Genomic DNA, 72,089 nt, shown 5'->3' with positions numbered 1-72,089 from the left:
TTTATATAAATATATAAAATTTATATAAATATATAAAATAAAACATTTAAATAGTTGAGATCATGTTTTATATATATTTTTGTATCCTGCATTTTGCAATGAAAGTTAAATCATGCACCTTTTCTCATGTTATTAAAAGTATTAGTTGTAATAGTTTCAAACATACTCCATAATGTGAATTTCTGTAATATAATTTATTTTCCTGTTCTTGGACATTCAAGCTGATGACTTTTCATCACTAATAATGAACAGTTGTCCTCATTTCTAATTATTTCCAAACTGGATTTTTAGATTCCTTTTCATCTTTTGTTATCTCCCTTCTTCTTCTTTGATTAGATCATTGTTTATGATTCTAGGAGTGGAAAGTGTATAATTTTAACAAAAAAACTTCCAAGATGATTCTGATGGACACACCCCTGTCTCCACCAACTTTGGTTAAGAACTGCAGGATTAAGGCAATGAAATCCCAGTGACTGGAAGAAAACATGAGAAGGACATGAACCACAATAAACGCCCAAATAATTGTGACATATCTTTTTTACACTGAGTTAACTTTAAATTTAAGCTCTAAGTGCTTTCATCTAAAACACACGGTCAAAGTAGGTCACCAACAGCCAGCCTTATTCTCCTGCCTTCCGGAATCCCCCTCCAGTTTCCAGTCTGGAGGGGAAGAGAAGGCTTGGGGCAGTGCTTGGCTGAAGCTCAGTTTAGAAAACAGCATTTGCACAGTACTTTGGACATGGGTTGATTATGAAAGGAAAGAGCTAACTTGGTTCTTTCTGGGATAAAAGGTGGTCTGGTGTCATGTACAAAGAAGAAAGGGAGGGAAAGAGGTTGCTTTGCTTTGCTTTTTAAGACTTCTTGCTCAAGGAGAGCACAGACTCGATGTGAGAATATACAACTTTTAAAATATCAGACAAATGATCTCATCTCCTGTGATCACAGCCCCCATTTGTAGGGCACAGGACTTTGGCTCTTCCAGAGGCTGCTCCCAGTTCTAACATTCTAGCATTTTCTCCACACTCACCTGGCACACAGGCCTTTTTTGAGAGAAGGACTCTACTTTATAAATCATTTGTAGTCTAGATGTCTGCTGGGGTCACTCTGCTCTTCGAAATTTAAATAAAATTGCCACAATCAAATGCTTTTATTAGGAAATGAGAGTGACTGAAAAGAAAAAGACCCAACATTTCACATGAGCAACCAGAAAAGAAACAACAGAATTAATCAAAGAAAATAACAGGGGGATGTCTTGCTTGCTCAGAAATTAGCACAATTCAAAAGCCGTCTTGGGACACCTGGGTGGCTCAGTCGGTTAATTGACTGACTCTTGATTTAGGCTCAGGTCATGATCTCAGGGTTGTGAGATGGAGCCCTGTAGGGGACTCTGGGCTGGGTATGGAGTCTGCTTGAGATTCTCTCTCTCCCTCTCCCTCTGCCCCATTCCACCGCCCTCAACCCACACATGCACATGCTCTCTCCCTCTCTCTCTCTCTTAAAAAAAAAAAAAAAAAAAACTGTCTATACCTTTCTGTTGCCTGTGTATCAGCAAATGATCCAGATAAAATCAGAAATAAATATTAGAAAATAAAAATATAACAAGAGTTGGTAAGTAAATCCAAATCCATTCCTCATGATATGTAAGTGTTACAGAGGAGATTCTTGCTTCTCTGTAAGAGAAAAGGAAAAAAACCATTCAGCTTCAGGCACAAAAAAGGAGGAGAGGAGATAAAAGAGATTCAAGAATTAGAAGATGCACTAGCGGTATGTGGGCAAGCCTGTGCCTTTCTGGAGATTCCAGTAATTATTAACAAAACATGGGCACACTTTGTCATCGTGAAAACAATGAACCATCTTAGTCTTCCAGCCACAATGCTAACCAGGACGACGATCAGGCTCTCTAAATAACAACATAAAGTTGCCCGGGACTAAACAAAGTTTTGGAAAGGACTGAACACAACATAGTCCCTGAGACGTGCTAAAAAAAGGTATAGGTTCAATGTGTAGGAAATGAGCTTCCCCTGGCTATGAAGGATGCATTGGCCCCAGTTAGGATGAGACAAGTTCACGCAGCCGCTGTGTGAGAGACCCATCAGGGCAAGACTCACGGTTGAGACGTAATTCCGACCTTATGTCCTTCTGTTTCCCTGGGGCTGGTCGAGTTTTCTCGCTGGTACTTCTGTTTCATTTGCTGTGTGGCACTTAGCCCTTCTTACTTGCTGTCTTCAGTTTTCCAGCTGTCTGCAGGTGCCAAGTTTCACTTTTCTGATAGAGGCAGGTGGCAGAAAGGTTAAGACCATAACAAGGATTGGAGGCATTTCTGGAGAGTTTATTTGTGGGCTATTTCAGATATTAAAAACACTTTGGAAAACTACTGTCATTAAGACACAGCAAAGTAATAGTAACTAATGTTTCCTGAAACTTTCTGTGTTGCAAAGAGTGTTCTGAACCCCTAGTAGGTACTGACTCATTTAATCCTCACAAGCGCCTTATGAGGAAACCAAGGTGCTTAGAAGTTAAATAATTTTCCCGAGGTTACACAGAATCACCAAGATTTGAACTTGGGCAGCTTGGGGCTAGAGACTGTACTCTTAATTATTACATTAGTGCTATGTCATTTTGATAGAATCATAAATCATAAAATAAAAGAAAATTTTATTTACATTTTGGAATGGCAAAATCTTTCAAAGTCACTTCTTAAATTAAGGTCTTGAGCATGGCAAAAGACACCATAGACAAAATTAAAAGACAAACGACAGACTAAGAGATATCTCTGTTTATATATAGAACAATTATTGATATCTTTTAGATATAAACATTTTTTCCTAAATCAGTGTGAAAAAATAATTTATTTATCAGAGAGAGAGAGAGAGAGATCGAGGGAAGGCACATGCTGGGGGCAGGGGGCAGGTAGAGGGAGAAGCAGGCTCCTCGCTGAGGAGGGAGCCCAACATGGGACTCGATCCCAGGACCCCAGGATCATGACCTGAGCCAAAGGCAGATGCTTAACCAACTGAGCCACATGAGCATCCCCCCAAAAGAAACAATTTAATAGAAAAAAATCAGACACAAGATATAAATATGTATTTCAGAAAAAAATTATAAGTGACCAGTAAATATATGAAGAGATGTTAAGTCGCTCTAATTGATCAGCTTGAGACTGCTTTACATCTGACAAAAAGTAAGATTTATAATATCTAGTGCAGTAAGAGTGCAGGCAAACAGGCACTCCTGTAAATCACTGGTAGACTTCTTTGGAATGTAGTTTGGTAACAGCTGCTATGATAAAAATATATCTGCTCTGAAACCTTGGAAAGTCCCTTCCTGTCATTTATTCTAGGAATATTTGTTAATGCACAATTGCATTCAGGTGTTACACTGTTTTGCACAAGTCTAGTACTGTTTGCAAGAGCAAAAAAAGTGTATTTACATCAGTATGGACTAGTTAAATTAATTATGCTGTTTCCATATGATGGAATACTATGCTGTTCTTACCGAATGAGGTTAATCTATTTGGAAAGATGTCCTGGGCATATTGATTGGTTAAAAGAAAGTAAAAGTAAGTTGCAAAAGAATATGTCTGACATGACTCTATTTCTGGTATAAAGAAAAATGATAATGCAAAACATACATAAATAGCATTAAAACATGCTAATATATGTACAATATTGGTTCTAAAAATTGTTGCATTTTGAAAATACAGCATTTCCACCCACTTTCTGGAGATTTGGGGAAGCTTTTGCTTATTATAAGCTCTCTTTTGGCTTCCCCCGAATGTACAGCTTTTGGTGTTTCACTTAACCTGTTGTTTTACTCTGTCTTGACCCTTTCTTCTTGATTTTCCAAAAAACCTGCTCATGCCAGGCTATTGTGTATATTATTAGATTTTTAACCAAGAATTTGCTAACCTCAGGGAATTACACTATAGCCAAGTACAATAAATGATGTAATATTTCATTGTAGTCATCTTTATTCTTAAAACTTCTTTGGTCAAATCTTAGCCCCCATCTTCTCGCCAAATAGTCATTGGGGGTCCTGACTTCTCACCACATTTCTAGCCCTTTCTCTTCTTCCGCCTTTCTGTTTTCCTTTGCATGCCAGCCCCACACAGCCAACTTTCTTTTCATTTCTTCTGGACAACAATTCAGTGATACTGTGGTCATTCGTCTTCTAAAAGCCATTTTTACTACTAGCTTAGCTCATAAATTAATTCATCAACTAGCATTTGGTTTAATTGTGTATGACAGAAAACCCCAAAACAACATTGGGGTGGGCAAGGTAGTTATCGATCTCTCTGTTCCGTGGAGACGAAACCCACAGACAGACGCTCCAGGGCCGGTAGTGTGGCAGCAACGGAGCATCAGGGACCCAGCTTCCTTCTAGCATGTTCCTCCAAACTCAGCTCATGGCTTTCATCTCACGGTCCACGTGGGCTGTTCAAGTTTGAACATCTAGGAAGGAAAGGGCAAAGAAAAGAGAGCGCCTCTTCCTACTAAGGACATTCTTGGAGGTTGCCTGAAGGTTTGCCCACACTGCAGTAGCCAGAGCAAAGCCATATGACTACATCCAGCCGAAAGGAAGGCTGGACTGTAATGTAGCCTTTATCCGGGGCTGCAGCGTGCTCAGCTGAATATTATTTTCTATTACTGAGGAAAGAGATTTTCTAGAATAACCATCAGTCTTAGCATGACTAGCAATGCTTAGCTTGCACACCAGGAAAGGCTCTTCCGGCAGAGGCGAGAACACATGCGCAGGATGCAGGAGTGTTCGCTGTGCTGGAACGGACATGCACTGGGAGACGGGGCTAGAGGGCAGGCAGGAACCCAGGAGCGGTTCCGTGTTAGGAACCGCTCGGACAATCAGATTGGGAAGTTGGAGTCGGCCAATAGGGTGCTAACCATAGTCTTACATCTGATATTAATTCTTCCAGGGATTTATATCACCTGTCTATACGAGTTCCTTTATTTAATATTTTCTAATGTAAAAATTGTAACCTGTGAAGTCCGATATTTAGGAAATAGAGGAAATGGATAAAAACAATTTATTGTCAATCCAATCTCCCCCAAGACAATTCCTGTTAATGGCTTGGGTATGTCTCCTCACAGTCTTTGAAAACGTTGTAATCATAGGGTATTTATAATCTCAGGTTTTCTTTTTCCTTTTATTTTCACATAATCTTAGACTATGAGCATCTCCTCATGTGGCCCCACTGTCCTCCTAAATATTATTTTAAAACGACTGTATACTATCACAGTAAAGCAACTGTTTCTTTTTATTTTTCAGCTTTATTGAGATATAGTTGACATATAATATTGTGCATATCTAACCATTTAAATATGACACTCCATACTGTTGGCCATTAATACTGGTTACTGGCTAAATTTATTTACATTTTGTGAGGTGTTGGTATCTTCAACTTCAAATTTTTGAAACGTGTTATTGCGTGCTCGCTTCGGCAGCACATATACTGAAATGTGTTATTGCATCGTTAGAGAATATTCGGTTCCAAGTATTGGAATAACAAACTATGGCTTAGGTAATGCAGGCAGATCACCTTCTCACATAATAAAAATTAAGAGGTAGTCAGTGAGTCAACAGTGTTCTGGTTCTTTGTCTCTGTCGTTTTCTTGACTTTCCCACTTGTCCCAAGATGGCTGCTGTAGCTCTCAGAGCAAAGCATTCTCCTATGACAACACCCAAAACAGGAAGGAAGGCAGGTGTTTTCTGACCATGTCTCCCTGATCTAACTGGTGAGGAACATCTTCCCCAGGAATGCTCAAGAAGACTTTTCCAAATATTTTATTGAGTAGAACTGGGTACATGGCTACCCAGAGCTGCAAGGAAGCTGGGAAGCCAGGAACCAGAAGATTCTCTTTCACTGTCCTGGACTGGACATCATCATTCATCCCCTGATTTGGAACTCTCTGTCCATCCTGAAATATTTTTTTTTCTAAGTTTTATTTATTTATTTGACAGACAGAGATCACAAGTAGGCAGAGAGGCAGGCAGAGAGAGAGGAGGAAACAGGCTCCCTGCCGAGCAGAGAGCCCGATTCGTGGCTCGATCCCAGGACCCTGGGATCATGACCTGAGCCGAAGGCAGAGGCTTTAACCCACTGAGCCACCCAGGTGCCCCTGAAATATGGGTTCTTTTAGCAAGGAAGAAGAAATGGCTATAGGGCAGGTAGTCATCCAAATTAACAGTTAACATTGGGACTTACTAGAGACAAAGAAAGTAGAGACAAAGAAAACCATAGAAACAGTTTTTTGGTCATATTTTCAAAACTAGAATTCAAAACTGGATCCTTAAACAAGTTACAATAGAGAGCCAAGTCCTCAAAATACAGTGCTGTGATTTCTCATTACTTTTTTTTTTACACTGAAACCACATCTGCCGTTTTTTTTTAATTGAAAATTTGCAGCAAAACCAAGAAACTGAAGTGAAACCAATTACATTATAGTGTCACTAAAGAAAGTAAACTATATTTTTAGTACTTTTTTTTAAAAACATTTTTTATTTTTACTATTTATTTGGCAGAGAGAGTGTATAAGCACAACAGAGGGAGTGGCAGGCAGAGGGAGAAGCAGGCAGGAACAGGCTCCCTGCTGAGCAGAGAGCCCCGATATAGCAGAGAGCCCCGATATGGGACTTGATCCCAGGACCCCAGGATGGTGACATGAGTCAAAGACAGATGCTTAACCGACAGAGCCACCCAGGTGTCCCTTTATAGTACTTTATTAACAACAGCTTGTAATGTTTACTTTTCTGATTATAGAATTAATCCTGTTAAAATTTAGAGTACAAAAGATTAAAGAAAAATAAGTGAAAAGATGATCTTTAATTTCACCAGAGACAATCATTGTTATTATTTGATCTGATTATTTTTGATCCTTTTAGACATACAAATACATTTTTATATAAAATTAGGATTTTATTGTACAGATACTTTAGTTTTGTATTTTTTATATTAATAAATCTGATTCTTTTAAAACAAGTTTTTCTTAATTTTTTTGCCTGTCTCTTTCCAATGTGTACCTTTTAATTTTTTTTTTAAAGATTTTATTTATTTATTTGTCAGAGAGAGAACGTGTGCACAGGCAGGCAGAGTGGCAGACAGAGGCAGGGGGAGAAGCAGGCTTCTTGCTGAGCAAGGAGCCTGATGTGGGATTCGATCCCAGGACACTGGGATCATGACCTGAGCCGAAGGCAGCTGCTTAACCAACTGAGCCACCCAGGCATCCCTAATGTGTACCTTTTGCTGTCTTTATGAATCAGTTGGGAAATGTAATTTGTTTCCCCAGCTGTTGGGGAAATGCTGTAGAATTTACTTGATCTAGAGAGTTCTCTCACTCACTAGCTGTGAGGCCTTCCATAAGTTACTTAACCTTTCTGAACTTCAGTTTTCTTATTTATAGAGGTTGCTGAGAATAATAATAATAATACTGTTTTTTTGCTATTTTACAGTGATCTTTTGATGATCAAATACAATATACATAAAAGTATTTTGTAAATTGTAAATTAATCTGGAGAACAAAAATCCAAAGTTAAAAGAGACCTTAGTAACTTAATGTTTTTCTTCCAAAGCATTAAAAAAACCCTCATTATTTTATATTTAGAAGATTAATTTAAAAGAAAGGAATTACAGAGAATGAAAAAATCTTATTTTATACTTCAAATAATAACATCATAGGAAAAAATAAAAATACCATAGAGATAGGTTTGCTCACAATTATAAAAACCATTTTTAATCTTTCTTTTTAAAAATATTTTACTTACTTATATGAAAGAGAGAGTGAGTGCACGTACAGGAGCAGGAGGAGAGGCAGAAGGAAAGGGAGAAGCAGCCTCCCGACTGAGAGCAGAGTCCCCTGAGGGACTCCATCCCAGGATCCTGAGATGACGACTTGAGCTGAAGTCAGGCGCACAAGTGACTGAGCCACCTGGTGCCCTCTTTTTTCACTTTTATAATAATATTTATTTGATTCTTCTTATAATAAAATCAATAAATATTCTTATGATAAAATCTTAAAAATAGGCAGATAGGTAAAATAAAAAAAAAAGAAGAAAATCTCTTATGATCCAATCATTAGAAGAAATTAAGTTAACATTTTAGTGTAAACCATCTTGCTTTGGGGGCAACCGGCTGGCTCAGTCTGTTGGGTGACTGACTCCTGATTCTGGCTCAGGTTGTGATTTCAGGGTCCTGATACTGAGCTGGAGTTGGGCACCCGGTTTGGTGGGGAGTCTGCTTCTCTTGTTCTCACTCTGTCCGTCCCCACTCCCAGGCCCCCTCCCAGGCACATGGGTGCACGCGTGTGCTTTCTCTCTCTCAAATAAATCAATAAATCTTAATGTTTTTTGTTTTTGATAACATATGATAAACATTTTTTTTTTAAATTTATTACAGACAGAGATCCCAACTAGGCAGAGAGGCAGGCAGAGAGAGAGGTGGAAGCAGGCTCCCCGCTGAGCAGAGAGTCCCATGCGGGGCTCCATCCCAGGACCCTGAGACCATGACCTGAGCCGAAGGCAGAGGCTTTAACCCACTGAGCCACCCAGGCGTCCCAACATACGTTTTGATAAACATGAAAACTCAACATTTTTACTTGGGAAGTGTTTTTAATAGAACTGTCGCTTTTTAAAAGGTATGTGGCTAAAAAAGTAAAAAGAATAGATATTTATGATTAATCTTGAAATATTATGTGTCCTTTTCAGTGTCATTTAAACAGAGTGTTCATTAAGGAGAATTTACAAAAATACTTCCTTTTCTCCTAAATGCTTAAAAAACAGCAAAACTATGATAATTTAGGTAATACTACTACTAATAAGAAGAAAGCGGAGGGTTTAGTTTGAAACCAAATGTTGCAATCGTTGACTGCACTTGTCACAAACATGTTTTCCTCTAATAAAGCATCAAGCATTTCCCACTACCTCTTTCTTTTTGAGCTCAGACACAGCCGAAGTTTCCGGAAACCTCCCTCTTTTATTTCCGAGTAGTCCTTTATCTTTCCCATGAGAAGATCAAGCTCTTAGATAGTTTAGGATGTCTTTCCTAGCCATGATTTGCATTTTAAAGGAAGTTTAAGATGGGACTTGAAGGGGGTTAGCGCAGAAGTCTCGGATCCCTTGTTTTTGAAGGCGGCAGGGGAGAGGAATTTGCATCTGGTTGGAAAGAGACCCTGGAGAGACCGAGTGCTGAGGAAGATGACTTTGCAAGGTTCCGCTGCGGTTCAGTAGTTGGCTTGAGAATTACCTGCTCTAAAATCACTGGTTATCTTGCAAAACACGGCGGAAGCAGTGCCAAGGCTTTATGGAGAAAACTTAGGTAGATTTGCCCAAAGCAGATAAAACCAACAATGATTTTTCCTTCCGGTTTACATAAATCGTTAATGCTTTTTTTTTTTTTTAAAGATTTTATTTATTTATTTGATAGAGATCACAAGTAGGCAGAGAGGCAGGCAGAGAGAGGAGGAGGAAGCAGGGCAGGCTCCCTGCTGAGCAGAGAGCCCGATGTGGGGCTCGATCCCAAGACTCTGAGATCATGACCTGAGCTGAAGGCAGAGGCTTAACCCTCTGAGCCACCCAGGTGCCCCATATAAATCATTAATGCTTATTATAGAGAATTTGGGCTATACCGAAAAGGAAAACAGACAAATCCCTGGTGTCTTGGCCCTCAGAGGTTAGCTCTAATTAACACTTGCATATGTGCATATAATAAGTTGAGTTCAAATTCAAGGTTTGTATTGTGCTTCTTTCGTTGCACCTTCCCATGTCATTAAATATTTTTTGATTTATAATGACCTGAAATTGCCTGCTTCTTCAGACTGAGCCACTAGTAGCAAAGAAATGAAATCAGTCCCTTCCAGAATAAAGTCATTGCCTCTGCTGCCCACACCCGTCTCTCTGTCATTGTGTCCATGACTACTTTTCCTGATAAGCCAGGCCAACTGGCATCAAGTCTTGGCTGGATGACATGCTTTTTTTTTTTTTTTTTTTTTAATCTATGGAACTAATCTATGGAACTTATTATAAATGAATACAAACTTTCACACAGATATTTCAAGCTCGTTCCCTCCATGAATGTTCTATCAGTAATAAAGGGAATAGAATTCATATTTTCACTTATGTTGAGGTGACTAAACATTTATCATTTGAACAGTGGCTATTTCTAAGACAAGAACTTAATTGGTAAGGAAGAAGGAATATGTTAATCTGAATCTGGCTTCCCAAAGCGCTGGCCAAATTATTCCAGATTTGCTCACAGATCAAATATAAAATTTTTTATTGACGTAAACACCAGCTTAAGGAATATATTACTTTCTGGTAAGGTTAGAGTTCCCCAGCTGGTTCTTACAACCAGTTTTTTTTTTTTTTAAGATTTTTTTTTTTAAATTCATTTGAGACAGAGAGAGAGAGAGAAGGGGGAGAGGGAGAAGCAGACTGCCCTCTGAGCCAGGAGCCCTACGTGGGGCTCCATCCCAGGATCTGGAGATCATGACCTGAGCTGAAGGCAGCTTCTTAACCATCTGAGCCACCCAGGCAAACTCCAACCTTTTTTTTTCTTTTTCTTTCTTTCTTTTTTTTTTTTTTTTAAGATTCTTTATTCATTTGAGAGAGAGCACAAGCTGGGGGAGGTTCAGAGGCAGAGGAAGAAGTAGACTCCCTGCTCAGTAGGGAGCCCTAAGATGGGGCTTGATCCTAGGACCCTGGGGACATGACCTGAGCCGAAGGTAGATGTTTAACTGACTGAAGCCACCCAACCCTGCCCGTTTTAATGAGAGGATGGAATCTGAAAACAAAAACAAAAACATGAAACTACATTTATCCAAAGCCAAAAATCTACTTACAAACTGGGCATTTGTGCAAAAAATTTTTAAACTGCTCTAAGTAATTAAAACACCACTGGTTGTTTTATTTTCAACCCATAACATATCCCTAATTCCTTGTGTTTGTTATTTGTTCCTATAAGATGCATTTTATTCATTTAAGAGAACCACCTGTTCAAATTATGAACTGACAAGCCATATCAATTCCAGTCTGTGTGATTTTCAGAAGACAGGACCATGCTGCTTCTATAAATCAGTGTGTATCAGCAGTGGCTTCCAGAACTTTATTCTGGAGTGCATGTGAAGGCATTTTTACATTCGTCCCTCACATTGTCAGCACCACTGTTCAGTAGTGGCTGAAATTCCTCTGGCCTATTTGGATAGTGGCAATAGTTAATAAAAATAGGATCTAAAAATGCACGTGTCTAAAATTCATGCCTATTCACAGAAGCAAGAAATGAGAGATGTCTTGGAAAAAAGACAAAAGGAGCAAAGAACCATTCTTTAAAAGCACCAGGAATAGGGAGAGGGCAGAGGAAAATATTTCTGGTTTTTTGGATGAGAATAATGACAGCTCTTGAAGAATCACTCTTCTTCAATAAGCTGTGTGAAATTCAGCCAAACAGGCCGGATACCAGCCTGGGCCACCCACCTGTTGCGAGAGAACCTCCCGATAACTAACAGTTCAATGATATAACTATATCCTGTGGTTAAGGGTACTGAAGATACCTGCAAAATTTCACCGGCTCCCATTGCAAAAATGGTTTATGGAATCAGGTCCTGCCATCTACTGCCTCTGCAATCTTGAACCAGATACTCAAGTTTTCTATGCCTCAGTGTCCTCCTCTGTAAATGGAGAGAACTTTGGTACCTACCTCACACTTATTAGGATGATTAAGTTAAAAAAATGCATATAAAGTGTTTAACCAGAACATGTTAAATGTTCAATAAATGGTAGGCCAGTGTGTGAATAATATTATTTAGTTACTATCATGAACTAGTTAAAACAAACAGGGAAGCTGAGGACAAGGCAGCTTGGTGGCACTGTCTTGAAAAGCTCCTACCCACCACCCTGGAATTTTCCATTAGGTATTTAGCTTCGGTCGTAGCTCTCTCTAGATGTCAGCAGTCTTTCGAGAAATGACTTACAAGGATTTAGCAAAGAGACTCAGAAAGGGCAGAAAGATGGAGAAAGAAGCAGAGTGGAGGGCTGGGGCCGAGGGGAGCACCTACAAGACCCCCCTCTTCTGGCTGGAGAGGACTGCCTCCCAGAGATGGGCGATCAACTCCCCTGTCCCATGGGGGACACACTAGGAAGGAGAGATTTCAGCATCGAGCAGAAGGCAAGGGCTCATTAAACCTGGGGTTGCCAAAGTGAAGGACCATTGAACATTGAAATAGCTATTGGGTGTTTTAGAAACAGAATTTAGGGGTACCTGGGTGGCTCAGTGGGTTAAACCCTCTGCCTTCAGCTCAGGTCATGATCCCAGGGTCCTGGGATTGAGCCCCCCATCGGGCTTTCTGCTCAGCGGGGAGCCTGCTTCCCTTCCTCTCTCTGCCTGCCTCTCTGCCTACTTGTGATCTCTGTCTGTCAAATAAATAAATAAAATCTTTAGAAAAAAAAAAAAAGAAAAGAAACATCATTTAACTCCCTCTTCTTCTCAGTGAGGATTTTCTCCAGTTTCATATGTGGATATGCATCTCGCCCGAGCTTTGTATCCCTCTTTTCTGCTTTTTCTTCTTAGCAATTAGCACACTGTGACATACTTTTATTACTAGATTATCATGTTCATTGCATAGCTCTCCCGCAGACGCAAACTCACAGGAGAGAGCAGGCTGGTTTACTTTTGTGGTTGTGATTGTTCACTGCCATCTCCCCAAGGCCTAGCACAGTGCTTGATAAATATCACAGCAGGAGTTCAATAAATATTTGTTGGATGAGAAGAGAAAGGACAAATTTCACTTATCTTAAGGTGTTCATAGTGTATGAACAGATGACTTCAGGAAGCATGTTGGAAGGTTCTGTGATTGTCTGATTATGCATAAGAAATAAAGTACCATTAAGAACTTGATTTTAGGGGCGCCTGGGTGGCTCAGCGGGTTAAAGCCTCTGCCTTCGGCTCAGGTCATGATCCCAGGGTCCTGGGATGGAGCCACTGCTCGGCAGGGAGCCTGCTTCCTCCTCTCTCTCTGCCTGCCTCTCTGCCTAGTTGTGATCTCTGTCTGTCAAATAAATAAATAAAATCTTAAAAAAACAAAACAAAACTCGATTTTAGGGACACCCAGGTGGCTCAGTCGGTTAAGTGTCTGTTTTCAGCTCAGGTCATGTTCCCAGGGTCCAGGATCAAATCCTGCATCAGGCTCCCTGTTGAGTTGGAGCCCGCTTCTCGCTCTGCCTTCTGCTTCCCTTGCTCATGCTCTCTCTCTCTCTTTTTCTCTGACAAATAAAGAAATAAAATCTTAAAAAAAAAAAAGGAGGAAATTGATTTTAAAATTTCTATATCTTTGGGATGACTGGCTGGCTCAGTTGGTAGAGCATGTGACTCTCGATCTCAGGGTTGTGGGTTTCAGCCCATGGTGGGGGTAGAGATTACTTTTAAGAAATTTTAGAACCTTTTTAAACTGTTGAGACCATAAACACATGACATTAGAATCCTATGTATGATGTATAAGCTTGTATGACTTTATTCAGTCAGAATTTGGGCACTGACAGAGCTTCTCAAATTATGAAATTTAACACTTGTTATTCAAAGAGACAATAGTGGTAGAGGAAAAAAACTCCAGAAGGCAAAAGTCCAAAAGAGGTCTGACTATTAATAGTCGCTATGTAATGAGCCATCTACTATATTTCAAGGACTTTACAGCTTTTTTTTTTTTTTTAAACAAAATCCTTCCAAGATAGATATTATTATACCCATCTTCCAGAAAGGAAGATCAGGGCCACATGCTTGGAATTAAATGGAGATGGGATTTCAATCCTTCTTTGTCTTAGTTCAAATTGACACTTTCTCCAAAATTTCAGATTGCCTTTGGGTAGAGGCCTCGACCCATTCCCTCCAGAACTGGGCAGGAGATCTGTTATTTTGAAGAGAGGGCAAGTTAGCACTCTCCGTTTTCTGCTTTATAACTGAAACATTTGCAACCCCCGCGCTGGGCAGGTGTGCTGAGCTGCAGTTAGACGCTGTGATGTTTGCGCCCGAACTGAAGATCCCTATCAAGGCAAATATGAATGTGAGAAGAAGCCGTGATGGCCTTCTTCTCCTTCTTCCTCTTTTCTCAACAACCCAGCGTTTCTGCATCAGAGTGAAGGTTGCACCTTTCGCAGGGGTCCCCTGGGAGTTTAATGCACTTGACCCCAAGACGCTGCTCTGACCTCATGTCTCACGCTCTTCTTCTGGCTTTACTTTGAGCCCGAGGTGCATTCTTTGACCTCTCTTCGAGGATAGCCCATCTTTGTCCTTTTCAGGAGGATGCGATTTGGAGAGACAGCCCTTCGGAACTTCATCCAGTGACCAAGGTGGGTGACCAAGCCAGCTGATGTTTGGAGTCAAGAACACATTGCAAACAGAGCGTAGTGATTCTGGGTTTCTTCTGTGGTGCACTAAACTGGGTCAGAGGGATATTATACAAAGGTTCTTGAAGAGCTGTGGCTAATGCCTGCAGGGGCGGAAAAATGGTCCAGCTGCTAAGGGACTGCCTTGAAGGGCAATGGTCATCTGACCAAATGAGCTCTATTCTGATGGTTAAAAAAAGAAAAAAACCATAACTTTTGAGCCACCGCCTGTAGGATGACTTTGGGTGCTCTCATCTTCTGAGGCCCTGCATTGCTGTGAACAGTGGTTCTGCAATAAAAAGAACGAGGATGTCAATGTTTGCTAGAGACACACAGTTTACACAGAGCACACAAACCCGGATAAAAATGGCAGTTGAGAATTCTGAGAACCTCCCAGTCGCTCAAACAAAAGGCAGCGTGTTGCATTAAAACAGTCGAAGAGAAGATAGATGAGGAGCAGAGTGGCAGGGGAAGTGATGGTTCTGGCAATAAGCGGGAGGCAAGGAGATGTTTGAAATGATATTCTTATCGGCTGAGGGCGGCTGTTGTTTATAATGAGTTAAAACGCGTCAGGAAGAAATTGGGCATGTGATGTCTAGCCCCACGACATTTCTAAGATGGCTTAATATTCAGAATTTTAAATGGCGTTTTACATGAATGTATTTTGCACCGACGTATCATATAGCAGGATTAAGCTCTTTCTGTTACAAAGGGCTAACATTTTACAATCCCCATCATGAAATCTCTCGATCAGAAGGAATGTGTGTTTTGGCTTAATACGGTTATCACGCAGTGGGGAGCTGGGTAAGCATAATTACAGTATGACTAATGCCCTGGGTTTCGAAGCATTCAGACAAGGTTTTAGTACATATTTTCCATCTTCAGAACCCACTGCAATATTTTATCTTATTAGGTGGTATATCCCAGAGGGGGGTCTGTGTAAACTTTAAAAGCTATCCACAAATCTAAATCGTTTCAGTTAATATGTTAATAGTAAGAAGAAGGGGGAGGCATCTTACTAATCCAGGGGAGAAATAATTTAGCAAATGATTGATATTAATCGCCAGGTTCCCAAGACCTTACTGTTGGTTATGATTACCAGTTATTAAGAGTTCTCTTTGGAATAAATGGCAAGATGTTTTTACAATGGGTGAGAATAGCACTTCTGCATGAGTCCCAGGGGGAACAGACTGTTTTCTTATTATTTACATAAAAATCCTCAGTAAAGAAGGTCCTTGTTCTTAGGAGACTGTTAAAGAGAAAATAAACCGCATTTCTGCCATAGCAAAGGGCATTTCAAACAAAGGTATTTTTAGAAAACAAATCCTGGCTTTGTGTTTGGATTGTGTTTGCCTGGGAATCTCAGAGGAGGGGCACCCTGGACACAGAAAATGGACTGGTGGCCCCAGGGGGGGGGGCTCTGGCCGCGCCCTCCCTCCCCACCTCGGCCCAGCTCGCCCCATTGGGAGACAGTGGTGTGAAGAACCAGGACAGCGGATGGGGTAAATCTTAGTTCTGCTTTCCATAGGTCATAGAGTTTCAGTCAACCCGCTGAGGTCTCGTTGGTTATAGAGCATGTTTTAAAATGTTTAGCACATAGAGCTTTGGCCAGACTTAAACGAGAGAACCAATCTGTCGTTCAGCAAATGGTTCTCGTGTGACTGACTAGTCAATGCCTAAGAGACGCCAGTGAGCAGGGCTAGGCCTGGGGCTCATGGGCCTTGGAACTGGGCTTCACGAGGCTATTTGAGGGGTGGTGTGTGTCTGTGGCAGGGTCAACATGGCTAGTGTGGGAGCTCATGGAAGATGAGTTCCCAGAATGTGACTTTTAACAAGGGTCAGTTCCCTATTAGGAACTTCATACCCGTAGCTTCCTTCCCGCCTGTCACTCTGAATTCCCCAGGATTTCCCCCCACTTCGGTCTCAAGGCCGGTTTATGTGGCCTAAGAACGACACCCTGAGAGGTTTGGGTGTGTGTGTGTGTGTGTCTGTGAGTGTGTGATGTGTACGTGTATTTTAAGGCATTTGCTTTCGTCCCTCAACACGACCCCTGTCTATTAACAGAATGAGGGGGCAAAAGCAAGAGAGAGAGAGATGGCAAGAGAGAGAGCGGGAGAGAGAGAGAGAGATTGGGAGAGAACCAAAAAGAGAGAAAAGGAAGGAAGTTAGGTTGCTGTCCCCAACCTGCTCCCACCCCCAGCAAGAAAACCCCCTCTGGGATTAAACTGTGTGTGGAAGTTAGATGTGTGGAAGAGGCAATAGGAGAGACATTCTCAAGTCAGGAGCAGGAGGAAGCACGAAGTCTACAGGAGAACACCAGAAACGACACTCATGTACACAGAGTGAGCCAGGCTGCCAGAAGAAGAGGGGTCAGCCAGCAGCCATGAGGCAAAGGGGAATGTTGGGAGTGCTTAGACCTCTGGACACACCCCACCTAGCCTGACCCAAGGAGTACGTGTGCCTTTTTGTGGAGACAAGCCACAAGGCCTGAGGCCTCCTCCTTGTAGCCCCTCTTACTTTGTGTCACAAAGGACAGAGCCTTGCCTCACCTTCTACGGCAGGTGGAGGGGTCTGTCCACACAGGCCGCTGGCCCTGATGCCTCCCTCTCAAGAGATGCCGGGACACAGAAAACCCCTGAGTCTTTTGCTGGAAGTATGACCAATTTTGAACCCTTTGCCGCCCCCAGTCTTTCAGAAGCATGGATGAGAAAACTCTTCCAGCCCCCATTTTCTGAAGAAAATCTGAACTTGATCTTCATCTCTCCATTAAATTGGTCCCTCACAGCAGCATGAGGGGTAACATTCCTTGTATTAACTACCACCTCCGGCACACCATCCCCTACTTGCCTCCCGCCGCCCACCCTTCGGGTTGCTTTAGTCAACTCTTTCGGGAGATGAAATCAGCCTACACTGAGAAACAAGGCAACGGACCACTGCACAAAACTTGTCGCTGGCTGGGTAAGGACAGGGTTTCATTTCAGCCATGATGTCCTCTCTTTGAGAAGCCAGGGGCCAAGTTCCTTTCTAGTCTCGGCATCCGGAGCAATGATACAGTTATTTTACTGAGGGGGCATTCAACTTTTGATGTTTTATATGGTGGCTTAAAGGCTTAGCACCACATGACACATCTTTTCTGTATCAACCTCACCCCTGGTTTTAGAATTTCTGTCTTCATTTCTCTAGATGTCATCTTTTTGTATCGCATTTTTTAATTGGTTTGCTCTCACTAAGGTGTGTATATTTTTATAAGCCGCCCTAAATCTTTTGATGAACAAAGCCAGAAGTAAATAACTAAAGGATCCACAAGCCCTGTGTTCAGCTTATCTAATAATATCATGATGGTGATCTGGCTTTCCACAGGGAATTTTCTAGAAGGAGATAATGTACTAGTCTGAGAGCTCAAGGATTTCACCTGGCAGTTTGAATTCTTCCTGCCCATTAACAATTTGACACTTGGGTTCCTGTAAGAGTCTTTTGTGGGCTTAGTGAGTGTGTGCCCCTCCCTGAGAAGGCTGTTCTTCCCCCCTTTAGGCCTGCCATAGCTGCACTCTAGATATAGTAATCCTCTTCCAGTCCCTTGAGTATGGCAAACTCCTTTCTGACTCAGGGACTTTGCACATACAACTGCCTCTGCTTGGAGGGCCCTTCCTCCTGCTCTCTCCAGGCCTCTCTTTCTCATTATTAGAGCAGTGGCTGTAGGGGCACATTAGAATGATTGGGTTGTGGGGTTGTGGGGGAGAAGAGTGTATTAATACCCAGGCTCCAACCCACACAGATTAAACTAGGGGCAGAGCCTTAGTACTGGTATTTTTTTTTTTTTTTAAAGCTTCCCAAATGATTCTAATTTTTAGCCAGGGCTGAGAGTCACAGATCTCAACTTAAATGTTAGCTTCTTAAGAGGCCTCCTTGGGCCACCTCTAGGACACAGATACCCTCTTGCTGTCCACCTCAGCTTCTTCTCTGGTTCCTTTGTAATAATCACTACCATTTGTAATTAGTGCATTCATTTGAATGGTTCTGTTTTTCCCCCCTCCCCCACCCAACTAAGACATAGGTGATGTGACAACAGGAAATCTATCTGTCTCGGTCTTTGTGCTTCTCTTCAGTACACAGTGTGAGGTGCATAACAGGATTCTGAGTCTACAATGATGAGAATGGTCCTCAAATGAGGCTACTGCTCTGTGGGGCCTCCGGGAAGCCAGTGAGTCTCCCTGAAATAATCAAGAGAATCCATGTCAAGGTTCAGTGGCTATTTTAACTGGTAAAATGGTAAAATTTTACCTGACTCCTGGGTCCCAGGATTTTCCAGTGAGATCTGTAATGAATCCTGATTCAGAGTATCTCTTTTATGTGCATGTCCTTCTCTTTCACTTGATTTTAACCATTCTGAGTGAGGGAGTCCATCTTGTTTATCTTCGTGTTCCCACCCTACTCCAGCACCCCGCACAGAATCTTACACATAGTAGGGCCTCTAGAGATGATTGTTGACTTGAATGGAGTTTCTTTTGTCTCTCTGGCACATAGATATTTTGACAAAGTTTTCAACCTGGACAGTAGCATTTGTCATTATTCAGGGCTTGGAGGCATGGGGAACTGTGAACACGTCATAAAAGTTCAATTTGTTGGTCTAGGCAACCTCATCGTAACCTAGATACAGATGGTCTCTACACCTGGATTGCGCAGAAGGAAAAAAAAAGAGTAACTTGTGTTTGGAGGCAAATAATGAAACTGTGAGGAGTCTGAAAACAACTCAGTCACCTAGCTCCCAACACAGGTGCTGGTCCAAAAAAGGGTGAATTCATGGTGGGGCTGCTTGAGCTCTCACTCTGGCTGAGTCAGTTCTTTCTAAATTATTATGTGAGAGTTATTAATAAATCAAAGAAAAACAAACCACTGACCTACTGTTTTCCTTCCACAGTTAGTATGTTCATCAAGTTGACATGTATGTTCTAAGGTGGTTTTTTTCCCCCCTAAACTTAAATTAACTAAGACCAGTTAGAGGAGTGGACATTTTTTCTTTCTTTCTTTTCTTTTCTTTCTTTCTTTCTTTTTTTAATATTTTATTTATTTATTTGACAGACAGAGATCACAAGAAGGCAGAGAGAGAGAGAGAGGGAAGCAGGCTCCCCGCTGAGCAGAGAGCCTGATGCGGGGCTTGTTCCCAGGACCCTGGGATCATGACCTGAGCCGAAGGCAGAGGCTTTAACCCACTGAGCCACCTAGGCGCCCCTCTTTTTTTTTTTTTTTTTCTGTTTTATTTCACTTCCTTAAGGAATCATCTGTGTTTTTCACTCTTCCTTTCCTCAGTTTTACATAGGCGATTTGTTGGTGGGAAATGGAAAGGCCTCTTCTCTGGGGAAGTTTTCATATTGTCACGGAGAGAAATGCACGTGTGCGTACACACACACACACACACACACACACACGGGTAAACCCACACAAATGAGATCCCCTCTTCAGAGAAGCCAGCTACAGGAAATTGACTTATACACAGGAACTTGCTAATCTCTATCGTCACATTCCGATTGTTCCTGCCACCTCAGTCACCGCGCACATGAAACCCGACTGTCTGGGGTTGGATTCTCTACCAGCTCAACTTTTACATTTTTGTTCTTCCAATGCGAATCAGTTATATTCTTGGGGAGGAAGCAAACGATGATCCCAGAAGGAAATCGGAACGGTGAAAGGGCTTGGGCAGATTTTGTTTCTGCTTACCTGCCCTGAACAGATTAACTTCCGGAGTCAGTCATTTTGGTGTCAAGAAATTTCTTCAGCATCTACAACAGGTAAGACTCTGGCTTCTTTAAAAATATTTCCTCGGTGTCACAAGAAATCTCTCCAATTTAAGTAGCTTTTATTTTAGGCTAGACACAATAATGATCTTGCCCTACCTGTTGTAAAGTGTGAAACCGTTTTATGGGGGAAAGGGCAGTTGTTCTGGTACCCAACTCCACCCCCACCCCCCACCATCCTGACAAGATGCGTGTAGTTTTTGAAATGTTACAAGTTATAATAGTTGGCTTTTGTTTTTTTCAGATATTTTCCTAGAGAATTCAAGCCCTTGTGATTGACTGTGACTGAGTTCAAATATTTGGGTAGTTGAAATATCACCCTATGTTTGATAAGTAAATATAAAGATCCTCTCAGTTGTACAAATAAGAATTTTTTTAAAGATTTATTTAGTTGTCAGAGAGAGAGAGAGAGAGAGAACACGAACTGGGGGAGTGGCAGCGGGCAGAGGGAGAAACAGGCTCCCTGTTGAGCAGGGAGCCTAACATGGGACTTGACCCCAGGACCCCAGGATCATGAGCTGAGCTGAAGGCAGATGCTTAACAGACTGAGCCACCCAGGTGTCCCTGTACAAATAAGAGTTTTAAACTTTTATAAATCAGAAAAGAAACCAACCAAGATCCCGATGATAAGGATTTGGATCTGGAATTCCCAGCTTGTTGATTTCACCTATTGTCAATGCTCAAGTCCTCTTTCTACAAGCGGCATATGATGTCCAAGTATTTATTTTTAAATTGAATTAAATTAAATTTAGTTTTTGAGGTGGTTAGATTTGGAGATGTGCTGTGAGGTACCATCAATAGCCGGGGTTGTAGCTAAATAAAGCTAGGAAAATCGCTAGTTTTAGGTGTTTCCCTAAACTAGAACTGCCAGTAAAATATTCAGGCAAGGAATAAATAGTCAATAATTACTTAATGATTCCAAGCTGGTGTGGAGGATATAAAACACATATAAGGAATCCTCCACCCCAAGGAACTTATAATCTAGTAGTCGTGGTGAGATGTGAAATTCAAGAAGCAGTACAAGGTGGGAATTGTGTGAATCCTGGGGTGATGTGGGCTGTGAGTTAGAGGAGTTCCAAGAAGGGGGTCTGAGGGTAGGCTAAAGTGGGTCTGGAAGACATGGCCTTGGAAAGATGTGAGATTTGAGTAAGTGGGAAAGGGGAGGTTAATTAGCATGGGAGCACCGTGTGAACAAAGACCCACAGGTGAGACTGATGAGATGAGTGGTTCAGTGGAGGAGACTGGGCTCCCCCAAAGAAGAAAAGATTGTTTTATACATTGTCAGGAAATAAGCTTGGAAAACTCGGATGTAGACAGGTTGCAGAGGCCCCCGAGAGGCTGCTGGGCAGAACAGATGCCTTTCAATAGTGTTCTGGTCTTCTCAGGCCATCAGCCTCCTCTTCTCAGGTCTCACAGGTCTCACAGAATTCCAGGTGACAGGGAGCCCAGAGATCCTGTCCTCCTCATTTTGGGGGCTGCTTTATGTGTCCCCACGTGTGTGACCTTCCACTTGCCTTCCTTCTGCTGGCTTCCCTTACTACACCATTGATGCCGAGAAAGGCTTGTGTGGCTGGGGGTTCCTGTAAGACTTCCATCGCTGGGCCTTACATGTCCAGCATCCAGTAATAAAGTGGCATTCCTCTTGGAAGGATGACTTGTTTGACTGAGTGAGCCTCTAGTCATCAACAACCAGTCCAAAAATTCCATGAAATCTGTGTTGCTTCCTTTGCATATCTGAATGAGATGTTATTGATTAGCTGGTACTTTTCCCCCAGTGATTCAGAGCACTTTTCTTTTTTCTGAAATTTGCATCCGCCTAATAACAAAAATATAGTATGGTGAACAAGAATCCGGAGCTTGGAGCCAGATTACCTTGTGTTGAATGTGGTGCTTTTGCTTCCGAGCTGTGGGATCCTCAGACACACGTTCTTCAATCCTCAGATTAAGAACAAGTATCTGTAAAGTAGCTCTAATAACTGAAAATACCTATTGAGATAAAAAATATGTAAAGCATTTAGCCTACTGCTTGGCATAAAATAAGCTGTCAAGAAATGTAGCTATTACGGTTGTTATTAAGGACTTGGTGGGGACACGAGAGTGAAGCCCATATGGTCCCCGGTTGGGAACAAGGTATCTGTAAGGAACTCTCTTAATGCCAGGGTTCCTTTCAAAGGAAAAGGGGGCTACTGGGTGAAAAACAGTAGTTTTTTTTGAGCACCAAGTATGGGATAGGCACAGGGTTAGGTATTTTATAGCAATAATATATGTGGAAAAAGGAAAACAAGATTAGAAATGGATTTTTTGGAGCCTCTCCATATCTGATTGTCAGACTTAGAAAAGAACTCTCTGAGGGACTGCTGTGTTATATATCATGTTATTGTTATTTATCTGGGGCTGATGTTGCCCTCTGAATGCTTCGGGTAGGATTTTAGAGGTGTTTTTGGCATTAGAGGAAGAGGCAGAGGGTGACTCTTTTTCCCCGGCCAGCTGAAATTAAATTATTTTATTTTATGGTATTTTAATATTAGTAATTTTATGGTATTTTAATATTAGTAATATTAGTAGCGAGGCATAGCCAAAAATTCATTTCTATTCATTGACCGTGTTGATGAGGAGTGCCCAAAGTGCCTATCTAGGTTCTAGGTTGGGGTCTTGGGTGAGCCAAAATTGAAAAGCGTTCTGTTTTCCTGTTCCATTCTCCAAACTAGAGATTTTTTTGTGTGTGTGTGTGGGTGTGTGGGGGGGATAGTTAGCACCCTTTGGAAAAAAATGTAAATATGGCCATTGTGTTCATTATACAGGGATGGCTCAACTTTATGTGCAGATCACCTTAGTCAAATAGTAATATCGTTTTTCTTCTATAACCCCACTCATAACAGGAGGGAGGCAAGAAGTTTGGGGCTTTGTGTATGCGAAGGGGTGAGTCCAAGTCAGGATAGGGTGCCAAACTGGGGCGTAACAGAAGACAGAACAACAGTAGTGGGTCCTGGGGTGGGCAGTGCAGGCAAGGAGGGTGTCCAAGATGGAGAGGGTGGATGGAGCAGGGGGCTGGGCACTGGAAACAGTCGCCTTCTCTGTGGCTGTTTGGTCCTTTGACTCAAGTAGCTGCTTGAGGCCCCAAGCAACCTCTTGGTGTTTTGTGTAAGAAGACGTACTGTTCCCTGGATGTGGACAGTTGCTCAAAGATGATTTGATTTGTTCAGTTTTGGCCTGGAATCATAATTCCTAAATTTGGCTGGACATCAAGACCACTTGGGGAATTTAAAAAACTAGCATTTCTCATGAATCGACTCGCAGCCCTGGGGTTTGATCCAGGAATCTGTGTGATAATCAGTGCAAACCCTCGCCCCCAGGTGACTTGGAGGAGGTTGATCTATAGATGAGCATCTGAGAGCCATTAATCCAGAACTCTTTGAACGGGGCCCCAAGCACCAAGATGGTAAGTTGAGTTAAGCGCTGAAATGAGGTCAAATGGTCTTCTCTTTGTTGTGATTCATATCGACATATAAAAGTATTTTCCTTTGTTTTGAATTGATTTCTTAGGTGAATTCCTGGGGGTGGGATGACTTGAGTTTAGAGTTTTCATCAACCATATTTACATTTTAACACTCGAGTGGTAAGGCGCCGCTTTAAAAAGACCATATATACACGGAGAGGCTGATCGTTATTACTCAGGGAAAGCCCAGAGAACGGAATTTGCTTTCAAGGGAGAAAGTGCCAAATCACCCTTCCATTTCTCTTTTCCAGTAAAACAGAATACTAATGAATTACCTTTGGAAGAAAATTTCAAAACATTGTAGAACACTCAATTGCTTCTTAGAGCCCAAGTTGGAGCCTTCTTATCTCCACGCTTAGATTCTTGTAATACTGTAGTCAGCAGTGACCTCTTCCCCATTTCGTAGAAAAGAAAACCAAAGAAGAGAGTGGTTAAGTAACAGGCAGTATGGTTCTAATCACATTTGCCGTGAGAACTGCCCGTGAACTGGCACTCAGTCATTGCTCGAGTTAATTAATAATTGGGTAGTTATTATAGATGACCCCATGAAAAATACCCTAGTGGGTAAGTGCATGAAGAGACTACTGTCCAGATTGGGAGAGGGTGGGTGGAACTAATTGGCCCAGATAGACCTCCTGCTCTATTTTTTTTCATTATTCCTTATTCATTATATATTTGCATAACTTGCTAACCTAAAAGCATGGTTATTATTTGTGACAGCAGATGGGAATAGGGTGACTTTTCAATGCCTTCAGTTAAAAAAAAAAAAAAAAGACATGCTCTTGCAAAATATTCATGTGAGATATTTGCAGTGGGTGAGGGAGCCTGCCTGTGCTTGTTTGCAAAAGCCGATTGTAATATTTTCAGAAATTTTGCAATTTTGTTAAGCACAGCTGTCATTAAAGATGAAATTCTGTAACTTACAGTTCAATAAGTTCTGTTATAAATAAAGGTAGGAAACGCTCAGAACACGTTAGTTCCTAGTTATTTACTACATTGTACTATTATCGATGCTCTTGAACTTATTTCAACTTACCTGTTTGATAGAAACATCATATAATAATATGCTACTGAGCGTCTCTTTCCAATTCTGTATCCAAGTTTACAGCTTGAACCTGGACATGGTAGGAGTGTTTACACCACGGAAATTGGCAAACACCATAAATCAGGCTCCCCGCACTTGTTTTGAGGGGAGGAGGTTAAACATCTTATCAGTATACCATCAATGAACTGTGGAAAACACAAACATAGCAACCTGGCAATATGTGTTAAGAACTGTTAAAATGCTCAGACATTTTGATCCCTTAATTCTAAAAAAGAACTGTTACAATGCTCATACATTTTGATCCCTTAATCCTATCCCTGGGAATTTATTCTAAATAAATAATTCAAAGAAGGAAGCGGTAACATGCAGGAACGTAGTCACTCATAACCTGACTAAGGAATAATGATTCTGAGCATTAATTCCGTGGACTACTTTGTAGTCATTCAAGGTAATGACTTTGTGGCAGTTATGAAAACATATTTGGTATGGTGTTAGATTAGAAAAACAGGTTTAAAATTTTAACTTATATTCTGATTTTGTTATGAAGGAAGATTAAATGTGGTGTGAGACAATGCAGGCATTTAGTGGGTTAGTATGGTGAAATGATAGAATTTTGTTTTTATTTCATTTATTGGAGTAGTATGTGTGCATTTAAAAAATATGGAGAGGGCCTGTAAATAAGTGATCTTAAGCAGTTTTAACATTTGACTGGGAAGACTATGAGTTTTGTGGTCCAGATGTGGTTTGCCTTTGACATGCAGGTATGTGACTCTCTGGGCTAAATGTTATAAAGGGAGTTTATACCCAGGCAGTCTGGAGTGGTGGATAATAAGAGGGTCCCTTTCTTTCTTTTCTTTTCCTTCCTTCCCTCCTTCCTTCTCCTCCTTCCCTCCTTCCTTCTCCTCCTTCTTTCTTTCTTTCTTTCTTTCTTTCTTCCTTTCTTCCTTTCTCAATATCGATTGACTGATTGAGAGAGAGACAGCAAGCAAGCATGCACACCCATGAGCCGGGAGAGGGGGAGGAGGATGGGGAAGGAAGGGGGAGGGGCAGAGGGAGACAAGCAGACTCCCTGCTGAACTGGGAGCCCAATGGGGGGCTCCATCCTAGGAGGGATCCTAGGAGGGATCTCAGGGTCTGAGATCATGACCTGAGCTGAAACCAAAGAGTCCGAAGTTTAACTGACTAAACCACCCAGGTGCCCCATAAGGGGGTTTCTTTAGGGCAGCTCAGGAAGGAGAAAGGAGTGACTGGCTGGGTATTGAAGATTTGCTAATGTAGACTGCAGAGGCTGGGAAAGAGCCCAGAGAAAATCAACTGGCAAGGCCCAGAGAGAGGAGAGAACATTTCTTGGGAAAAGTCAGGGAAATGCTGACCTCAGAGATGAGTAAAATGGATGTAAAAGAAGTTGAATCTAGATCTGAGAACAACAGGTCTTAAACAAGAGGGGAAAAGATTCTTCCAAATCAGGGGTTCTCAAATTTTAGTGCATTTAAGGGTCATCTGGATGGATGGGGGTCATGTTAACAAATGCAGACTTCTAGGCTCATCTTCGTGGATTCTGTTTCAGTTGTTGGGGGGTGGGGGTTGCTTGGCAGGAATATGCATTTTTAACAAGTCTTCCGACTCCATAAAGTTTTTTTGATACAAATGGTCTGCAGATCATACTTTGAGAAACATTGCCAGATTAAGGGTAATGGTTTGGATGGGCCGAGGGCGTGTATATCAGTGTGTGTGTGTGTGTGTGTGTGTGTGTGTGTGTGTGTGTATGTGTATGTGTGTGTGTGTGTTGGGGGTGAGGCTGTTACCTCAAGTCTCCCAAGATCTAAGGGCTTATGATGTAAAGGGGTATGACAACAGAGAAGCGCAGAAGGGACAAGTCACTATGTGGAGTCTGTTGAGACCAACTAAAAACAGGAGGCCGTCCTTATGCCACTCCTTAACTAAATAGAGTTTGTACCACCAAATTCCCTTCCACTGGGAAGTGACTTTTGTGAGGCATTTGCACCAACTGGAAGCAGCTGTGAAGGAGGGAACTACAAGGAGGTAGCACAGAGAGGAGGTCAGGGGGGGAGTCTAGGACCCATCAACATTCTATCTCTGACCACTGGGAGGTGGTCATTGAGAAGAAATGTGAGTAGAATAAGGGGTGCTATGTCCAGAAAACACTTTGGGCCTCTGTGTTTGATAACATTACATTAAAGAAACAAATAAAGTCAATTTTTCAGTGAAATACAGTACTTTCTATATAGAATTGTAGCACTCAAAATAGTAATACCATCAGAAATATGCCATAACAGCAACATATCACAATATGAACACATGAAAGTAAATGATCTTGCGGTAACAAGAACCATGACATCGAGATTCTTCGCTTCACCTGGCTTTAGAAGAAATTTGGTGATCGTAATAAGCTCTCAAATAGCCTTTCCTATCTTGGGTTCTTCCAGCTTTATCCTGAAGATGAATCTTTGACTTTAAAAAAGTTTCCCATTCGCTATCATCAGGGTCACTAGTCTCTTGGGACATGGCGTGATAAATCAAGAAGAAATCACAACCCTTAGCACCAGAGGCACCACTCAGGGTCTGGTGGGTGTTTAAGGATACACATCTTGACTATCCTCATTATGAAATACCCACTTAAAAGGGTTTTTTGTGGACTGATTGGCTTATACTTCAGAGCAGTGTTTCCTAATCACATTTTTTGTGGGGGGGGGCTCATAAATTCCTGTAAGAATCTGTTGCGAACCAAAACTATTCTTGAGAAAAAGCACAGGATTTTAGGAACATGCACATTAGCCACACAACTTTAGGGGGCCTGGGGGCCCTCTGAAGCCCATCCACGACTTCCCACGAGTTCAGTCTTTATATTAAAAACCCCTGCTCAGAGGCTGTCTGCACAAAAAAGGTCTGATTTTTGCTGAGGCTGGATTTAGCTGCCAAAGAGAAATGCTGACTTTCCAGGGGGATGTTTAAAATGAAGACAAGATGGCAGATGTATGTATAGTTTTCTTGTACTGGATCCTTAACTTGAGTAAACACAAAAGTGGACATGTGGGGCGGAGTTGGTTTTCAGAGTATCGATGACTCATGCTCTGAGTCCTTGATTCTGAATTCTCTTCTATGAAGCCAGAGATAGTTCCCACCAGGGAATGCAATCTTCCAAAATTCTACTTTAATGTCTGATTTATGGACATTTTGTATGTTCGTTTTGGAAATGCAGGCAGGTTGTAATACTCTGATACGGCCAACTCCAGAGTATAGTGACAGGTGTGGGGCCAACTGTCGCCCCTCAGTGAATACTGGATACTCATTCAGGCTGCTTTTGGGGGTAAAAGGCCACAGCTTCTGCATAACGTGCTTGGGTCTGCGTGTAAAAATCTGAAGCTGAACATCTGTTTAGGCCCTGATAACTTTAGAGATAAGTCCTTTTCCTCTGTAGCCTTAAACCACAGAAGCCCAGTTGGGTCATCTTTTGTGAGTGGGTACCTGACTTGCAGTTTGGAGAACTGGGTGTTTTTGGGGTAGGAAGGTCACGTCTTTGTTAATCTCCTATCTGCTTGGACTGTGATAGGGGCTCGGGCAGGGTCTGGAGATTTACCCGAAGCCCAACTGTTTAAATTAGCCAATTCTGTTAAAAGTGATAAGACCGTGTTATCGTGTCATGTTAGCAGAGTGGGCAGATGGATACAGGATGGGGACTGAAAATGCACTGTGTCTTCAACCCTCCAGAGAAAAAAATATGTGCATTTGGCTAAATGAATTGTGAAATAAGAGTCAGGTTTTTCTTGGTCTTGCATAGCATAAGGATTATACATCTTTTTCTTTTTTAAAGATCTGTTTATTTATTTGAGAGAGAGAGGAACGCACAGAGGGAGAGGGGGAGGCAGACTCTGCTGTGCAGAGAGCCTGAAGCAGGGCTTGATTGCATGACTCTGAGATCATGACAAGCCAAAGGTGGAGGCTTAACTGACTGAGCCACTGGGGCACCCCAGGATTACACATCTTTTTCAAGGTAGAAAAAGAAAATCTATGACAAATATATTCAAGTAATAAGTGCAGCTCAACTTCTACAACCAGTTTCATTATGGTACGCCCATGACTGAGTCTCCTGCCAATTTCAGTTCAATGTATTCAATACACTCAATTTGTTTTAATATGTTCAATGCATTTTAATAATAATACTGCATCACAGAATACTCAGTTACAGCCCACAAAACAGAAATAGTCCATGTATACTGAAGGCCAATAGCGAAGGGTCCACCTCTCTTGTCTCCTAGACATTGCCCTCCCTGCTGTGTCCTTAACTCCGGGCCACCTACTTGCCAATGGGGGGAACTGACTGCATGTATCTCTTCCTTAATGTTTTGCATTCTTTCAGAAGATCCTTTCTTTGAGACACGACCCTACTTTTCCTTTCCTTTCCCCACTGCCCTTCCAGCTGATGCCTTCTTAAGCTCTTCTGAACACACAAATCTGAACCTGAACCTTCTTCTCAATTGCCACAAAAATTTTTTCCTGTTGTTCCAACTGAAATGTTCCAACTTGTTCCAATTGAAAATGATCTCAGCCATGATTGAGAAGTGTAAGAATGCCTATGATGATTCATTCCTTCCAACAAGGAAAAAGAAAGCCATATATTTCAATTCAAATTTAAATGATGTAAAGCCACTGCCATCAACTACAAAAACCCTTAAAGGATTTAGACATCTCCTTTGGTATACTTTCTTAGGATAAAACTTGGTTTTCTTTAAGCTCCAATAACTTTGGGCAGTAACTTGCCAAAATTTGTATCAGAAGTCTCTCTCTCTCTCCCTCTGGTTGTGATAAGGAAGGGAGTAGAGGAGGATGTTGGACATACATACAGGAAATAGGAGGGGAAAGGCAGAAAAATCTCACTTTTTGACAATACCACAATTTCCTACATCTGCTGAAATAATATTGTCACTATATTCTTCTACACAGATGATCTGGTAATATCAGAAAAATATCTGTAATAATGTGGACTTTCACAATATAATAGTAATACATGTTCACCATAGCAAATGTGGCACATAATTTTTAATTTAAATATAGGTGTATATATTTTGTTCCTAAGTATTTAATGAAGTTTTTACACATTTAAAGCATCATCATGCTAGTGCTTTCCCTCCAAAATGCCCAGAATATATAGAAAGAAGCTCAGAGGATACATTGTTTCCTAATGGAATTGGGGGGTGGGTGGGTACAGGTGATATTTTAATGGATCAGTTGAATTAATGAAGGGCTGGAAACTATGGTGTCTTTGTTGAGTCCTATCGCTACCTTTTCTTTTTTTTCATCCTCTCTGTGTCAGGAAGAGCAGCTTCTAAACGTGGATGGAAGCAATGTTTCTACTCAATTCTAGAGCCCTAAGAACACATGGACAGTAGGGGAGGGAGTGCTATTGGAGACCTGGATCAAAATTTCAAAATCTAAACCAGTAGTTCTGGATTTCCCCCAGGGCAACCCATTTGACATGTCATCCAGGAAAGACCCAACACCCAGATATGTGGAAAGAAAAATAAAAGTTTCTCTTCCAACAGGGCTAGACCCTCGGGGTTTTCAGCGAAGAAACTAGATTGTGCAATTGTACTCATGAGAAAAGATCACCAGCACTTTCAGCTTTAGCTTATGTTCAATTTTGTTTTCGACCTGGGACCAGCTGAATGTACAAAGTTATACGATTTTAAAGCTTCCTCTGCCTAGCTGGTCCTTCCTTTAGAGCTTGTAATGATCATAATTTAAAATTTTTCCTACATTCATTCACAGTCCTTGGAATTTAAATGTTAGTGTTCCTCCCGTTACATACCTGGCGATGATTGGTTTTGTTTCTCAACAGGCATGTAGCTCATTATTTTAATCTGTCAGTCGTAATTACTTTTCTTTTTTCTGCCAATTTTGAGAGTGCTTAACAATTCTTAAATACTAGGTATTTAACAAATTAATTACTAGGATTAAAATGCAGGATGAATAACAAAACGAATCCAGTGGCCTTCGCAGTCTTTCAGAGTTTGATCAGGAGCTTTTAAATTATTATCAAGTTTTTCCTTTTCCTATAAAATATTGGCCAAAGTATGATTTATAAGCAATATCACCAGCCAGTCAGGGAAAGAGTCGAATGATCCTTTCTTCTCACTACTTAGTAGGCTGTTCTAAATTATGATTTTGAGTTATTTGAGATGGCTGTAGAAAGGCCTCTTTTTAGAAAAAATTGCAAGGAACTGGGCAGTAGGAATGAATAACCTTAAGATGTTTATAGCCTTTGACTCTTTCTAACAGTTATTCATAAGAAAACAAGAAGTATTTTATTGTAATATAAAGCTTTTAGCACAAAAATTTTTTATAATAAAGAAACCTAAAAATCAACAAAAATGTCCAACAAAAAGTACGATTAAATAAATGATCTTTAAGCCTATTAAATATTTATTAAAATGTTTTTTTGAGGGATGTTTAATGACAAGTAAAAAGTTACAGTGTAGGGACGCCTGGGTGGCTCAGTTGGTTAAGCAGCTACCTTCGGCTCAGGTCATGATCCCAAGCATCTGGGGATCGAGTCCCACATTGGGCTCCTTGCTCGGCAGGGAGCCTGCTTCTTCCTCTGTCTCTGCCTGCCATTCTGTCTGCCCGTGCTCGCTCTCTCTCCCTCTCTCTCTCTGACAAATAAATAAAATCTTTAAAAAAAAAAAAGTTACAGTGTAGAATTATATATTTTTGCTTAAAAAGGCCTACTTAGGTTTTTTTATATATGACTTCAGAATGTGAAAGTAAATGAATATATTAAAAATTATCATCTAGTGTGTGATAAGATTACATATAATTTTAAAATGTTTTTGATTTTTCTTGTAGTTCCTATAATTAGCATATATTATTTATAAAAAGGCCAAAACTCTTTATTAAAATTAAGTCAGTTTGTGGTGTTATGCTAACAATGAAACAAGTAAAATGATTTTGATATGAGAATTATTTTGACATTTTGACGGCAACCCTTTGAGAGGTTGCTTTGAGAGCCCTGAACCTATAATTAAATTTTATCTTTCAAGATTTAAAGGGATCTCAAGTCTCTTATATTTTGAAACCTGATAAGCCTTCGAAAATCACTTCTAATGGGAGATGTTAAGTTATTAAATAGGTATGTGAGTGGTGTATGTTTTTAAAATAAGGGAGAATTAGCTTTAGCTGTAATAAGAATTTAAGCAAAGTATAGAACATGCAACTGATGAATATAGATGACAATTTAAAAATTTTTATGCGAAGAGTTTCCCAAAGGTATCTGTTAAGAGGCACATTTTCCTGATGCATCTAAATATTTAACTCAGAAATAATTGACTTTTAAATATTTTGAAAGATAATACCCACTAGGCAAATCCCAAGTGAATTCATTCTGGCGTAATGTAAGAAAATTATCTTGTAGCCTTCCACGGCTATTTTTCTACACAATAATAAATCCAAAAGCCTATTAGTATTAATTTTTTAATTTTTTATAAACATATAATATATTTTTATCCCCAGGGGTACAGGTCTGTGACAAAAGTCTATTAGTTTTAAATGCTGAATATTAGTTGGAATCTTTTAAAACTATTTCAAAGTTGGTTAGTTTAGCAAATCAGAGAGTTTTCCTTGTAAGCATGAGTGTGATTTCGTGTTTGACTTGTGTAGTATTCTTGGTTACATGTTTTGTTTTTGTGTGTGATTGTCTCTGGCTTTGGTTTAACAATAGCTCACGTCAGGACAGCTCTGATCTGTGAGACATATCATACAGGTTCGTAATGATTTCAGCTGCAAGTTATACCATACCTGACTAACAGTAACTTACAAAAATCCTGATTAATTTCTCCTGTCTAAGAAGACGTCTCTGTCTCTGTCACCGGTTCAATGGCTCATTGGCTCAGAGATACTATCTCTGCAGTTCTCTGGTCTTTCACCGTGGTGGCAAGATGGTGGTTGGAGCCTTGAGGCCTGTGGATTCATCATCTACCCAGAGGCGTAGGGCTGGGTGGATACGGAAGGAGGCGAAGTTGGCTAGGGCTCTCTCTTTTCCTAGGAAAGCAGAAAGTTCCCCAGACACCCCTTGAACAGGCAGCAGCTTCGATGTTGCTGCAAGATCTGGGTTCCATGGCAGCCCAGCTTCGAGGCCCGTGGAGAGATAGAAGATAGAGTTGTTATAATTGCCTTGGGTTAGGCGTTCATGATGGGGAGGGAGGGGCAGGGCTGGGGTGGGTTAGGGACAGTGTGGTGCTTTGATATCATCCCTAAGGGAAGATAGAGTTTTTTAGTGGAGAAAAGAGGCAGAAAAAAAAATCTTACTCTTTTTATGTGCGAAGATACACAGATACATACAGATATACATATAATATATAAATGGACATATATACTGTATTAAAATTTCATGGGTGGGACAATTAGTGGAAAAATGTCTAAAAATGCCCTTGGGGATGATCATGAAACAATGCTGAGGGGCACCTGGGTGGCTCGGTTGGTGAAGTGTCTGACTTTGGCACAGGTCACGATGCCAGGGCTCTTGGACTGAACTCCACAGCGGGCTCCTTGCTCAGAGGGAAGCCTGCTTTTCTTTCGTCCTCTGCCCCTCCGCCCCGCTTATGCGTGCTCTCTCTCTCTCTCAAATAAATAAATAAAATCTTAAAAAAAATTTTTTTTCTGAGAAATACTTGCCTATGCCTCGTGTGATCCTTTCCTTAGGCTTTGCACATAGTCTTACAAGTAAAATTGGATTCTATTACTAATGACAAAGGGAAGCATAGATACTGAATAGGAAACTAACAGTGCCTGCCACAGTGTCATAAATTAAATTAATGAGGAACTTACATGATCTTGTAATAGGCGATCTTCTCTTATTGAACTATGAATTTCTTAAGCATAGGAACTGTGTCTGAGTCATCTTTGTATCTTAGTACACCAGGCCCCCTCTCTCTCTATGTATATAATATATGCATATTATATATATATTTTTTAGATTGAATGGAGCCTAATGTATGTTTCGCAGCTGGATCAGTTACCCCCGAACATTAATTTGAACTTCTCTCCCTGTCCAAAAGCCTTCGGCAGCTCCCCATTCCCTCCAGGAACAAGGTGCACCTTGCTCTCATTTCCTGCCATTTCTGTGCCTGAGAGTTGGGGTCCCCGCACATTGATCTGCTTGGTCCCTAAACATGTCCTTGGTCTGGGTCATCAGTGCTTTGGCCCGTGCACTTTGCTCCCTTGTTAATCAGACTCCTTTTCCCTCGAGAGTCTATTCCAAGTCCTTCCTCTGGGAGTCCTGAGGTTGTTCCGCTTGCCTGGGAGTCCTTTTCCTTCCTCTCCAGCTCTTAAATGCTTCCCTGCACAGTCTGGTTTAAGTCCGGCTTCCTCCTGGAGTTCTTGACAGCGCCCCAGCCCGCATGCGTCCCCCTCTTCTTTAAATCCTACTGTGTTTCTGCTCTGTGTCATTCTTGGATGTGCCTCATTAGATAACCCAGTGGAGGTAAAGTCTTGTGGCCCGACTCAGGCATCTGTATCTAGCTAGTCTCCACAATAGGCTAAATTCCAAGAGAACAAAGCAGCCCCTTACAACCCCTGGTGGTGTGCTGCCTGTCCCGGAAACAGTCAGTCAGACTTGGTTAAATGATAGATATGATGGATAAATAACAATAAATAAAATGAAAGCCAGCGAGTACTTGGTGATTCTGTTTTCCCCAGTTCCAAACCCCACTGTATTTGTGTTTCAACTTGAACACATCTGGCATCCTCAGGATGAAATTGCAAGGGAAAAATCTCTAACGGTCTTACTGAGGAGCTAGAAGATGGCACTCGCTCTGCTCTGCCTTCCCATTCCAGATGCTCTCTGCGTAAGAGAATCAGAGGTGTGGAAATGTGGGGTAAAGCTCAGGGCTTTGAAGTTAACCAGACACAAGTTATTTAATTTCTCTGGACCTCAGTCATCATATCTATGAAATGGGGCTAATATGATTTCCCATGTGGGATTGTTGTGAGGATAGAACGAGGTCATACATGAATGCGCTTGGCTTCAGGAACTGATCCTCTGTAGGCACTGAAGGAATGGTGCTGGATAGTTTGGCTTGGCAGCCTGTTTTTATTTTGGTAGGGGGAGGGCAATGTGTTTTTGCTTCACTGAATTTCCCTCTCGATATTCCTTTGAGAAGAGGTGTACTTTTTAAAACGGTATTTCTATCTGAGGAATGGGCATAAGAGCAGTAGCCACATTTCATAGCATTTTGAGCCGAAACAAAACCCTCTTGTGTTATGGATGATGAAAGAAACACTTCAACACAGTGAGCAGCTTGCTTCTCCTTACAAGGCCAAGTGGCAGAGATGAAATCGAACCCACATATCCTGATCATGTTTGAAGCTTTTTCTCCTTGTCTAGGGTTGCCAATCTGGCAAACAAAAAAGACTGGAATGCCAGTTAGATTTTGAATGACAGATAAAGACCTTTTTAGGATAAGTTATATTCCATGACCATCAGTTAAAGTTAAAAACAAACAAACAAACAAACAAAAACCAGACCAACAAACCACACCTATTTGGAGAACAAATGAGAAAAGAACAGATGTACAGGGGATATCTAGTACATAGTTATGCTTCTTGCCAAGATTTTAAAAAGACAGGGAGGCTTTGCCTTTGCAAGGGAAAAATGGCACCTTGGGGAAGTGAGAGTGTTGGTCCTTTTTTTTTTTTTTTTTCAATTTATTTATTTTCAGAAAAACAGTATTCATTATTTTTTCACCACACCCAGTGCTCCATGCAAGCTGTGCCCTCTATAATACCCACCACCTGGTACCCCAACCTCCCACCCCCCGCCACTTCAAACCCCTCAGATTGTTTTTCAGAGTCCATAGTCTCTCATGGTTCATCTCCCCTTCCAATTTACCCAAAAGCACATACCCTCCCCAATGTCCATAACCCTACCCCCCTTCTCCCAACCCCCTCCCCCCAGCAGAGTGTTGGTCTTTTAAAAAAGTTGTTTTATTATAAAAATTCAAATACATCTGGGGCACCTGGGTGGCTCAGTTGGTTAAGCATCTGCCTCCGGTCATGATTTCGGGGTCTTGGTTGGAGCCCCGTGTTGGGCTCCCTGCTCAGCAGGGAGTCTGCTTCTCCCCCTCTCTCTGCTGCTGCCTCTGCTTGTGTCTGCTCTCTCAAATAAATAAATAAAATCTTAAAAAAATTAAATATATCTACAAGTCCCCATGCCAATCACCCAAATTCAGCAATTATTAAGATATTGTGGTATTTGTTTCATCCTCTTTTATCCTTTTGCTGAGGTAGTTTAAAGTAAACCCCAGACATCATGTCATTTTACCCTCCATGCTCTACATCTCTAAAATCAAGAATATTTCTTATACTACCATGCTGTCATTATCCCACCCAATAAAATCAGCAGTGATCCTTTTGAATTTTTAAATACTCATTCTATAATCATATTTCACTGACTGTCTCAAAAATATCTTCTCACAATTGGTTTATTTAATTTGATATCCAAAGAGTCCATCCATTATGTAGGTGTTATGTCTCTTAAGTATCTTTGATATTTCTTATTTTTAGTGACAAAATGAACGGATGAAGAGAGCCCCTGGTTGATGTGTTGGGGTAATTTTCTTAGGCTCAGAACAAGTTGCTCGATTGCTCTTCTGCAGATGGCAAAACCAAAAGAGGTTTTGCAAACAGGGATGTTACAAATGATTGTGTATAAGGTGATCAGTTCTGATGGTTCTATTGTTTTGTTTAGATTAGATGAAAAAGGAAGAAAAAGGAGAGAGATTTCATTTTGTCTTGTCTTTTGGGTTAATTGCTTTTTGTGTGTTGAAGCTGATTCACATGTAATATGGGGAGAATAACATGATAACCCTTCCTTTCTAGACCGTAAGGTCAGATGAGAAGCCAGGTGTCTGGGGAAGCTGAGCTGGGCTGTGGAGCAGTGTTTCTCCAATCTGACTGCTTCTGTGTCATGTAATTCATTACAAATCATTTCTCTGGTTCTTCCCAGACCTACTGAGTGCAAATGTCTCCAAGACGGAAAACAATGAAAACAGCCTCTTAGGGTAATCGTGATGATCAAATATGGGGATCACTGACTTTGTCCTCCTTGCACCTTGATCGTTTTATTGGTAAATTGTGAATAATGATACCTCTCTGGGCTAATACCTCCTTAACACCTTGGTTATGATCAGGATTATGAGTCCAGGTGACTCTTGTCCAGATGCCGGACACTTGACTTTGGGATGGATTGGAATCCTTCAGCTTACATTTTCCCTTGTGTACCATCTAGTATGGTACCCAGCACATAGCTGGAGTGTAGTATGTATTGGAAAAATAAACACATGAATGATATTACTGAGAATTCAGATCAGTGACATTTCAAATTATCCATCCATAGACAATACAAAGAACTGGCAGGCCACCAGGGCTAATCTGACTTAGGAGGGGTCCAGACTTAGTTAGGAATGGCCTGGAGAATGGGATTGATGCCCAATAATATATATCTTCCCATGTCCCACCTCTTTTTATATACATTTTGTGTTTTGTAAAACTTCCTCCTCATCCAATCAAAACAGACTTTGAGGAAATAATGACAGGAATCACATTCATATAAATGTGGCAGTGGTAACAAGGCCTTTACCTTTCAAGGAGACTCACATTTGAAAAAAGCACTAAACCTCTAGGAATGCCTGGGTGGCTCAGTTGGTTAAATGTCCAAGTCTTGATTTTGGCTCTGGTCATGATCTCAGGGATATGGGATCAAGCCCCATATCAGGCTTCCCGATCACTGGGGAATTCTGCTTGATATTCTTTCTGTCTGCCCTTTCCCTTCTCCCTATGTGCATCTCTCTCTCTCTCTCTCTCTAAATTAATCTTAAAAAGCAAAGCAAAGCAAAGCAAAGCAAAGCAAAAAACCAAGCCTCTGGAGAAAGAGCTGCCCCAATGGTGGGAGAAATGTTCAGTAAGAAGAAAATTCTCATCACCCTTGATGTCACCCCATATAGATGGATACATTTGGGTAAGACTGTTCCCTGAAGGAAACATGCCGGATGCCTTCTGTGCCAGCTGGTTGGAAACCTTGAGGTTCAAGACTTTCTTGCAGGGGATTCTTACCAGTAGGGATAACAGCTGCTCCTGGTAGATTAGGAAGCTACTTTCTTTGCCATCTTCCTGTGGGAAAGATTCCCCAGAACTGGGTTTCTTGATTCTCCCAAATCAAGAATGGTGCTGTGGGGTCCTACCTGATGCTTCTGAACTATAGTCCTTCTTCAAAATAGGGAGTCTAGAATACACAGTTCTGTGCATGCATTAACAGTGACACTGGAATTCAGTCAGGAGAATATCATTAAAGAGAGAAGATAGGATAACAGACTTTTCATGTGATTAGGGGATTATCTTCTGGGGCATTTCAGTTCACTTTGGGATTGTGGATTTAAGAAGGTTGGCCAATGGTAATGTTCAGAATGGCTCTTTTCAGAGTCTTAATTATTGTCTTTTGAAAGTAATTTCAGGTGGGTTTGCACCACTAAGACAAGACCAGCATCCCCTAGTACATTAAGGTGACTAGAGAATCATCTCCAAAGAAGCTGAATTTATATGAAGAGATATTGATCAGAAAGAAAATGGCTATTTGCGACGATGTGGATGGAACAAGAGGGTATCATGCTTAGTGAAATAAGTCAATCAGAAAAGACAACTATCATGTGATCTCCCTGATATGAGGAAGTGGAGATGCAACATGGGGGGTTAAGGGGGTAGGAGAAGAATAAACGAAACAAGATGGGATTGGGAGGGAGACAAACCATAAGTGACTCTTAATCTCACAAAACAAACTGAGGGTTGCTGGGGGGGGGGGGGAGGGGGTTTGGGAGAAGGGGGGTGGGGTTATTGACATTGGGGAGGGTATATGCTATGGTGAGTGCTATGAAGTGTGTAAACCTGGTGATTCACTGACTTGTACCCCTGGGGATAAAAATATATTATATGTTTATAAAAAATTTAAAAAAAAAGAAAGAAAGAAAACGGCTGACCATCATGGAAACATAATAAGTCTGAGAATTGTACTTTGGCAGTGACGATACATACATTGTCAATAAAGAACCCTGGCTAATGGACTTCCTGTATTTTGATCCCAGTCACAAGATCATAAGAAGGAAGTGAACCTTAGGCTAAGCCTGTTCTTGACTATTCTGGTACTCTGTGATAAAAGGAAAGAAATTCCCATAAATCCTAATAGCGGTACCCATCTCTATGACACAAGAAACTTCTTTTCTTACGATCTTAGTTTCCTTAGGAATTTTTCTAGCATGTTGAGCAGGCTGGTCTAGGCACAGTTCAAATCCCTAGATTACTTCAGGTTTGTTTGTTTTAACCTGAGTGATGTTCTAGACTGAGCAAGAAAAGGACTTATAGACCCAGAGAGACTTGCTCATCTGACAAGTAAGGTGACAGGGTAGGGGTGGGGGGAGGGGAGTCTAAGAGTTTTCAGGGTCATTTCTTTTGTCCAAGGTTGATCTTGACCCAGGATGCAGGCTTCCTGTGTCACACTTTATTAAAAGTTAACTATCCAGGGATACTAACAAATGCTACTTCTCCCCAGGAAGGAGCGGTAGGACACATTTATATTTTCCTTTACACAGGATCATGAGCTATTTTTTGCACTTTTCTTTCTTTTTTGGTTACAGAGGCAGTATATGCTTATAAAGGAAATTTGGAAACGGTGGATAAGCACATAAAAGAAAAAAATCTATAATTGTACCAATAACAATATTGTTAACATCTTGATATAGTTACTTACCCTCTTTCTATTTTTATTGAAAAATCAGGGTCATGTTGCAAATAGTGTTTTGAAGTTGCTTTTTTTGTTTAATGTAACAATGTTGTCATATGCCGTTTTTCAGATTACTAAGTATTTTTCTAAACTAATAAGGAATTCGGGGTGCCTGGGTGGCACAGTTGGTTAAGCATCTGTCTTCAGCTCAGGTCATGATCCTAGGGTCCTGGGATCGACCCCCACATCAGGCTCCCTCTTTGGAGGGAAGCCTGCTTCTCCCTCTCCTGCTCTCCCTGCTTGTGTTCTCTTTCTTGCTATGTCTCTCTCTGTCAAATAAATAAAATCTTAAAAAAAAACAAACTAGTAAGGAATTCAACAATAAGAAGATGTGCCCCTTTTCCCCTTTGACAAGTTATCCTGTGTGGCAAATTGTCTTATATTTAAAGAGTAGAGACAAATGAGGGCAAAAATGAACAGGAAGGGCAAGTCAATTCACAGAGAGTGTGTTTTCTGAAAGTCCCTGCTGCTAGAAAAAGATTCGGGATTATGCCTTGTAGTTTAAACACACTGATGACAGCTGTGTGAAGATACGAGAGTTGGCATCAAGGGTGAACATCAAAGTCCAGGTAGGAGCTGTGGATAATGTAAAGAGATCTCCAAGGCCCTTGCCAAGAGCCGATGGTTTTCCAGCATCTCTCTCCCTGCTCTAGGACCTGTACTAATTACTCCTCTGTGGATATCTGATCCTCAATTTGTAGTTTTAAGGTTGTTGTGGGGAATGTTCTTAAAAGACTTGAGAACTTTTGCCCTTGATGTGGACATTTGGGAGAGAGAGTGATGTGCTTTTGTTTTGTTCAGGAAAGCCCCAAGGATAACTCAGAGAACTGCCAGGGCCTCCCTGATAATCACCTTTGGGCCCTTGACCACATAGTTGCTCTGCTTCTGAGGTCTGTAAATGGGCTGGGTGTTTTCTCCTATCAGTCTCAGAAAACTCTCTAAGGCACTCATTTTATAAATTCTCTCTGTTACAGATTATTAGGCCAGTGAACTCCCCATTGTACTGGGACATGTTTACAGGAAAAGAGGTCCAAATTTTGTTTGTATTTTGTGGCAATCTAAGACAGTTAGTGCTGAACACAGTCCTGAAATCAGAGGCCTGGGGCCCTTTATGCTTAGCTTGGCTGATGTGCCCTTGCTCAGGCCTTTTCAACATGCATGCCTCTGAGTCAAGTTTGGAGGGTAGAAGGGGAAGGACAAGCAAGGAAAGACAAAAAGGAAATCCTGGGAGTAGGGAAATATTATCATGGCAGGAACTTTGAGCTACGCTCCATACTTTCTTCTCTGTTAACATCTGCTCTCAAAGTCATGTGTGTTATCAGTGTTTTTGTAGAAACATGAAATATCAGTACTGGAGAGGCCCCTTGGAGTTCAGTGCCTAATTTTACAGATGAGGCATCTGAAGTCTGGAGAAGCCAACTGCTGTGAGCAAGGTCCTGCGATTGGTGGTAGAGCCAGGATTTGAGTCTGACTCATAGTCCGGGGCTCTGTACCCTGTAAACTGCCTTTCCCTACAATACAGTGAGAAAAAGCCTAAGGTACCACACCGAGTCTCCATTTATATTTAGTCTTATATTCTCAGATTTATTCATAACTGAGAAGGAACTCCTTAGTCCTCTACTAAAGGAATTTGGAGTGAGGCAACTCAAAAATCTATTGATAAGGAAAAAGTTTCATGATATATTATCAGGTAAGAAAAGCAGCAGGGAATATAGCAGGCTGTAATTTGCATATTAAAAAAAGAATGTGTGTGTATAGGATAATTACAAATACACGCTCATTCATGTACACAGGTAATACCTATCGTAATGTAATAGCTTTGGAAAAATGCATGAGGAACTTAATACATTGGTTGCCTCCAGGAAAATGGCCGGGAACCATGGACGGCAGGCATAAGAGGAAGACATATTTTTCACTCTTACACTCTTTGTTTTATTTTTAAAAGAAATTACTTATTTGATAGAGAGAGACTGAGAGAGGGTGTGAGCAGGAGGAGAGGGAAAAGCAGACTCCACGCCCAGTGCAGACCCTGACGCTGGGTTTGATCTCACGACACTGAGATCATGACCTGAGCTGAAATCAAGAGTTGGACACTCAGTTGACAGAGCCACCCAGGCAACCCACCCTTGTACTCCTTGAATCTTACTATAGGTAGGTATTAGCTATTTTTTAAAAAAGTAAATATATACACATTTCAAGATGACATGTGAGCTCAAATGAAGGGTAAAACTAATGCTTCCTGGTAGTTTCTCGAAGGCCTCATGGAGACGTGGCATTTGAGCTGGCCTCTAGGTCAAGCAGAATTTTGCCAGGAAAAGTCAGAGCAGGAAAGATCATATTTCAGGACACGAGAACAGGATGCTTAAGGTTATCGAAGCAGGAAACGCAGACGGAGTTTGGGGGAATGCTACGTAGTCTGGAGAAATTGCCGCAACGGCCAGGGACCTGGGGACAGTGAGAATGGTAATGAGAGAGATGGCTGGATGGAGGTCATTTTATATCTAACGTGGAGTAAATTGGCCCCAGTGTTCCTTTCCCACCTCACCCCTCCTCCCCTGCTGTACTTCGGCCACAAAAGCCAGCCCTGTCTGCTTCAAATGCGCAGACCTTTCCCACTCATGTACCTGGGCACTGGCCACTTCCTCTGTGTGGTTGCGGTCTTCCAATCCTATTTTCTTGGCCTCCTTCAAGACTATTTCAAATGTCACTCCTCTCCACTCTCTCCATCCCCAGCACCCCAGAGGATGTAAGCGCTCTGTCCTCAGTGTTCTCTTGGCATTTGGAATTTACATTTACTACAGCACTTGTCCACTTAAATTTTAATTTTTCTGGGGGCTGAAGCCGAGCACGAGGTCATTGGTATGCAGAAAGTTGTTCCTTTTCTCTCTAATTTAGGATTTTATTCTCTAAGGTCCCAGCTTTATGGAACCTTATTATGATGAAGCAGAGTCATAGCTTTCTGTTTTCGCATGGCTATCCCATTATCTCTCCATGAAGTCATTTCTCCTATAGAGGAAAAAAAAGTGAGGGCCAGAGACATTATTAACTAAGTAAGAAAAATGGTTTTTTTAAAAAACCTCTAGGCCTCTTCTAAACTATATTAACATTTTATTATCTTTGTCCCCAATAGGCTCTTTTAAAATAGCTTAGTTTAAAGCCAGTTAAAGGCAGATAGCCTGTCGTTTTTTTCAGACTTCTATGAATTTAAAACTTAATGTTAATAGAACATTTTATATGCATACATGATGAATTAAACAGTTAAAAACGAAAAGAATTTTGTTCTGGAGTATCCTGACAGGTTTAGGGTCATTATAGGCTTTTTTCTCCCAGTGTCTATAAGTCCTTGATGAGAACTTGAGCATCGAGGGAGATATTGTCCTTACTAGTATGTATTTTGTCTGCAATATAATCCATATAAAAGTACAGACATCTGTATTCCAAAAGGGGATTTCAACCCCTTAAGAAAAGCTGTACAAATGTGTGTTCTTAGGTTATTCCTCTCTGTTCCTCTTTCTTTTAGACATTGAGGGAATAGCTGTGGTCCCCCCATGACAGCTTTATCTACAGAGGGATGTGTATAAGACACAGAACCTTGTCTCTGCCCACACCAAGGCCCTTCTGAGCCTTCTGGGTATTCAGGAGCCCAGAACAAGCTTGTATCTTTATTCTCCAGCATCAATGAGACCCTTGACCAAATTGTTCAACTGCTCATTTTTTTTCAGTTGCTAATATATCATGGGCATCCTTCTTAGGAAGTACACTCCTTCTTGGTCCATCTTACATAGGGGCTGACTGAATTCTTTTCAATGTTGTATTGGATTGCGCTGCATGGATATGGCAAAATTACTTTAACCACTGCCTTTTGATGGACCGTGCGGTTATTCCCAGTTCTTTTCTTGCTGTTATGGATAATGCAGCAATGCAAGTTCTTGCATATATATCTCGACTATGGGTGTAAGTACAGCAGGATAATGTATTTAAAGAACTGGAATTGCCAGGTGGAAAGGTAGATGTATTTACAGTTTTGAAAGCTAGTTGGGGAGGGGGGTATACCAAAGGTAAGAACTCTGTATTCCTAGGTTTAAATAGTAGCTTAGAAATAAAGAACAATCGCCCCAAATCATGGAGACTATGAAACAGCACTTGATTTGCTTCAGTTGTGTCATTTGATGCGGCCTCTCAGAGTTCTGTGTTGAAGTTTCAAGCAGTGCAGCAGAGTGTAATGTTTTTGATCGATGTATCCAAATATTAGTTCTTACATGAGACCTTTTGCGACATGTGAATAATTTGAAAATTGCAACATGTTTTTCTTTGCATTGTTATGTGTTTTAAAGCTAAACAATGGGTTGAGAAAATGCTGGTTGCTAACTCTTAACCCCTGATTACTGAAACTAATGTTGTCAGGCAGACTGGAGCGGTTACCAAGCGCCTAGCGCCAGGTGTCACATACAGGAAGTAGGCACTGGATTCTGGCACGTTGCCCTCTACAAAGATGTCACTCTTTGGCACATGTCCCAAGGGCGAGAGCGCCTGCTTCAGGGAGAAAACTTTCAAATGTTGTTAGAAATCACGAATGTCCTGAGACAGAAGTCACCTACCTGCTGAAAAATGTCTTTCCAACAATTCCTCCTCCTCGCCCACCTTTATCTTCATCTGTTTAATTGGCTGTAATGATACACCATCGTATTTTATTTCTCTCAGTTCTGGAAAGTCTAAGATCCTGGTGATAGCAGGTGTCTGGGGAGGTCCGGCTTCCTGGCTCACAGATAGTGCCTCCTCATTGTGTCCTCACATGGTGGAAGGGGTGAGGGAGCTCTCTGGGGTCTCTTTTGTAAGGGCACGAATCTCACTTGTGAAGGCCCCGCCCTCATGACCTATTACCCTCAAAGTCCCTACTTCCTAAAACCGTCACTTTGGGGGTTAGATTTCAATGTATGGATTTCAGGAGGACAGAATATTCAAATCATAGCAGATTGTTTTGTTTCATCAAAGTTGCAAAGCTAGATAGGCTTCCCCTACACAAGACAGTGGGAGGGGATGTCGACACAGTACTATGAATGGGCTCAGAGGCCAGACTGCTGGGTTCAAACCCCCACAGCTCTCCTGACTAGCTTGTCATCTTGAGAAAGTTCCTTTATTTCTCTGTGCCTTAGTTTCCCCAGCTGTAAAATATGACAGCAGTGGTATTGACCATATACTATCATTTAATGATTGATGGGCTAATTTTCATAAAAGACATCAAACAGCGTCTGGCTTAGTAAGTACCACAGTGAGTGTTTATTTGTATGCTTTTCTACAAAGGGTCAGACACCCTACTCAGCATGGGAGATAGATTCTTTTTCATTGCCTTAAAAAGCCTATGAACTATGCATCATTACCCACATTTTGTTGTTCTGGTTATATGATTGGCCCAAGGTTGTACTGCTAATCAGTGATGGGCATGAGAATCTGAGACCCTGACTCCACAGTCTCACCTCAATAAAAAATTTGCCATTTCTTCTGTTGAACCTGAAACTACATCCTCTCACTTCATTCTGTGCCCTTGGTTATATATCCAGAATAGACTACCTTGACTTCTTTGATAATCTGAGCAATTTGTACAGTAAGAGTTTATCCTAATTCTAGAGGATGTTGAAAAGCTTAAGGATTGCCCCTAAAGAGACAGGATCTATCTCAAAGGAAGTTATGAGAAAATTATTTTTATATTAAAACTGGGAGCTCAAAACGTTGAATAAAAAGGCACCAGTTCGGAACATCTATCTATAAGTTATCTCTATGCATTTTGACTTTAAAATATTAAGGAAATTAAATATGGGATGTAGAATGTAGATATCACAGATATTTGAAAAACTCCTGGGTAGATGGAAAGAGTGCTGACTCAGCTGATCCAGTTTCTGGGCCTCAAGTCAGCCCCCAGTAGCTAAACCACTGTTCTGAGCTTTGGCTTCCTCATAGGGGAAATGAGTAGGTTGAACTAGATGACCTTTCAGGGCATCAAATCTAAGTGCTAAGTTTCTTTACCCATCAGGGAACAAGCTATTTTACATTTTGTTTAGTGGTTGCCCAATGGTGGGGGAGTACCTGGAATTTGGGGGAATTCCCAGAATACATGGGCAAAAAATATACTTTTAAATTTTACGACACATTTATTTAAACAAAAAGGATTAGTATTTTAATCTTTAAAGAGATTTTAAGAAATGAAGAAATAATGCTAGAGAAGTTGATAAAACAGATGACTTACAGAAGAAAAATGTAGCTGGTTAGGAAACAGATGAGAGAATGTTAATTTTCATCAGTCACCAATGAAATGCAAATGAGAACAAATCAAATTGGCAAATACTAAACCCAGTGACTGCTGGTAGTGTGATAAAGTAAATACTCTCATACACAGCTTATGAAGTAGAAGTTGGTCTAATTTTATATCTCTTTTGTTCCAGTAATCGCGCTCAGATCTCTTTATACTAAAGAAATAATTGTATGTTTATAAAAATTTATTTTTAGAATGTTCACCCACTGTTATTACAGTAAAAATCAGAAACAATTCAAATATCCAATAATAGACAATTGATTAAATAAATAATGTTACACTCACATAATAAAACATTATGTAGTTATTAAAACTATGTTTGAAGAATCTTAATGATACAGGAAATATTAATGATGTAGGTGTTAAAAAAAGCAAGAAATCAAACTACATATAAAATATGGTATGAGTTTCAGGAAAAAAAAAGATGTACTGAAAAAAAGAAACAGGAAAAGGTACACTAATATCTTACAGCTTTTTGTTTAAGGTGGCAGTTAGCTTTCTCCTTTAGATCATTTGGTATTTTGAAATGTTGTAGAACGTGCATATACTACTTTCATAATCTGAAAAAAAAAGGATATATAAAAAACGATCCAGAGAAAACGAGAAGTCAGCCAACGTGGTGGGGGGGCATCTCTAGTCTGATTGGATCAGCAAAGAAAAAGGGAACCGCTGGGGCGCCTGGGTGGCTCAGTCACTGAGAGTCCGTCTCTTGATTTTGGCTCAGGTCATGATCTCAGGGTTGTGAGATTGAGCCCTGCCCTGTGTAGGCTCCTTGCTCAGTGGAGAGTCAGCTTCCCCCTCTCTTCTCCCCACTTGCAGGCACTCTCTCTCTCTCAAATAAATAAATAAATCCTTAAAAAAAAAAAAAAAAGGGAACTGCTGTTCACCACCCATGCTTGGGTATGTGTGTTGAGTGGTGGTGGTGGTGGTATGGTCACAGGGGGCTGGGGAAACCCTGGGGTGTGATGGTGCTTTCGAACTGGGAGCTGGGCTTGGTGGAGGTCTACGCAGATGTCGGGCAGATACAGTTTCACAGTAAGTAAACATCATCAGGTAGGGGGCTACTTTAGGTCAGAGGGGAAAACATAAAATCCTAAAGCAAACTTCCCGTTGCCCCCTCACCTTTGCAGACAAAAAAGACCCCTAGGGCGGAACATCTCCCTTATTCTCAGAGTTGCTTTGATTTGGGATCTGGTTTTGTTGGCGTAATACAGTTTCACTCTTGAGTTTCTTCTTTCTTTCTTTCTATTTTCATTATGACTTTTTTTGCTCTTTTGCAAAAAGCTAATTCTGCAGAATTGGGGCAAAAAGGGAGAAGGGAAGTCAGTGAATGTAATTATAACTGGTAAAGTGCTCAGATAATCTCAAAGTACCTTCGAGTATCCTTTGACTGGAGTATTTTCTAGAAGTTTCCCTTACTCTCCCAGGACAGATGATGATGTCCTGTTGAGATGCAGGTAAAGATTGTACTTGAAGCTCATATTTCTCTTTTTATGACTTGGCTGGGAATCCTAACCCAGAACCATGACTTTTCTTTCCCCAGATCCAACCCAAAAGGAGGTAGGCTCCAAGCCATTGAACTGTCTACCCTATGTCACTTATTCCATACACCAGCATTTTTTCAAATACTTGAAAAAGTCATCATAGCATGAACTATACTTATCTTTTAGTAATCCCTTTTTGCATTTTCTGTATAACTAAAGATGAGAATAAAAACCACAGCTTGCCCAAAATGCTACAGAAAACCAAAGACCCATACCTTTTAAAACTTTCATCATAAAAGAATTTTGAACCTGCAAAAAGCAGAGAGAACAGACTAATATACCCCCCATGGAACTGTCACTCAACATGACAGCAGCAGTTCTCAACATTTTCCCACTTTTTTTTTGTTATTATCCTTACTTCTTGTTTTTGCTGTCTTCTCCGGAATAATTTAAAATCCCAGGCAACATATTCAATTCTCCTGTCAGGACTTAAAACAATATGTATGACCCAATATGATTATTGCCTAACAAAATTGACAACAGTTTCTTAATGTCATCTAATATCCAGCCCATATGCAAACTCTCTTGAATATCTAAAAAACAGAAAAAAAGACTTAAAAAACTCTCATGAGTGAGAAGAGAGGTGAGCTTGAGACATTTATGGGAGGAGGGCAAATTACTCAGTTTTGCTTGTCTTCGCTCCCGCAAAGGAACCAGAAGCTAGAGAGAGCGCTTCTAGGAATTTTAAACAATTTTAGCTGTCTAGATCAAGAAAAGTTTTGTCTTTGGACACTGTTGGCAATTCACAGAAATTCTCTATAGCCCCAAAGGAACCCAGATCAACCTTTTCTTTCTTTCCATGCAAACTTAAAAAAACAAAATGACACCTGGGTAGCTCAGTCGGTTGAACATCTGATTTTGACTCAGGTCATGATCTCAGGGTCATGAGATGGAGTGCCATGTTGGGCTCTGTGCTCAGTGGGGAGCCTTCCTGAGATTCTCTCTCCCTCTTCCTCTGACCCTTTGCCCCCTGAGCTCTCTCTCCCTAAATACATCTTAACACAAAGACAACACATACAAAGCACTTAAAAATGGCTCAGTGCATGCACAGAAATATTTTAAAGAGCATGTAAACAAGGAGCAAAAAATGAGAATCACCTACAATCGTAGGGCTATAGACAATCCAGGTTACTGTTGGTATGTAGTGCTCTGGGCTTTTTCAATCCTGTGGAATCATACTATACCTATCCCTTTGAAACCTGCTTTTGCCCCCATGCAGCTTGGCGAGACTTGCCCCTGGTCAGTTAGCATCCTTGTACACTGTAATTTTAAAAGGATATTGATCAGAAGAATAAACTAATGAATTTATCCAAGAACCACCAGTTCTTACATAATTCTCTCCCCGTTATAAACAATGTAGACAGAGCATGTGTCTAACTAAAGATTTCACGTCAAAGTTCGTGGAAGTATAAGAACTATCCTTCTGCCACCACTTCTGCCCTTCCCTCCCATTCTCATCCCTTGTGCTGTGGCCACAGCCCCTCCGCTGCTCTCTGGAAACCTTTCCGGCTCATCAAGCAGGCAGCCCAATCTGAAACACCAAACTCGGCCTGGGCTCCTTCAGCGTTTCCTGTTTGCCAATGGCTTCCTCCCGGGGCCACTGGGGCCTCAGAATCGTCTCACGGAAGGGCTGGGTGTTAGTTCTACTTGAGGGATGTTCCTGGGTCCGTCTCCTCCTTTGTAGCCCTGTCGCGCGCACTCCAGATAAAGCCCTCCTTGTTCCCACCTCTGTATTACTCCAGGAGCCCCCAGACGCACCCCTCTGGGCCTTCCCCCTTGTGACCCCTCCTTACATACCACAGGAATGAACTTGCTGGAGCCCCGCCTGGTCTCCCACTCTGGACTCTCCCCGCCAGCCCCGCGGAGCTGCTTGCCAGCCTGGTTACACGGGCCCCAAGTTTCTCTTTCCCTTTCCTCTCTGTGCTTCTCAACAATATCCCGCGCTCTACCAAACCTTCTTGGTTCCTGCCCACTGCACTTTTTTCCTTCGTTAGTGCTTTGCTTGTTCCTTCTTCAGACATGGTTGAGATTGATGGTTTGTGTTGCTTTTGGATTTTAAGTGTCCTGAGGGCGGGCTGTGTCTACTTGAACCTGAACTCTGCTCCGTTTTATGGCACGATGCCCGGCACGTAGTAGGTGCTCAAAATGTCTAGTGAATAGGAGGTATTTGAGTAAAAAGAGAACGGACTTGTAGGAGTCTACGCGCAAAAGGCCCGGGGATTTGAGTTGGCAGCGGTGCTCATAGTATACGCTGTCGATGCTGACAGGCGGGAAGCCATTTTGGATTATAAGAAAACACATACAGGCGCATTTCCCACAATTCCCTCTGCTGTCTTCTCTCTCCACCTAGCAACCCCACTGCAGGCTCCCGGAACCACTTTGCACTTCCCAAACCAAACCTGTACTTTTATTTATTTATTTATTTATTTGGCAGAGAGAGAGAGAGAGACAGCAAGAGAGGGAATACAAGCAGGGGGAGTGGGAGAGGGAGAAGCAGTCTTCCCGCTGAGCAGGGAGCCCAATGTGGGGCTCGATCCCAGGACCCTGAGATCATGACCCCAACGGAAGGCAGACGCGCTTAATGACTGAGCCACCCAGGTGCCCCCCAAACCTGTACTTTGATACTGCTGGGCCTTTGCACATGCTTCCCTCCCTCCTTTGTTTGTCAAAATGTTGTTCATCCTGCACACCCAATGTCACCTTTTGAATGTAGCAGTTTCTTCATCACCAGAGAATTAATTGCTCCCTTTCCTGCGGTTTAGAGGACGGTTTCATATCAACATCATTACAGCAGTAGCTCTTTGTCAAACTTATAACTAGTTTATAATGCTCTTACATCCACCCTCTAGGTAAATAATAATAAGAGATACTTCTGTAATCGTCACTCTGTGCCCCATACATTTTATGTACTTTACATTCACTATCCCATTAAATTCCATACCATACCCTTTGCAAGGAAAGCATGATCATTGTGTTTATTTAATTTGAAGAAACAAAGGCTTAGAGGGGTTAAGGACCTTTCATGAGGTCACACAACCAGTCGTTAGTAGAGTCGGAAGGCACTACAATTCTGGAATCCATATTCTTAACCATAGGCTATATTGCCTCTATTGACAATTGAACTGAAGCTCAGAGAGGTTAGGTACTCTGCCCCAGGCCACACAGTAAGTGTCAGATGTTGGACCCCAGCCCAAGCTTGCCTGAGCCCAGAGTCTGTGCTCTCTTTTCTTACTCTGAACCATTTTTCTTTGTAGCTGGGGTTGTCAAACTTTTTCTGTAAAGGACAGAATAGTAAATATTTTAGTCTGGTGAATGATAAGACCTCTGTTGCAACTTCACGTTGTAGCAAGAAAGCAGCCATAGCCAATACTAAACAAAAGAACATGGCTTTGTTCCAATAAAGTGTTATTAATGGGCACTGCAATTTGAATTTCATGTAATTTTCCCATGTCGTGAAATAAACTTTTGTTTTTGTTTTTTTTCAGTCAGGAGGAAATGTAAAAACCATGCTTAATTCATGGCCATACAAAAACAGATGGTGGGTGTGGCCTGCGGGTGAGCCGTGGTTTGACAATCTTTGTTTTACAGCAACGCTACATCATAGAATGGTTAGATACGCGTGCCTCTTTGCTCTCTCTTTCCTGGAACAATTCAGCTTGGCCCTGAACATGGGTGCCCAACTGAGAAAATAGTCTTTTGGTAAATGAAATTTATGTTGCTTAAGAAGACGTTCAGAGAGCACATGACCTTTGAGCATGGTTTGCATAGACCGCACCCCCAGCTCCAAGCAGTTTTTCAGAATATGCCTTCTATTATTCTGGGAAACACTGTTGTAGCTACATTTTGCCAGCCACCTTAGTTCTGAGATGAGGTTCTGGAGTTCCTTGATGGCGCTCTGGGCAGCTGGCTGGCTGGCTGGCCTTGTTCCTTACTTGCAGCAAGATGGGAACTCTAGACCCCTCGTGATGATCTGATTATTGTTCTCCTGGGAATGGAAGGGACCAGTCTGGGCAGGGCGGCTGGAACAGAGGAGAGGAATGGTGTCATGTTCCCTGTTTGACCTACGGGTTAGAGGAGCAGGGCTCCTGGCTCAGAGGCTTCGAGGCTCAGGGCACGGAGATAATGGGAATTCTCAATCCTTGGTGGTGCTCCATTTTAACTCCGTTATGACAGGATGAAATAGGATTTATAATTAGGAATGTAAATATTGTTTAGAACCTTGACTCTGGAGAACACGTATTAAAAGTTGTTATAGCAACTAATGAATCCTTGAACACTACATCAAAAACTAATGATGTACTATATGCTGGCTAAATGAATGTAAGAAAAAACGTAAAATAGGGTCACCTGGGTGGCTCAGTGGGTTAAGTCTCTGCCTTCATCTCAGGTCATAATCTCAGGATCCTGGGATGGAGCCCTGCCTCGGGTGCTCTGCTCAGCGGAGAGCCTGTTTCCCCCTCTCCCTCTACCTGCCTCTCTGCTCTTGTGATCTCTGTCTGTCAAATAAATAAATAAAATCTTAAAAAAAAAAAAAAAAGAAAAAATTTAGAATAAATAAATAAAATCTTTATAGAAAATAAAATAAAAGTTGCAAACCAGCATCTTGCAAGCAAAGTTTCAGAACAAAAGCCATTTGAAACAGAAATTATCTTTGTATAAAATAAACTGGGGGGGAATTGGGTGATGGGTATTAAGGAGGACGTATGATGTGATGAGCACTGGGTGTTATAAGCAACTAATGAACCACTAAATTTTACCCTTGAAACTAATCATACAGTATATGTTAACTAAATTTAATTTGAATAAAAAAATTAAAAAAAATGAAAAGAAACTGAGGGGTCCCTGGTTGTTTCTGTTGATGGAGCATGCAATTCTTGATCGCAGGGTTGTATGTTCGAGCCCCACATTAGGTGTAGTAAACACTTAAAAACAAAATCTTAAAAAAAAAATGAATTTCCTTCTTTGATTTTGAAGAGGGAATTTAATCATTATTTGTAGTAATGAGAAACATGTTAAGGGAAATTACTAAAGCAGAGCTGAAAATTAGTGAAATGAACTCTTTTAAGATGAAACTCAAGATAAAATACTACTTGAAAAGATGGCAACTGCCTAGGCAGTAACCCCAATTAAAGTGTCTTGAAACTGGGTCTGCATAGGAAGCGGTTGATTTGAGATGTGGGGCCAGTGCCAGTGAGAGTTACAGGCCGAGGGGAACATGCGGGGCTGCTGGGGCTCTGGAGTCAGACAGGGTAGGGCTCACTTTGCCTCTGCCATTTGCTTGCTGTATGGCTGCAGGCAAGACTCGCCACAGCCTCCAGTCTCTACCGCTGTGAAATAGTGATTTCTCTACGTGTTTCTAGTATGCTCTCAGGACATGTTATGGTGCCCGCCACACAGTAAGGGCTAAACAAATTTTTTTTTAAATGAATAAAACAACTAATGAATAATACAAAGTACTTGGTACAGACCCTGAAAGATGCTGAAAAATGTAAATAAAGGTCCCAAAACAACCATGGACCCAGTAATGCCACATTTGTGAATATATCCCCCAAGAAATCATCATCCGTTATAAAAGTAACTTACATATATATACATACATATATGTATATGTATATATATTTGCATAGGTATTTTTAATATGTAAAATAGCACAGTTGCTAATGATGGAGAAATCCTGGCGTACAAACTCAGACTTGGCTAACCATGGAGAATGGCTGGGCTCTTATGGATTGTTGTAGCAATGGAAAGTTATTTAGTTAAAACCTGGCAAGTGTGTAGACTATTGAAAATCAACATTTTTAAAAAAAATCTGAGAAAATGTTGAGAAGATCTGTAGATGTGTATATTTATTAGAGAATGAACCTGAATTGGAATCTGGAGTGATAACATTTGGAGATAATGACATTTTTCTCTATTAAGTTGCTTAAGAGTTTTTGAATTGGGCCTTACTGGCCCCCCTCCCCAGCCAAAGAAAAGAAAGGAAAGGAAGCCCTCAAGCCCGTTGCCAGATGGGGAGGTCTCCATGGGCTCATCCATGTGGAGCATGGTCTAGTCTCGCTGTGGTGTCCCTGCTAGGCTGTGGAGGGGGTCACTGAGGGAAGGTCCTGTTGGGAGATGAGGTCACTGAAGTACATGATGTTTTCTTCATCATCTAAGTGTGTTATATTCGTGGTAGAATCCATTGCTTAATGAATGAATTGGCTGCTGCTAGTGCAGGTCCTCTGCCCAAAGCCCATTTGAGGAGGATGCCTTTCAGATGTATCCTCTGTAATCGAGAGGCCATCCTTGGTTCATATTTTTTGAGAAAGATGCTTAGGATCCCACCAGCATTTGAAAATAGGTCACCTCAGTCAAAGGTCAGATAACCTAGAACTCGCAATAATAATTAGTCAATAATGATCATAATTGTTGCTTTGTTGGTATGATTGCTACCTGATCCTTATGCACTTCCTGCAAGGAAGGCGAGGCAATTCTTATTCCAGGTTTATAAAGGAGAGATAAGCCCAAGAGGGCAAACTATTCTATCAGGGTTCTATCAAACTATTAATAGTTCTATCAAACTATTCTAATCAGGCTACAAGATGGGTCTGTGGGAACAGATTATGACAACACAAGTTGGGTGACTGATCCAGCCGTGGCTCAGGTCATTAGAAAACATTCTCAAGAAGGGGTGGGAGTTCGGGGGGCAGTGAGTGAAGGGAAAGGTCTTTGCAGGCAAATAGGGAAGCACAGACTATGTCCGAAGAAGATCAGTAGGGAGGAACGGGGATCTGTTAGTTGGCATGGGACCAGAGGCCAGAGTGAACCCTGGACTTCCTATTAGATAGCCCTCAGCTTTCCAGGAGATGAAATGGATGAGGGCACCTCATCCCTATACCCTCCCTCTTGTTCGCCTCTGTCCTTCTGCTGCAGTGGGCGGAGGCTCCTGCCTTACCCTGTTGCCTTTGGGGGGATGAAGACTCGCTCCCATCTTCTCTTCATGTGCAACACATCGGGCCCCATTGAAGGTGTACTTTCCATGAAAACAGTGAAAAAAAGGAATAAAGGGAGACAGAACTTAAGTTACTGAGAACTGAGAGCTTCTGAGTTTGAAGATGCATTGATTCCAACGTGACTGAAGCCCTCACAGGGTCATTTTAGTGGCCTCCCTCATGATTCCACTTGAATTCACTCTCAGCAACTCTTTTCTGCATTGAGAGACATATAATGGGGGCCCTCCTGCTGGTTAGCCATTTGTGCAGTACCACGGAAAAACCGCATCTGTTTTTCACCGACAGCCCCTTTTAGGGAGAATTTCTCATTGTAGGAGAAATTCCACTGAAAGCAAGCCCATGAGGCTTCCAGCCTGACGATGGGACCCATAACGGCTCTTTTGTGGGTACATGTGACACATCAGCTGGAGATGATCTGTTATGTCTATATAGGGTAGTGCTCTAACCTGGACTGGAGGCCCTTCCCCCACCTCCCAGCTCCATATTTAGCCATCTGCTGAAGGCTACGTGTGTCGTCAAGGTTTATCATCTGTCTTTGCTGCTACAGGATAATACAGGGGTTTAGCTTCTTGTATTCACTGAGGCAGGTAATGAAGTTTTCTCCTTTGGCCTCAGTTTTAATAGAACCACAGAGAAAGTTAATATTGTCCAATTGCTTTTCAATTTGAGAAACTGAGACCCTGAGAGCTGACCTGATGTGACTCTTAGTGTTAGAGCTGGCTGGGAATGAAGGTCATTGACTTTTGGAAGCTTGGTAGGTGGCAAGGCTCAAAATAGGAATTTCTTTGTTCACATTATATTTTTGTTTTCATGCTACAAGAAGAAATCCCCCCTTTTCTGGTCATCATGGCTGAGTGTAAGATTTACAAGGCAGTCTTTGGCAGAGAGAACTCTATAGGGCTACTTCTAATTCCCCACTTACAATTAATCATTGTTTAGCATTGCATTTAGTGACTATTATCTAACAGTGACATTAATAATAAGGACTACTTACTTATGTAAGTAGGACTTACCTATATTTGCTATGTGTTGACTGTGTACATATAGTATGTTTACATTATGCACTATGCTAGGGACTTTATACATCTAAACATAGTTAATTGTCTCAGCAACCCGGTGATGTTGATGTTATTACACTGATTTACAGAGGAGGAAACAGACTTAGGGAGGATAAGAAACTCTGCTAAGGTTGTGGCATAAAGGGTTGGTTTTAAGCCAGGATTCAGTTCCAGATCCACTCAACTTTAAAGTTGGTATTCTTCTTGTTGCAGGTACCTACTCAGGAAATTTGGCTTTTGCTCAACCAATCTATTAGAAAGATTTTATTTAATAACCAAAAGTCTGACACATGCACATTTTCCCCTAGTTCCTATCCTGCTCCATTAGCATCAAAGTGAAACTCAAAAATGTCTTAAAATGTCTTGGCTCTGGACCAAATAATGAGGGGGTCACAAACGCATATATTTAAGCCATGTGTAGATCTAAAGAGCTAAAATCAGAGACCTGACAGAACCCCCCAAGGAGACCTCTCTCAGAGGTCTCGTGACAAAGAGGTAGATATCTAGGACCATGGTGCATGAAAGTGACCCATTGTGAGTCTCAAGACAGAGTCTAGTCAAACACTTGACATCCTAGCCCCAGTGCCATCAACATTCAATATTTGGCATTTTATTTTATATTTTTTTAGAGAGAGAGAGTGCACACATGAGTGCAAGAGTGTTGGGGGGAGGAACAGAGGGAGAGCAAGAGAGAGAACCTTACTCCCTGCTGAGCACTGAGTCCTGCGGGGCTCTATTCCAGGACCCTAAGATCATGACCTGAGCTGAAATCGAGTCTGATGCTTAACTGACTGAGCCACCAGTTAAATTTTTATTTAAAATTTAGCATTTCATTTATTTATTTTTTAAAATATTTTATTTATTTATTTGACAGAGAGAGACACAGCGAGAGAGGGAACATAAGCAGGGGAGAGGGAGAGGGAGAAGCAGGCTTCCCACCAAGCATGGAGCCCGATGCGGGGCTCGATCCCGGGACCTTGGGTCCAGGACCCGAGCGGAAGGCAGATGCTTACCAACTGAGTCACACAGCTGTCCCTAAAATTTAGCATTTTAAATAAACGTAGTGGAAATACATAACATGATGGTTCCCTGTAGGTCCCATGTGCCAAGTTCTGTACTAAGACAGACTCTCCACTTGCTGAATACTTAAAATAACTGCATGAAGAAACCAGGGCTCCCCAAGGTTAAGTAACTTAGCCAAAGCCACCCAGCTCATGGGTCATTAAAAAATGAATCCATGAAATTCGTGTGAATTATGTATTTGATTAACTCATTTGCAAAGCCTATTATTTCAAATTAAACAAACAGAAACTATAAGTTGATAAGAATAAAGATTTCTTGGAAGCGAATGGCAGGATTTAGAAGAGTCAATTTAAGAAGTATTTTTTAAAATATTTAAAATTTTAAAAATTAAAAAGTAAAAAAATTAAACTATTTTTAAACTTAAAATAATATTTTAAAAATTATGTTTTGAGGGATGCCTGGGTGACTCAGTCAATTAAGTGGCCAGCTCTTGGTTTCGGCTCAGGTCATGATCTCAGGGTCCTGGAATCGAGCCCTGCATGAGGCTCCCTGCTCAGCAGGGGGTCTGCTTGAGGATTCTCGCCTTCTCCCTCTGCCCCTACCTACCGCCCCTCTAAAATAAATAAAAAAATCTTTTAAAAAATTGTTTTTCGAGGCAGACCTATACATTGCTTTACATGCGAGAAGTCGGAATATCACCAATCAGGGAGGCTATACGCCCAGATTGTCCTAATAACCTTTATTCTGAATTTTGGTCTGAAGGACCTTTCCTTTCTGTGAGGCTGGGTTGGCCTGCGATGATGTCCTTCGGCAGACGGGACACTGTCTTCAAGGCTGATCTCATCGTCTGGAGCTCTCACACCAGCAGTGAATGAGAATTTATTTGACCCTCTCAGGAAATTCAGCTGCTGTCATTTATCCAGTCCTATTTAAGGACACACACTGAGTAGGGTTGCTTTTAAGCAGGTGCTCAAACTGAGGTCATCGTCTTGGTTATAGAGCTTGATTTCAGAGGCAGAAAATGCCAAGGACAGTGCCGTTTATATTACATCTGTAGCCAGTTTTTGGCGAAACATCAAGAGAAAAACCACAGCCAATTTTTAGAGTTCCGGTGATTTCTTTTCTCTGACCTTAGCGCAAATTCCCACATAAACTGAGGACTGGCTGATTAATCAATACATTACGGGACATGCTTATATGGTCACTCATTATGCTTCTCTTTGTCACAGTTCCCAAAGTGGCTGGGATCCATTAGAAACTGAAGCTATTGTCTGCGCCTTCCCCCACCTTGTGGACCAGAAGCCAACAGAGAGCTGTTTGAAAGCGAGCATTCACACATCAGGTTGCTACTGAGGTCTTTTTCATGTTGATATCAGAGCAGTTGCTGGTGGTTTTTTTTTTTTTTTTCTTTTTTAATCACTGGGCTGATTTAGAGATAAAAACCAGCTTCTGCTTCTTGGCTGGGTGGAGTTGTGGGTGTCTGGGCTGGGGTATGTGCACAGCTTTCCTGACCAAAGGAGAGAGTGATTGGACAGTGGGTTGGAGGGCTCCACCGAGGGGAGCCCTGTGTTTAATTAGCATGCCAATGAGGAAGCTCCCTGTCTTTAAAAAGGGAAAGGGGCTCCTGAGTGGCTCAGTTGGCTGAGCTACCGACTCATGACTTTGGTTAAGGTCATGATCTCAGAGTCCTGAGATCAGACCCTGCATCAGGGTCTGTGCTGATCATGGTTCCTCCTTGGGATTCTCTCTCTTCCTCTGCTTCTCCGCGCTCCTCCTCCACTTGCAGGAGCTTTCTCTCTCTCTAAAAAAAAAAAAAAAAAAAAGATGAAGAAGAAGAGGAAAGACTCAATCCTCCCCTCCCCTCTTTCTTTCTGTTGCAGCTGGTTGCAGTTGAAGACTGGCCTTCAGAGGTTTTCCATGTAGAGCAGACATCTCCCTCCGATGGAAGGGGAGAATTGCTGTCCGAGGTCCTGAGAACACGACCCTCCTCCCTACCCCCTCCAGATTTCATTCGCTGAGTTGAATGGCCTTTGCTTCAGCAGCCCACTGAGGGCCCTTTCGCTTGGGGTTCTGAACTTGTAACTAGGACTCCAGGCTGGGAAGATGCTGAGCTCCATCAAGTGTGTGTTGGTGGGAGATTCAGCTGTGGGGAAAACCTCTCTCCTGGTGCGCTTCACTTCAGAGACCTTCCCTGAGGCCTACAAACCCACAGTGTATGAGAACACAGGTGTGGACGTCTTCATGGATGGCATCCAGATCAGCCTGGGCCTCTGGGACACAGCGGGTAATGATGCCTTCCGAAGCATCCGACCCCTGTCCTACCAGCAGGCCGACGTGGTGCTGATGTGCTACTCTGTGGCCAACCATAACTCTTTCTTGAACCTCAAGAACAAGTGGATTGCCGAAATCAGGAGCAACTTGCCCTGCACCCCTGTGCTGGTGGTGGCCACCCAGACAGACCAGCGGGAGATGGGGCCTCACAGGGCCTCCTGCATCAATGCCATAGATGGAAAAAAACTGGCCCAGGAAGTGAGAGCAAAGGGCTATCTGGAGTGCTCAGCCCTCAGCAACCGGGGGGTTCAGCAGGTGTTCGAGTGCGCTGTCCGGACTGCTGTCAACCAAGCCAGGAGACGCAACAGAAGGAGGTTCTTCTCCATTAACGAGTGCAAGATTTTCTAGCCTCCCAGAGACTCTGCCCACACTCATTTGCTCCCTGCAAAGACTCATAGGGACAGGGAGAGCAGGCAAGCCAGCAAGGACTGATGCTCTTTCTAGGTACGTCTGTCACAGCACTTCCCTTAGGATGCTGTCACTGATGGGACTTGGCCACTAGTTTTTTAACGAAATATACTCTACAAATGAAAACCTCTTGCCCCGTCTGATTGGAAGGTTCTATAATGAAGATTTTCACCTTCGATTAAAAAAACAAAGTCGTCTCCATCATTTTGGACAATGAAGTGAGTTTTTCCAAGAATTCCATATTTAAAGATGTATTTTATTTAAAAGAGAACACAGTGTATAGCTCTTGTATACAATTAGTTTTACATTTGGGAAGTCTTTCCTTACACGGTCCCAAACATGGACTGCTGTATGAGGGATATAACCCTCTGGGGTTCTGCCAAAGGCTTGTAGTGTTTTCCCCTGAAGTAGTGATTTTCTGGAGACCACTTGTCCCCTAGGTATTACCAGGTAATCAGATTTTAAAATGACCATGGCCGGATCCTTGCATTTACTCTCTCATCTACCTGTTTATTCAGAGTTGTATATAATATACTGTTCAAGAACATAAGATTCTTCAATGCTACCTGATTAAAAATTGAAATTTTAAACAGCTGTCACTAGATTGCTCTACGATTATATATTTTTTTAAAAAAGGATTTCTTATTTATGATCCTACCTTTTACCCAGAGAAGTCCAATTGCGCACTAAGCCTTCTTCCCTCTTTCACCAAAATAGACGGAAGGGAAACCTTCCAGGTAGGGAATCAGACTGCTCCAATGCAACCAATGCAACAGAAGAGAGGAAGTCTCACTTTCACTTCAGTAACCAGTACCCTTTGCCTGCTTCATCCAACACCGTGGTTCCTCGCTGGTTGTAGGTCTTCTGACGATGAGCCAGCTCAAATCTCTGTATGATGGTAATTTAGAAAATGTACTGATTGAGCGCTAAACTGAGCTGGCATGGAAACATAATTTATTAAGGTTAGGATTGAATCCAGATCACTGGGAAGGCATCTACCTATATATATGTGTGTATGTGTTAGGGGAAAAAAAGGTGGGAACTTCTCATTTTTACTTATCATGATTATGAAACACCTGAGTAAAAAAAAGAATTCATGAATTCTAAGCACAGGGAACAGGCACACTGTATAGTAATTGTTCAGATAATAAAAGTTATCAGGAGAAATACTGAATACAGAAGGACTCATCTCTACCTCCTCCAACCTCTTTCTGTCTAATAGCTTAAAAGCAACGATATTGTTCAGCTATTAAAGTTGAGAATAGAGGACTGTGTAATGGGAGGGAGACATTGTGAAGGCGGGCATCCGGGTGTATCATTTGCTCACCTAAATTGAATAAAACTTAGAACTACTCTGAACCACATTTGTTGAAGTCCCTCATTGCTCTAGCACAACCTGGCCATCGCGTACAAATGGTAAGAGAGTGGGCATGAATGACTATGAATAACGTATGTTGACATAACCAACATGACTTTTTAATTTCCTTATGTGCCCAGTCCTTTACAGCTATAATCCATGTTAAGATTAGCTCTGTGCTTGTCTTCAGACTCCTTTCTCCTTCTCCTCTTCTCTCGGATACATCCTGGAAAAGGCGCGGGACCTGGGTCTTAGTCTCTCTCTGGAGCCAGGGTTCCCTTAGTTCCCTGGGATTGACCTCTCTGCCTTCAGCTGGACATTTCCAGCCCTCCTGTCCTGTGACTTGTCCTCACCTCTGTGTCACCCGTGTGTCTGGCTTGAGAGCAGCCGTGATTCAGCTCTCTTCACGGCGCCTCCAGAGGCTCGGAGGGCTTGAAAGCCGATCGGGCAGGGGAGGCGAGGACAGCTCATCGCCTCTGATTTCCCTGCTGATCCCAATCCTCTCCTCCAACATAGAAACAGTCTTAAATCATTCAGTAGGTTTTCCTTCAGGGGCCCAGTCTTTAGGGTAGAGGGCTATTTAACGTGTTAGCAGGAATGAATTTCTCCTTACTAAAACTGGCTGTCCTCAGGCTTTTCATTCTTTCTTGCTGAAGGGAGAAGGGGACTGTCTGAGTACGGGAGGGCCCAGGTACCTGATTCTCAGTGAGGGAAGACGAGGTGATTCCATGGTGGAAGGGGAAGAAGAACGGCAAGCCAGAGAGGGCAAAATCAGACGGATTTGCCCTCACTCAGGCAGACAAACAGATAAGCGCTCTGCCAGGAACCAACCTTACAGGCTCCCCCTGGGTACTCACACGTGAGAGCAGGAATCCATGTATAAGTCCTCCCCAGGGACCTGACAGACTGGTGTCTGTCCCCTTTGCTAGACCCTGGGTTCTCCAAGGCAGAGGCACCTCCCCCCCCACCATGCGTCTTACTGTCCCCAGGGCCTGGCACAGGGAAGGAACCTTAATTAAAGTTGTGTTGAACTGACTCAGAAAGAGAAAGGGGATTAGGGCTGTTATGTCGCAGTGTGGCTACGAGGAAGAAGGAGACCCTCATCAGCCCAGTGGGGTAGGAAGTGAAAAGAAGTCGTTTCGTTGGGGTCCACGCAGGGTATGGTCTGCCTAGACTTGGACGTATGTCCCTTGAACTTCAAACTCACTGTACCATGTCTTAGACTCTTCCATGCGGATCCTTAATGATTCCAAGTAACAATGTTAAATACGCTCGTTTCCGTTAAAGAATTGATTATAGTGCTCTAGTAATGCATCCTATTTCATTTCTCTTATACCGACTATCCAAATGGGGCAGCAGAGGGACACCCGGGTGGGCCTGTTGGTCGAGCATCTGACTCTTGATTTCAGCTCGGGTCACGATCTCGGGCTTGTGAGATCAAGCCCTGTGTTGGGCTCTGCCTGCTAAGCCTTGAGCCTGGTTAAGATTTTCTCTCTCTCTCCTTCTTTCTCTGCCCTCTCCCCAATTTGTGCTCTCTCAATACATAAATAAATAAGGCAGCAGAATCGAGTGTGATGAGATTGGGCTGAGCCATAAGAAAGCCAAAGGCATCCTAATGGATCAAGTTCATTGAGCACTTTGGATGTGCCAGGCTCTATGCTAAGACCTTGAGTGTGCATTCTCTTATCATATGGTATCTAGGTGGCCATACTAATAAATACCATCTTACACAAGGAAACTGATGCTCGGCATGTTGATGTGACAAGGCTGAGGCTGGGGAGCAGAGGAGTGACAGTACCGGAGTCTTGAGCGGGTCCTTATGACTACAAAGCTCTGCTCCAAGCCACTGTGCCCCACTTCCTCCCTGAGCAGCCCGACTATATGTATGGCTTGGCCACATCCGATCTCAGATCGCCTTGTAGAGCCCATCCCCACCAGTCACGTGGCTTAGCATTCGAACATCATTTTTAATAGAAATAGTCCAAATCTGATCTTAGTCCTCCCTTTTTATTTTTTGTTCTGGGAATGAAAACAAAATCTCCCTTATTTTTTTTAAAGATTTTATTTATTTATTTGACAGAGAGAGAGAGATCACAAGTAGGCAGAGAGGCAGGCAGAGAGAGAGAGGGGGAAGCAGGCTCCCCACTGAGCAGAGGGCCCCATGCAGGGCTTTGTTCCGGGACCCTGAGACCATGACCTGAGCCAAAGGCAGAGGCTTAACCCACTGAGCCACCCAGGTGCCCCCAAGATCTTCCTTCTTAACAGAACAGTACCATTTGCAAAACGTCTCTGCTGTAATCCTTGGCTTTTAAGTATCATTTCATAGGTTGATTGTATGTGAAATGGCAGAGATGAAATAAATACATTATGATATGATGCTATAAAGCTTGGAAAATATTCTCTTTTTCTTACCTCACTTTTCTGTCTCACAAGTTTCAAGTATTACCTCTGAATGAGGGAGTGACAAGGGAGAGAAGAACCTGGCTCTGTTCCTTAAAGGATTTGGTAGCAAGGAAGGGCACTGACCCAGAATGAGATCTGTAGGGTTATGATAGGCAGGGGACGGGGCATCTGTGAGTGTTCATTCCCAACATGCGGAGAAGGCAATCCTATGAATTGAGTAGGATCAGAACGGCTCAAGGATACGGCTTTATTTTTGCTCAGGTTGTATTTCTTCTGCTAAAGCAAAGCATAATCACTGGCCAAGATCTTGGGCAGTTTCTCACCAGAAAAGATAAAATGAACCCTAGAATTTACTTGTGATGAAGTTCATAAAGTGTACTGGATTCAGCCTAAAGTTCACTTTAACTTTTTTTGGTTGATTCTAAAATATACCCTGACATGGAACTTAATACCTAATGGTAGATAAAGAGCCCCCAGGAAGAAGTAGGAGGCCAGACAGTTGTGGTTTACTTTGGAGTTCAGAAAGTCTGGATCATATGTCTTTCAGTCTCAGTCTCCCTGTCTTAAAAAAGATAAGCATTCCTGGGTTACTTTAAGTATAATTATTACAATAAGTTGTACTAATTGTGGAAGTGCTTTATGTTTGTAAACTATTGTTCAAATAGTGGTGGCATTTTGTTTTTGGTGGCTTCCTAGTGGGAAGGAAGAGTATGTTGATTAATCTGAATAAGCAAAAGAATAGTTTTGGGATAGCGATGTTCAAGAATTATGTGTCTTCTAATGACTTGTTTACATTTAAGAAGCTCTGCACTTATCCACAATATATAAAAAACTACTATGAATCAATAAGAAAAAAACAGCCTATCTAAAAATGGACAAGTGTCAGAAGAGGAAATATGCATGGCCTGACCAATAAACAATAGAAAAGGCACTCAATTTCATGAGTAGTCAGGAAATGAAAACAAAATCCACACGGAGATATCATCTCCACACCACTATATTGGCAAATAATTAAAAAGTATCACTCTTAAGGCTTGGCAAGGATATGAAACAATTGGAAATCTTACATGATGTTCATGGGGGTGTCAACTGGTATAATATTTGGCAACACTTAGTAGTGCTGCATAGCCTATATCCTTGACCCAGAAATTCCACGCCCTAGAAATACACTTGCGTAGATTTCCTGGGAAGCATGTATGAGAATGTTCTCAGCATCATTGTAGGTAATAACAAAAACTAGAAACAGTCCAATGGCATCAACAGAAAGTGGCTGAATAAGTATTGGTATATCACACACAGAATACTACACAACAATAAAAATGATGAGCTGTAGCTGTATATATCGATATTGGTCAATGTTGGGGAAAAATACCCAAGTTGTGAAATAATATATCCAATATGATTCCCTTGGCTGAAATTCAAATGCAAGCAAAGCTTTATTTATTTATGCATTTATACATTTATTTATTTATTTTAAAGATGTTATTTATTTATTTAACAGAGAGACACATAGCAAGAGGGGGAACACATGGAGAGGAAGTAGAAGAGAGAGAAGCAGGTTTCCTGCTGAGCATGGAGCCCGATTCGGGTCTCGATCCCAGAGCCGGGGACCATGACTAGAGCCGGAGGCAGATGGCTAACTGACTGAGCCACCTAGGAGCCTCCAAAAATATAATATTTAAAGTTAAAAAAAAAAAAAGAGTTTTAAAGCATGGGAATGATGAACATAGCATTGAAATAAGTGGTTAACTTTTCTGGGCAGGGAAGGGAATATGCCTGAACAGGTCACCCAGGGATGTCACAGGCATTAGTAATGTCTCATTTCTTGATTTGAGAAGTGGGCACATGGGCGATCATTTTATTTTTTTCTGTTAGTCTTCAAAAACTTTCTTATGTGCATTGTATACTCTTTTGTGTTCCTGATATCATTCATCATTTAAAAAGTTTTCTGGGGGCGCCTGGGTGGCTCAGTGGGTTAAAGCCTCTGCCTTCGGCTCAGGTCATGATCCCAGGGTCCTGGGATTGAGCCCCGTGTCGGGCTCTCTGCTCGGCGGGGAGCCTGCTTCCTCCTCTCTCTCTGCCTGCCTCTCAGCCTACTTGTGGTCTCTACCTGTCAAATAAATAAATAAAATCTTAAAAAAAAAAAAAGTTTTCTGGAAGTTCAGAGTCTACAGTCAAATTTGGATTTGAATTCCAAAACTGGATTCTAAAGTTGGATTTGAATGCCAAAGCTGAATTTGAATTCCAGCCCTGCTCTCACCAGCTTTGCAGCCTTGTGCAAGCTATCTAACCTGTCTGTGCTTCAGTTTCCTCATCTGTAAAATGGAAACAAAAACAGAGGGCAGGGAGGATTAAAGGAATTCATACAGGTAAAAACTGCACAATGTCTGGCACATAGTAAATGCTCAGTAAATGGCAGCTGTATCATTGACCTCTCACATTATCTCTCTCAGCTGGGAGGAGGCTCCTACTTTATGAATGAAGACACTAAGATCTTGGGACTGTTTTGTACTTGCCCAAAGCTCCATGAGTTGGTGGCAAACGTAGACCAACCTCACTCTTCCTGCCACCCTGTTGGGTACCCTTTTCTCTAAGCTTCACCAGTAGAGATATTTTCTTTCTCTTGCTCACGTCTCATAAATCTGCTTCTCAATCCAGATTTCCTTTCTTTATAATTTGTAGTATTGTTTCTTAACACAAAGCAGACACATCTTTTGTCTTACAGAAGGGATCGACAGAAGCTTAGTTCCGTAAGTGGAAATAGACCTCTCTTCATTTATTTATTCATTCAGCATGGACTAAACGTGCTAGCTTCTCCATGGGCCGGGGGAGGGGGATCAGAGAAGGGGAGATACAGTCACTCTAAGAGGTAATGACTGAGCATGTCTCCATCACTGCATTTACAGTGTTGTTTCCTAATTATGTGTTCTTTCCCCCATTGGACTATGACCTTCTTAAGATCACACTGCAAACAGCCAAAGTTTCTGCTTCTGGGGAATTTAGAATCTAGCTGGGTAGGGATAGGTGTGTATGTGTAGATAATTACTATGTAAACAAATCAGATGAATGTGGGTGGGTGATCAGTGCTATAAAGCAAGTAAATTAGGGAAAGGGAGAGAATATTCAGTAGATTTTTTTTCAATTGAGAAGAACCCTAGATGGTGTACATACAGCATCATTTAAAAGTAAACCACGCCCATGAAAAAGAAAGCAGGCTTAGCCTTTTCACTGCTGTCCCTGAGAGAGGGATACCCATGTTTTCACAATGATCTGAGTTCAGTACCCAGTTCCCTTCAGAAGTGACTGACTTCGCAGGGGATTCCAGCCCCTCTGCCTGTCAGGTTAGGACAGTTCCACGGGCTGAATTGGCAAACAGACCCACACAGAAAGTGACATGATTTACGGAAGGAGGGTAGTGCTGGGCCTGACACAGGCAAGTGGTTTCCCCCAGATTCTGAAAACAAGGAAGGAAATGACTAGAACGCAGGGTCTAGAGAGGAGTCAAAGCAGAGCCCAGAGCTTGCCTGCTGGGCCCTACGGTTCCAAGAATCTGCGTGGAACTGGCCTTGTGGGCCTGAGAGGCAGCAAGCTTACAGCGTCTGGGAGCCCATCTGCTGACCCTGTTGGACGTGCTGGCCCCCCGCCTTTTTTTTTTTAAAGATTTACAAAATTTATTTGACACAGAGAAAGAGAGCACAAGTAGGGGGAGCAGCAGGCAGAGGGAGAAGGAGACTCCCCGTTGAGCAAGGAGCCCAGTGCGAGACTGGATCTCAGGACCCTGGGCTTATGACCTGAGCAGAACACAGAAGCTTAACCAACTGAGCCACCCAGGCGCCCCTGTACTGGCCTTTTTGGATCGACCATAATAAGGTGCCCCAACCTGTCTGTGGAGTTTTTACACTGAGGGAAACAGGCAAGGATACAATTGACAAGTGAGTCACCAGAGTTAATCCAAGGCAGGGCTGTGGTCTCAGGAAACTAGGAGATTTCCTGAGGATTTTGACTGAACATATTAAAAAAAAGCTTTCGGAATGCCCCAGTAATCACTGCACAGACGTCCTTCTCAAAGCAATCCCCCTCTCTCTTCCTCTTCCTCGTCATCATTTTCTCTCTGCAGCTGGGGTCCCCCTCACCCCCGATTCCTCCGGCATCTGGGTAGATGTTGAACTCTGTTCCTTCCTCACTGTCGTCCTCTCACGTGTTCATTCATGTAGCTCTTCAGAAACGTCCAGGCGCTTCTCCGTGTCTCATGTGTGATGGCCAGTATGTACTTAGCGCTGGGTGCGTGATCAAGGACGCTGTGGTCCTTGTCTCCAGCAGCCTCGCAACAATGCTGTGGGTGATAATTGAGATCACCTTACAGGCAAGGAAGCCAAGGCTCGGGAAGGCTGATGCCTCATCTACATCCACAAGAACACAGAAGTGAGAGAGCTGGGGCCCAGGAAGGCCGTGGTGACTTGACTGGGCCGTGCACCCAGGAACTGACCGGAAGTGAGGTCTCCATCTCCAAGGTCTGGCTGTCGTTGTGAGCCTCCTTATTAGCAGAACACATCTTAAAAAAAAAAAAAAAAAAAAATTGGACCCAGCACTGTGTAGTTGTCTGCCAAACACTTGTGATGTGAGCCAGGCATAGATTGTATCTTTGTTCGACAAATGGAAAAGTCTGAAAGAAGGAAACTATCGGTTAATCCAGGCCCCAAACCCTATTTGCATTAATTTTCTGGATACTGCATGCAAACACAGTAATTTCTGTCTCCCTTCTGTTAGTGTATGTTTCCATTGAGGGTCTGATACTTAAATCAACGGGGCTGGAACATTTTCTTCTGCTTCTCTATTATTTTTATTATAACTATCATTATACTATATAGTATTACTATTTATGTGATATTTATAACATGCTATGTTATATGTTATTACTATTCTTCTGTTACCAGACTCACACTTTGGGACGTCAGGAAGAACTGAGCCTGGCTTCCTCACTTTACAGATAAGGGGACTAATCTCCTGGTTGCCCACGGACACACAGCTGGTTTTAGGCAAAGCTGGGACTTGAGTACTCAGTCCTGGGTGCCCTTCCCTCTTCCCTCAGGCCCCCGACCTTCTAGCCTCTACCTTTGAGCTATGGACTCTCTGTCTGCATTATATACAGGTTGCAGTGATGGACGTTTAAAGGTTTGCCCTTTACTTAAAATGTCAGGGTCATTGGCGGGTGATTAAAAAAAAAAAATTAAAATGTCAGAGACAAAGGCCCCCACATGAAACCAGCAACAGCAGAGAAGCAGGAAGACACAGGACACACGGCCAGATAGCAGCTCTGCCTTGCCTGTTACTAACGAGCTCAACAGCCAGAGCTGCAAGCCCAGAACAGCTTGGAGCTGGGGCTTGAAGGGTCCAGGGGGATCCTCAAGGATGGTCTCCCACCTTCCACCCACACGCTCAGAGGGGAAATCTGTAAGCCAGCCTGGCTGGGACAGGTTAAAGGAATCACAAAGGAAATAAATTCTTTGGATAAACAGATTGATCTCTCTATGTATCTGTTTCCCTGAATTATACAAATGTATGTTTTGTTGAAAAGCATGTATACTGTTAAAAAGATTAGAAAAAAACAGCAAAGCAAAAAGACAATAGTGAAAATCACTCTGATAATCAGGGTTAGATCATTTTTTCTATTTATGCTTCCAGAATTTTCTTATACACATGTGTGTGTATTTTTATAAAAATAAGATTGCCTGGTATAATCTGATTTCCAATCTGCCTTTTTTTTTTTCACTTACTGTACTGTGAACAGCTTTGAATGTCAGCACATTAGTGAATACATATACCTCCTATCCTATTGTGTATAAAGTAAGGACAGTAACCACCCCAGATTTTTCCAAGGAACCTATAACCACATGCTTGTTCATTGCATCTATGGCTGGCTATTGAAACTTGTACTGGAAATCTCAGGGTGTGAGTACGTGCGCGCACGCACGTGCACACGTGTGTGTGTGTGTGTTTGTTTGTGTGGCCTTGCTCAGTGCTGTAGTAATGACCACAGATATATCCCGCCCAATGTGCTTTACATACATGGATTCATTCATTTGTAAGCACGCAAGATAAAGGGGCGGACTATTATGATCTCTATTTTACAGGTAAGGAAACTTCCACACACGTGTGAGCCAGGGCTCAGTCCAAGCAGTCTAGCTCAAGCCCTTTCTCCTGACCATAACATTTCCAACAGTGGTTCCTCGTATTGGGTTCCCCACTCTAGCTCCTTGGTTATCTAACTGGAAGGGCCAATGGGAACATCCAGACCCAAAAAGAAACGTATGACAGATGTGAAGTCCAGAGATTTCTTTACTTTCCTAATGAGCCGCCTGTAAGGTCATCATAGGTTTTGACAGCCATCCGTCCAGTTCTTCTCCCTCTGGTCTTTCCTGCCTATACTTCCCCCTCTGCCCCTCCCCCACCCCTCCATTTCCTCCGCTCTTCCTGCAAGGTTGGTCTCCATGTAGAAACTCCCTGGAGGAAGTGTAAGCTATTCAGAGAAAAACAGCTGTGAGACAAACATTCCTTTTGTTCCTGTCAACACCTGTCCGACAGAACTTGTACCCATCGTTAGGCTGTCATGGTCACGTTCCTCCATTTTACCAGACTTCCTCCCAGGAAGGGCTGGGAGGGGGCCTGGGGAGAAAGCTAAAGGGGGGGAGGGGGAGAAGAAAACCCCCATCCTGCCACAACACAGAGCCTCGGATTTTGCTCTGCCTTGATGCTATCGTCTCTGATTCTCCCTGGTTCGTTCTGAAGTTTGCGGGGAGGCGAGGGAGGAGACCGTGAGAGCGCCGAGCCTCTAAGCTACCGCTCGGCTCTAGGACGCTGCAGATGAAGAGGTGGGATGGACACTTCTATTTCTCTCCCCTCCAAAAAATGACTCGTCCTCTCAGGTGCGGCTGCTGTTAGAGCTCACTGGCTGGGGGTTGGAGTAGGGTAGACCCAGGATCTCTTTCTCTGCCAGGGTATTTTTTTTTTTTTCTTTTTCAGAATGGAACTTCTCGTGTGATAGAGTCATCTGGCCTTTCCAATGTGTCTGTGACCATCTGATTAAACTGCTGTAGTGAAATAATTTCTTTTTTAAAAATTTCCAACATTGCAGACCAATCCTGTTTGGATTGATTGCAGACCAATCCAAGCATGTGGAGGGGTGTCTGGATGGCTCAGTCGGTCAAGCTTCTGCCTTCGGCTCAGGTCATGAGCTCAGAGTCCTGGGATTGAGCCCCGCATCAGGCTTCCTTCTCCTGCCTGCAACTCCCTCTGCTTGTGCTCTCTCTCACTCTCAAAAAACAAAAACAAAACGAAACTGAAGAATAAAAGCATATCGAATTCCTAGAAGAAAATACACAGAATTAATACAAAAAATGAAAGAAAAAGGGACCTAGACAATGTAAGCCCCATTGTTTTATTACTAGATTCAATAGACATTATCCAATTGCTAAATGACTTTGAATATGTCCTCTTGATTTCTGTGCTTATGTTGCGGTGGCCTGGTAGAAGTCTTCAGACCTACCCGGCCTGGTCTTTGGATAGCACTTGGAGCAATGTTGATCTAATCCTCTCATTTCTCTTCTGTTTGGGAAAGTTTGTTCATTCGCTTATTCATCCTTTGATTAAACATTTAGGAAGCACCTGGCATAAGCCAGACGTAAAGGTTGATGCTGCCTGAGGACGACTATGACACCATGATTACGTGTTCTTATTGCATAATTAAATTGCACTCGTCATGGACTATATCAGTATAATGTGATGGTCACCGTAACAGCATTGAGAGGAAAATCGTCCCAGAGATGGTCTGGAACAGACCTTTTCTGTGCATGATGTAATTCAAAACCTTCTCTTGGGAAGAAAATCTGTACTTCTGATAAAACACTCATGCAATTTTCTGATGGGACTGTAATGTAATTGACTTGTTCTGAGAAACCAGTCACCCTCACCGCCCCCCCAACCCCATCCCCAGTTGACTGTCAGACAATGTCTAGTTGACTTTTTTTTTTTTTTAAAGATTTCACTTATTTATTTGAGAGAGAGAGAGAGACAGACAGTGAGAGAGGGAACGGGGAAGTGGGAGAGGGAGAAATAGGCTTCCTGATGAGCAGGGAGCCCCGTGTGGGGCTCGATCCCAGGACTCTGGGATCATGACCTGAGCCGAAGGCAGATCCCTAACCACTGAGCCACTAAAGCGCCCCGTCTAGTTGACTTTTACTCAGACATTCTCTCCCTTTTGTGTCTAGTCTAACAATGGCTATCTGGCCGTTTTTATCAAGCGTGGATCTTTGAAATGGACTCCTAGAGGCTGCTTTCCTTGAAGAAAGGCTGCATAGAGTTTGACAGATGTGTGTATCTAAAGAGGAAGGAGGAGATCCTTTTGACTGGGTTCATGGAATGTGCGGGAGCTGGTGACCTTGCTCAAACTTAATATTTCTGAGTCTCAATTTTTCTCTTCTCTGAAATGGAGGAAATAGCTCCACAGGAGATGGCCTTAAATTTGGTGAGATGTGAAACAGAAAGGGCTTGGTACCTTGGTACCGCATTATTCTGATGCGGACTGTGGGCCCCGGTCACAGCTTGGTGGAAAAAGCCTCGTAGCACCAGGTTACTGCTTGGTTCCGAATCGAGCTCTGGGCCTTAACTAGCTCTTGCAGGAATGAGACTAGCAGGAGCAGACCCACGTGGGCTTGGGGCTGGGGGTGGGGGAACCATCTATGGCAGCTGGAACCTAGTCCCCTGGAGGCGGAGGGGGCTGCCTGAAGCGAGGGAAGTCAGCTGGGCTTGCCTGTGGGGTAACACTCACATTTCCCACACTTTCAAAGCTTCTCTTAAGGTGGAGGGGGAGGGAATTTGGTAAGATTGAACTTGGGGCTTATTCCAGCCCAAAGACTTAGCCCAGAGCCTGGGCCCCAACAGGTGTGTGATCTGGAACCCAGCCAGGCCTGTTCACCCCCACAGCAGTGGGGGGGGATGGGAGACGCACTGCTCTCCTGTGGTTTCGATTCTGTGGCTGTTACTCAGGTACCATTTATGGGCTGCCCTTTTTCACAACTTTTCTCTTAGCTCGAGGCTTGGGCCAAGGGGAGGAACG

The 72,089-nt window shown here is 42.2% G+C and overlaps 1 protein-coding gene across 4 annotated transcripts; it reads left to right on the top strand.

The window, feature by feature from the left end:
- The first annotated feature begins 19,637 nt into the window (after nt 1-19,637).
- Nucleotides 19,638-60,576, top strand: RHOH (ras homolog family member H). Of its 4 annotated transcripts, none has more exons than XM_044225125.1 (4): nt 19,638-20,165; nt 23,525-23,610; nt 57,708-57,820; nt 58,359-60,576. In XM_044225125.1, exon 4 carries the CDS (start codon nt 58,582-58,584, stop codon nt 59,155-59,157), a length of 576 nt encoding a protein of 191 aa, XP_044081060.1. In that variant the 5' UTR covers nt 19,638-20,165; nt 23,525-23,610; nt 57,708-57,820; nt 58,359-58,581; the 3' UTR covers nt 59,158-60,576. The 4 variants fall into 4 exon arrangements, with proteins under 4 accessions (XP_044081060.1, XP_044081061.1, XP_044081062.1 ...); XM_044225126.1 differs by having other exon boundaries at nt 57,708-57,832; XM_044225127.1 differs by lacking the exon at nt 23,525-23,610.
- Nucleotides 60,577-72,089: the final 11,513 nt, after the last annotated feature.

The sequence above is a fragment of the Neovison vison genome, chromosome 11, assembly GCF_020171115.1.
Source record: "Neovison vison isolate M4711 chromosome 11, ASM_NN_V1, whole genome shotgun sequence".
NCBI classification, from domain to species: domain Eukaryota; kingdom Metazoa; phylum Chordata; class Mammalia; order Carnivora; family Mustelidae; genus Neogale; species Neogale vison.
This window is presented reverse-complemented; position numbering and strand designations above follow the sequence as displayed.

Excerpts from the sequence above, each read along its gene's own strand:
- RHOH (XM_044225127.1), top strand. The coding sequence starts at position 58,582 with ATGCTGAGCTCCATCAAGTGTGTGTTGGTGGGAGATTCAGCTGTGGGG.